Below are 72,089 nucleotides of genomic sequence, written 5' to 3' on the forward strand. Positions count from 1 at the left end.
CCGTTTCGTTGAGGTGTTCCCGGCGGTGTCAATTGTGAAAGTATTCCGCATTTCTTTAAATGCATGCCAAACTCATAACTCAGATATTCACCTCCGCGATCAGATCGTAGAAATTTAATCTTCTTGTTACGTTGATTTTCTACTTCACTTTGGAATTCCTTAAACTTCTCAAAAGTTTCGGATTTATGTTTCATGAAATAGATATACCCATATCTACTCAGATCATCTGTGAAGGTTAGAACATAACGATAACCACCGCGCGATGCTACACTCATTGGTCCGCACACATCGGTATGTATGATTTCCAATAAGTCAGTAGCTCTCTCCATAATACCGGAGAATGGAGTCTTAGTCATTTTTCCCATTAGACATGCTTCGCATCTATCAAGTGACTCAAAGTCAAGTGATTCAAGTAATCCATCGGTATGGAGTTTCTTCATGCGTTTCACTCCAATATGACCAAGACGACAGTGCCACATATAAGTAGAATTATCATTCAATTTAATTCGCTTAGCATCAATGTTATGTATATGTGTATCACTACTATCGAGATCTAATAGAAATAAGCCATTCTTTTCAGGTGCTCGACCATAAAAGATATTATTCATAAAAATAGAACAACCATTATTCTCAGACTTGAATGAATAACCATCTTGCATTAAACAAGATCCAGATATAATGTTCATGCTCAACGCGGGTACAAAATAACAATTATTGAGGCTTAAAACTAATCCCGAAGGTAGATGTAGAGGAAGTGTGCCGACAGCGATCACATCGACTTTGGATCCATTTCCAACGCGCATCGTCACTTCATCCTTTAGTAGTCTTCGTTTATTCTTTAGTTCCTGTTTCGAGTTACAAATATGAGCAACCAGACCAGTATGAAATACCCAGGTACTAGTGCGAGAACCAGTAAGATAAACATCTATAACATGTATATCAGATATACCTTCTTTCTTCTTCTTGACAAGGCCGCTCTTCAGATCCGCCAAATACTTGGAGCAATTACGCTTCCAGTGTCCCTTCTCCTTGCGTAATAACACTCAAGCATCGGGCTTAGGGACAGTCTTAGGTTTCACAGGAGGCGTGGCAGCTTTCTTGCCACCCTTCTTGAATTTTCCCTTAGACTTGCCCTGTTTCTTGAAACTGGTGGTCTTGTTGACCATCAACACTTGGTGCTCTTTCTTGATCTCAATCTCAGCAGATTTCAGCATGGAGAAGAGTTCAGGTAACTCTTTGTTCATGTTCTGCATATTGTAGTTCATCACAAAGTTCTTGTAACTAGGTGGCAGTGATTGAAGGACACGATTAATCCCCAGTCGGTTAGGAATCACTATTCCCAAATCACTGAGTTTCTTCGCATGCCCGGTCATGGCGAGCATGTGCTCACTAACGGAGCTACCTTCTTCCATCATGCAACTGAAGAAGTGTTTCGATGCTTCATAGCATTCCACGGCCGCATGAGTTTCAAAGATAGTTTTCAACTCATTGATTAACCCCTGTGGATCGTGGTGCTCAAAACGTTTTTGAAGATCGGCTTCCAGACTGCACAGGATGGCACACTGAACTTGAGAGTACCGAGTTTTCCGAGTCACGTAAACATTCTTTACTTCATCGGTTTCAGTTTCTGCAGGAGGGTCACCTAGCGGTGCATCAAGCACATATTGCAGATTTCCGCCATTGAGGAAGATCCTCACATGACGGAACCAGTCGGTGAAGTTGCTACCATTGCTCTTAAGCTTTTCTTTCTCTAGGAACTGGTTAAAATTGATTGGGGACGCCATATCTACAACATATATTTGCAATAGTTTAGACTAATGTTTATGACAAATTGAGTTCAAATTTTAATTCAACATAATTAAAAACTAGGTGAACTCCCACTCAAAACAATATCCCTCGCATTGTCTTAGTGATCACACGAACCAAATCCACCACACCAAGTCCGATCATCACGAGACAAGATGTAATTTCAATGGCGAACACTCAAAGTGTTCATCATATCAATCATATGATTCATGCTCTACCTTTCGGTATCACGTGTTCCGAGACCATGTCTGTACATGCTAGGCTCGTCAAGGCCACCTTAGTATCCGCATGTGCAAAACTGGCTTGCACCCGTTGTATGCACTTGTTGAGTCTATCACACCTGATCATCACGAGATGCTTCGAAACGACAAGTCTTGGCAACGGTGCTACTAAGGATGAACACTTTATTATCTTGATATTTTAGTGAGAGGGATCATCTTATAATGCTACCGTCGCGATCTAAGCAAAATAAGATGCATAAAGGATTAACATCACATGCAGTTCATATGTGATATGATATGGCCCTTTTGTCTTTGCGCCTTTGATCTTCATCTCCAAAGCACGAACATGATCTTCATCATCAACGGGCATGATCTCCATCATCGTCGGCGAAGCACCAAGGTCAATGGCGCCGTCTTCATGATTGTCATCCATGTAGCAACTATTACAACTACTTTGAAATACTACTCAACATGAAATTTAAAGACAACCATAAGGCTCCTGCCGGTTGCCACAATACAATAATGATCATCTTATACATAGTCATCATCACATTATGGCCATATCACATCACGAAACCCTGCAAAAACAAGTTAGACGTTCTCTAATTTGGTTTGCATATTTTACGTGGTTTAGGGTTTTCGAGTGAGATCCAATCTACCTACGAACATGAACCACAACGGTGATACTAGTGTTGTCAATAGAAGAGTAAATTGAATCTTCGCTATAGTAGGAGAGACAGACACCCGCAAAGCCACTTATGCAATACAAGTTGCATGTCGAGCGTGGAGCAAATCTCATGAACGCGGTCATGTAAAGTTAGCCCGAGCCGCTTCATCCCACTATGCCACAAAGATGCAAAGTACTCAAACTAAAGACAACATAAGCATCAATGCCCACAAAACCATTGTGTTCTACTCGTGCAACCATCTATGCATATACACGGCTCTGATACCACTGTAGGGATTCGTTGCATAGAAAACAAAAAATTTCCTACCGCGAGAACGCAATCCAAGCCAAGATGCAATCTAGAAGACGGGAGCAACGAGGAGATCATCGAGACTCACCCTTGAAGATTTCCAAAGCCTACAAGATGAGGCTCTTGTTGCTGCGGTAGACGATCACTTGCCGCTTGCAAAAGCGCGTAGAAGATCTTGATCACGGCGCCACGATCGGGCAGCACCTCCGTACTCGGTCACACGTTCGGTGTTGATGAAGACGACGTCCTTCTCCCCGTTCCAGCGGGCAGCGGAAGTAGTAGCTCCTCCTTGAATCCGGCAGCACGACGGTGTGGTGGCGGTGGCGATGGAGATCTCCGGCGGAGCTTCGCTAAGCGTTGCGGGAGAGGTGGAGGAGGTGGGGCGGCTAGGGTTTGGGAGAGGGGGTGGCCGGCCACTTAGGGGGTGCGGCCAAGCTATGGCTTGAGGTGGCCGGCCCCCTCCCTTTGGCCCTCATTATATAGGTGGAACACCCAAGAGTTGGTCTACAAGTCTTCGAATAAGACCCCAAACCAAAACCTTCCATATGACATGAAACCTACCCATGGTGGGATTCCCACTTGAGGTGGGATTCCCACCTTTCCTTGGGAGGGGGTGTGATACGTCTCCGACGTATCGATAATTTCTTATGTTCCATGCCACATTATTGATGATATCTACATGTTTTATGCATACTTTATGTCATTATTATGCGTTTTCCGGAACTAACCTATTGACGAGATGCCGAAGGGCCGATTCTTTGTTTCATTGCTGTTTTAGGTTTCAGAAATCCTAGTAAGGAAATATTCTCGGAATCGGACGAAATCAACGCCCAGGGTCCTATTTTTCCACGAAGCTTCCAGAAGTCCGAAGGGGAAACGAAGTGGGGCCACGAGGTGGGGACACAGTAGGGCGGCGCGACCCAAGCCCTGGCCGCGCCGGCCTAGTGTGTGGCCCCACCAGGACTCCACCGACCTTGCCCTTCCGCCTACTTAAAGTCTCCGTCGCGAAAACCCTACCACGTTCGACGAAACCAGAGAAAACCTTCCAGAGCCGCCGCCATCGCGAAGCCAAGATCTGGGGGACAGGAGTCTCTGTTCCGGCACGCCGCCGGGACGGGGATGTGCCCCCGGAAGGCTTCTCCATCGACACCACCGCCATCTTCACCAACTCTGCTGTCTCCCATGAGGAGGGAGTAGTTCTCCATCGAGGCTCGGGGCTGTACCGGTAGCTATGTGGTTCATCTCTCTCCTATGTACTTCAATACAATAATCTCATGAGCTGCCTTACATGATTGAGATTCATATGATGATGCTTGTAATCTAGATGTCATTATGCTAGTCAAGTGGATTTTACTTATGTGATCTCCGGAGACTCCTTGTCCCACGTGTGTAAAGGTGACAGTGTGTGCACCATGTGGGTCTCTTAGGCTATATTTCACAGAATACTTATTCACTGAGTTATGATTTGAGTTGGATGTCTCTATGAAATTGTGGTGTGTTAGTACCTCCTGTGAATGCTCAAAGTGACAGCGTGGGGTGTTCATTAGTACTTGGGAATGCATCTTTAAGGTTTGCCTACATGATGAATTAGTGTTCGTTATCTTGCCAGAGAGTAATTCAGAGTAGCATAGTGAAGTGCTTATTTATATCTCTTTATGATTGCAATGTGTTTTGTATCACAATTTATCTGTGTGCTACTCTAGTGATGTTATTAAAGTAGTTTATTCCCCCTGCACGGTGTAATGGTGACAGTGTGTGCATCGTGTAGTACTTGGCGTAGGCTATGATTGTGATCTCTTGTAGATTATGAAGTTAACTATTGCTATGATAGTATTGATGTGATCTATTCCTCCTTTCGTAGTGTGAAGGTGACAGTGTGCATGCTATGTTAGTACTTGGTTTGGTTATGTTGATCTGTTATGCACTCTAAGGTTACTTAAATATGAACATTGAATATTGTGGAGCTTGTTAACTCCGGCATTGAGGGTTCGTGTAATCCTACACAGTTAGTGGTGTTCATCATCCAACAAGAGGGTGTAGAGTCTAGCATCTATCTATTTATTCTATTATGTGATCAATGTTGAGAGTGTCCACTAGTGAAAGTATGATCCCTAGGCCTTGTTCCTAAATACTGCTATCGCTGCTTGTTTCTTGTTTTTCTGCATTTATCTGCCTGCAATATTACTACCATCAATCGCACGCCTTGACAAGCACTTTTCTGGCGCCATTGCTACTGCTCATATATATTCATACCACCTGTATTTCACTATCTCTTCGCCGAACTAGTGCACCTATTAGGTGTGTTGGGGACACAAGAGACTTCTTGCTTTGTGGTTGCAGGGTTGCATGAGAGGGATATCTTTGACCTCTTCCTCCCTGAGTTCGATAAACCTTGGGTGATCCACTTAAGGGAAACTTGCTGCTGTTCTACAAACCTCTGCTCTTGGAGGCCCAACACTGTCTACAAGAATAGAAGCACCCGTAGACATCAAGCACTTTTCCGGCGCCGTTGCCGGGGAGGAAAGGTAAAAGGCACTCATACTCCGGTCCCAGGTAAAGTACTTTTCTGGCGCCGTTGTGTGTGTGCTCGAAGCTATTTCCTTTAGATCCTGCAATTGCATCTTTTTGTTTCTTGTTTACACTAGTTAGGCATAATGGACAACAATGAGCTTCTTATTCTATTTCCTAATTTAAGACATGGATGGTTTGATGCGAAAATTAAAAAACCTATGGAACATATTAGTATGAACGCTTTGAACACCATTGTTGCTAATGATATGGAAAATTCTAAGCTTGGGGAAGCTGGCTTTGATGAGCATGATATTTTTAGTCCCCCAAGCATTGAGGAGAAAATTTACTTTGATGATACTTTGCCTCCTATTTATGATGATTATAATGATATTGGTCTTTTAGTGCCGCCTACTATGGAGGATAAGTTTAATTATGATTACAATATGCCTCCTATATTTGATGATGAGAATAATAATGATAGCTACTTTGTTGAATTTGCTCCCACTACAACTAATAAAATTGATTATGCTTATGTGGAGAGTAATGATACTTTTATGCATGTGAATAAGAATGCTTTATGTGATAGTTATATTGTTGAGTTTGTTCATGATGCCTCTGAAAGTTATTATGAGAGAGGAAAATATGGTTGTAGAAATTTTCATGTTACTAAAACACCTCTCTATATGCTGAAATTTTTGAAGTTACACTGGTTTTATCTTCCTATGCTTGTTACTTTGCTCTTCATGAACTTGTTTATTTACAAGATTCCTATGCATAGGAAGCATGTTAGACTTAAATGTATTTTGAATTTGCTTTTTGATGCTCTCTTTTGCTTCAACTCTTATTTCTTGCGAGTGCATCATTAAAATTGCTGAGCCCATCTTAATGGCTATAAAGAAAGAACTTCTTGGGAGATAACCCATGTGTTTATTTTGCTACAGTACTTTTGTTTTATATTTGAGTCTTGGAAGTTGTTACTACTGTAGCAACCTCTCCTTATCTTTATTTTATTGCATTGTTGTGCCAAGTAAAGTCTTTGATAGTAGGGTTGATACTAGATTTGGATTACTGCGCAAAAACAGATTTCTGTCTGTCACGAATCTGGGCAGAATTCTCTGTAGGTAACTCAGAAAAATCTGCCAATTTACGTGAGTGATCCTCAGATATGTACGCAACTTTCATTAAATTTGAGAATTTTCATCTGAGCAAGTCTGGTGCCACTTTAAAATTCGTCTTTACGGACTGTTCTGTTTTGACAGATTCTGCCTTTTATTTCGCATTGCCTCTTTTGCTGTGTTGGATGGATTTCTTTGTTCCATTAACTTCCAGTAGCTTTGGGCAATGTCCAGAAGTGTTAAGAATGATTGTGTCACCTCTGAACATGTAAATTTTTATTATGCACTAACCCTCTAATGAGTTGTTTTAAGTTTGGTGTGGAGGAAGTTTTCAAGGATCAAGAGAGGGAAATGATGCAATATGATCAAGGAGAGTGAAAGCTCTAAGCTTGGGGATGCCCCGGTGGTTCACCCCTGCATATTTTAAGAAGACCCAAGCGTCTAAGCTTGGGGATGCCCAAGGCATCCCCTTCTTCATCGATAACTTATCAGGTTTCTTCTCTTGAAACTATATTTTTATTCAGTCACATCTTATGTACTTTACTTGGAGCGTCTGTTTGTTTTTGTTTATGTTTGAATAAATGCTTGTGTGGGAGAGAGACACGCTCCGCTGGTTCATATGAACACATGTGTTCTTAGCTTTTAATGTTCATGGCGAAGGTTCAAACTGCTTCGTTAATTGTTATATGGTTGGAAACGGAAAATGCTACATGTAGTAATTGGTAAAATGTCTTGGATAATGTGATACTTGGTAATTGTTGTGCTCATGTTTATGCTCTTGCATCATATACTTTGCACCTATTAATGAAGAAATACATAGAGCTTGTTAAAATTTGGTTTGCATATTTGGTCTCTCTAAAGTCTAGATAATTTCTAGTATTGAGTTTTGAACAACAAGGAAGACGGTGTAGAGTCTTATAATGTTTACAATATGTCTTTTATGTGAGTTTTGCTGCACCGGTTCATCCTTGTGTTTGTTTTAAATAACCTTGCTAGCCTAAACCTTGTATCGAGAGGGAATACTTCTCATGCATCCAAAATCCTTGAGCCAACCACTATGCCATTTGTGTCCACCATACCTACCTACTACATGGTATTTCTCCGCCATTCCAAAGTAAATTGCTTGAGTGCTACCTTTAAATTTCCATCATTCGCCTTTGCAATATATAGCTCATGGGACAAAATAGCGTTAAAAACTATTGTGGTATTGAATATGTACTTATGCACTTTATCTCTTATTAAGTTGCTTGTTGTGCGATAACCATGCTCCTGGGGACGCCATCAACTCTTTGTTGAATATCATGTGAGTTGCTATGCATGTTCGTCTTGTCTGAAGTAAGGGCGGTTTTCACAATCAAATGGTTTGAGTATGCATACTGTTAGAGAAGAACATTGGGCCGCTAACTAAAGCCATGAATCATGGTGGAAGTTTCAGTTTGGACATAAAACCTCAATCTCTTATGAGAATATTATCTGTTGGTGAATGCTTAAGCATTAAAAGAGGAGTCCATTATCTGTTGTCTATGTTGTCCCGGTATGGGTGTCTAAGTTGAAGAATGATCAAAAGCGATAAATCCAATGCGAACTTTCTCCTTAGACCCTTGTACAGGCGGCATAGAGGTACCCCTTTGTGACACTTGGTTGAAACATATGTTATCCAATGATAATCCGTGTTAATCCGAGCTAATTAGGACAAGGTGCGGGCACTATTAGTATACTATGCATGAGGCTTGCAACTTGTAGGATATAATTTACATAATGCATATGCTTTATTACTACCGTTGACAAAATTGTTTCATGTTTTCAAAATAAAAGCTCTAGCACAAATATAGCAATCGATGCTTTCCTCTTTGAAGGACCTTTCTTTTACTTTTATGTTGAGTCAGTTCACCTATCTCTTTCCACCTCAAGAAGCAAACACTTGTGTGAACTGTGCATTGATTCCTACATACTTGCATATTGCACTTGTTATATTACTTTGCATTGACAACTATCCATGAGATATACATGTTATAAGTTGAAAGCAACCGCTGAAACTTAATCTTCCTTTGTGTTGCTTCAATACCTTTACTTTGAATTATTGCTTTATGAGTTAACTCTTATGCAAGACTTATTGATGCTTGTCTTGAAATCACTATTCATGAAAAGTCTTTGCTTTATGATTCATTTGTTTACTCATGTCATTACCATTGTTCTGATCGCTGCATTCATTACATATGCTTACAATAGTATGATCAAGGTTATGATGGCATGTCACTCCAGAAATTATCTTTGTTATCGTTTACCTGCTCGGGACGAGCAGGAACTAAGCTTGGGAATGCTGATACGTCTCCGACGTATCGATAATTTCTTATGTTCCATGCCACATTATTGATGATATCTACATGTTTTATGCATACTTTATGTCATTATTATGCGTTTTCCGGAACTAACCTATTGACGAGATGCCGAAGGGCCAGTTGCTGTTTTCTGCTGTTTTTGGTTTCAGAAATCATAGTAAGGAAATATTCTCGGAATCGGACGAAATCAACGCCCAGGGTCCTATTTTTACACGAAGCTTCCAGAAGTCCGAAGGGGAAACGAAGTGGGGCCACGAGGTGGGGACACAGTAGGGCGGCGCGGCCCAAGCCCTGGCCGCGCCGGCCTAGTGTGTGGCCCCACCAGGACTCCACCGACCTTGCCCTTCCGCCTACTTAAAGTCTCCGTCGCGAAAACCCTACCACGTTCGACGAAACCAGAGAAAACCTTCCAGAGCCGCCGCCATCGCGAAGCCAAGATCTGGGGGACAGGAGTCTCTGTTCCGGCACGCCGCCGGGACGGGGAAGTGCCCCCGGAAGGCTTCTCCATCGACACCACCGCCATCTTCACCAACGCTGCTGTCTCCCATGAGGAGGGAGTAGTTCTCCATCAAGGCTCGGGGCTGTACTGGTAGCTATGTGGTTCATCTCTCTCCTATGTACTTCAATACAATAATCTCATGAGATGCCTTACATGATTGAGATTCATATGATGATGCTTGTAATCTAGATGTCATTATGCTAGTCAAGTGGATTTTACTTATGTAATCTCCGGAGACTCCTTGTCCCACGTGTGTAAAGGTGACAGTGTGTGCACCGTGTGGGTCTCTTAGGCTATATTTCACAGAATACTTATTCACTGAGTTATGATTTGAGTTGGATGTCTCTATGAAATTGTGGTGTGTTAGTACCTCCTGTGAATGCTCAAAGTGACAGCGTGGGGTGTTCATTAGTACTTGGGAATGCATCTTTAAGGTTTGCCTACATGATGAATTAGTGTTCGTTATCTTGCCAGAGAGTAATTCAGAGTAGCATAGTGAAGTGCTTATTTATATCTCTTTATGATTGCAATGTGTTTTGTATCACAATTTATCTGTGTGCTACTCTAGTGATGTTATTAAAGTAGTTTATTCCTCCTGCACGGTGTAATGGTGACAGTGTGTGCATCGTGTAGTACTTGGCGTAGGCTATGATTGTGATCTCTTGTAGATTATGAAGTTAACTATTGCTATGATAGTATTGATGTGATCTATTCCTCCTTTCGTAGTGTGAAGGTGACAGTGTGCATGCTATGTTAGTACTTGGTTTGGTTATGTTGATCTGTTATGCACTCTAAGGTTACTTAAATATGAACATTGAATATTGTGGAGCTTGTTAACTCCGGCATTGAGGGTTCGTGTAATTCTACACAGTTAGTGGTGTTCATCATCCAACAAGAGGGTGTAGAGTCTAGCATCTATCTATTTATTCTATTATGTGATCAATGTTGAGAGTGTCCACTAGTGAAAGTATGATCCCTAGGCCTTGTTCCTAAATACTGCTATCGCTGCTTGTTTACTGTTTTACTGCATTTATACTGCCTGCAATATTACTACCATCAACTGTACGCCAGCAAGCACTTTTCTGGCGCCATTGCTACTGCTCATATATATTCATACCGCCTGTATTTCACTATCTCTTCGCCGAACTAGTGCACCTATTAGGTGTGTTGGGGACACAAGAGACTTCTTGCTTTGTGGTTGCAGGGTTGCATGAGAGGGATATCTTTGACCTCTTCCTCCCTGAGTTCGATAAACCTTGGGTGATCCACTTAAGGGAAACTTGCTGCTGTTCTACAAACCTCTGCTCTTGGAGGCCCAACACTGTCTACAAGAATAGAAGCACCCGTAGACATCAGGGTGGCCGGCCACCTTTGGTGGAGTCCACCTGGGACTCCACCCTCTAGGGTTGGCCGGCCATGGTGGTGGAGTCCCTCCGGGACTCCGCCTTCCAAAGTGATTTCTTCCGGACTTTTCTAGAACCTTCTAGAACCTTCCATAAATGCACCGGATCATTTTCAAACTTATAAAATGACTTCCTATATATGAATCTTATTCTCCGGACCATTCCGGAACTCCTCGTGATGTCCGGGATCCCATCCGGGACTTCGAACAATACTTCGAACTCCATTCCATATTCAAGTTCTACTATTACAACATCAAACCTTAAGTGTGTCACCCTACGGTTCGTGAACTATGTAGACATGGTTGAGATCTCTCTCCGACCAATAACCAATAGAGGGATCTGGAGATCCATAATGGCTCCCACATATTCAACGATGACTTAGTGATCGAATGAACCATTCACATACGATACCAATTCCTTTTGTCACGCGATATTTTACTTGTCCGAGGTTTGATCATCGGTATCATTCTATACCTTGTTCAACCTCGTCTCCTGACAAGTACTCTTTACTCGTACCGTGGTATGTGGTCTCTTATGAACTTATTCATATGCTTGCAAGACATTAGACGACATTCCACCGAGAGGGCCCAGAGTATATCTATCCGTCATCGGGATGGACAAATCCCACTGTTGATCCATATGCCTCAACTCATACTTTCTGGATACTTAATCCCACCTTTATAACCACCTATTTACGCAGTGGCGTTTGATGTAATCAAAGTACCTTTCCGGTATAAGTGATTTACATGATCTCATGGTCATAAGGACTAGGTAACTATGTATCAAAAGCTTATAGCAAATAACTTAATGACGTGATCTTATGCTAGGCTTAAATGGGTGTGTCCATTACATCATTCATATAATGATATAACCTTGTTATTAATAACATCCAATGTTCATGATTATGAAACTAATCATCTATTAATCAACAAGCTAGTTAAGAGGCTTACTAGGGACTCATTGTTGTTTACATAACACACATGTATCAATGTTTCGGTTAATACAATTATAGCATGGTATATAAACATTTATCATAAACATAAAGATATATAATAACCACTTTTATTATTGCCTCTTGGGCATATCTCCAACAGTCTCCCACTTGCACTAGAGTCAATAATCTAGATTACATTGTAAGGTACCTAACACCCATGGCATTCTGGTGTTGGTCATGCTTTGCCCTAGGGAGAGCTTTAGTCAACGGATCTGCTACATTCAGATCAGTGTGTACTTTGCAAATCTTTACTTCTCCATCTTCGATGTACTCGCGAATCGAATGATAATGCAGCTTGATATGCTTCACCCTCTTGTGTGACCTTGGTTCTTGTGCATTGGCGATGGCACCCATGTTGTCACAGTAGATTACTAATGGGTCCAATGCACTAGGAACCACGGTTGCCGTTCTCGTCCGTCTTACAGATCGACCGCTTCAGAGGCTCCTGTCATGGGAAGTTAGGGCATCTTATCAAAGGCACGGGTCCATACTACGGCCATGAAGAACGGGAGGTCGAAGAGAAACTAGACATCACCCGCCTGCCGGAGAAGGGCTGCCGCTGGCGAAGAAGAAGAACAATGGGGCGCGGGGAAAGAAAGGGGAAGCAATGGCACGGGCACGGGCGCGGGGCTGGCTCGGGCTCCCATTTTGCAACGGTCACCTGGGTAAGCTGTGGGTCCGGCGCACTAACGTGGACAAGTTGTGGGTCCCACGATGATCTGGATAAGTGAAGACGTGTCCACTGCGGGGCAGCAACAGCGGCCCCACTTGCCAGCACCAACCAACGTCAACTAAACGGGAATCCTCCGTCCGAGCTCCTTCTGCGGGTTTCAGACAAGGTCTTGGGGAAAATGAGGAAAAACTAAGGGGCTGAGGAAAACTGAGCACAACTAAGGAGCCAGGGGCACAAAAATAGAAATCCCTACAATATAAACCTAAATGACTTTCTTGTTATTGTGCAGTGTCCTATTTAAGTACATGCACTTCAATTCTATACTTCTAGGTGGCATAGATTATCATTCACAGAAAGTCAAAACATTGTGGCCATAAATACACTATTGAAGACAATCAATTAGATATGTGCTTATGTTAATATATAAAAAGAGTATCAATTTTTATTAACCTTTAAATGGGCTCAAATTATCCATGAAAGGATAAACCATTGGTGGAGCTAGAGATGAATTTGTGGAGCGTTGTTGCATGTGTGTGTGCATGAAGATGGCTAGGCTGCATGGGCCAATACTCTACCTTTTACAATATAAATCCAAACCATACATTTTTTTACATAGTGATTATATCAGCATAAAGATCACGATAAAACATTACTACATGGCTCCCAACCATAAATGAAGAAACATAGGTGCACAACATAACAAAAAGGCAAACAACACCCATGTCGAATATAACCAAAGAACACAAATGGAGCCATACATCCATAGCTTATCCGTGCGCAACTCTGGACTCGGAGATCTACAATTGCCGGCCAGCTAGGACTGAAGTGACATGCATGGTTACTTCTAAGAGACATAATCTAATCTACAAAAACAACAACCAGAGTGCAATGCCGACAGTGAAGGTCACTATCTGTGGCACGTCGGTCATCACTCTCCGGTGTCAACGACAACAAAGACCATGAGAAAAAACACCAGGGGCATGTAGAATCCTCCAGTCCTTGTGTTGGGGTGCCAAATGATAAATGTTAATTCAAAAATAATTATCTAGGGATGGGATGGGGGGGCATGCCCGCGTAAAATTAAACCGACATGTCTCAGTTTAGAAACCTTATTTCTATTGTTGAATAACTTTTAATACTTGATATCTTCCATATTAGTTGTCATCGATTTAGCACAACTTTATACTAAATCAGTGGTAACTAATATAAAACAGAGGTAGCAGATTGGAAATTACTTTCATGGTGAAAAAATTCCACATTGTAAAGATAAATGAAAAGAAAGTTTTACACCTAAATTACTTTCATGGCGGCAATGCGTTCATCGCAACACTGGCACACATATGTCAACCAGAATACAACGTGGTAGTCGCATCACCATGCATGCGGGTCATGGATGTTGAGAAATAGCAACTAGTATTCACAGGGGGCCGTAGGCCAGTACATGTATGATGACCCACAAGTATAGGGGGTGTATCGTAGTATCTTCGATAAGTAAGAATGTCGATCCCAACGAGGAGCAGAAGGTGTTGACAAGAAGTTTCGATGAAGGATTCACTGTAAATGCTCACAGACAAGTATTCAGGGGGTTTTGATGTAACAGATGAATAAAGTACGAGTAAGTAAAGTGCGAGAGAAATAATTGCAGCGAGTGGCCCAATCCTTTTTAGCACAAAGGACAAGCCGGTTTGTTTACTTATAATGACCAAACGTTCTTGAGGACACACGGGATTTTAGTCTAGTGCTTTCGCTTCATACAGCTGATTAATCTTCATTGTTTTGATAAGTGTTGTGTGGGTGAACCTATGCTAATGTACTGCCCTTCCTAGGACTAATACATACTTGTGATTATACCCCTTGCAAGCATCCGCAAATACAAGAAAGTAATTAAGATAAATCTAACCACAGCCTTAAACTCTGAGATCCTGCGATCCCTCCTGCATCGATATACCAACGGGGGCTCAGGTTTCTGTCACTCCGGCAACCCCGCAATTGGCAAACGAGTACAAGATTCATTCCCCTAGGCCCATAAATGGTGAAGTGTCGTGTAGTCGACGTTCACATGACACCACTAGAAGAATAACACCACAACTTAAATATCATAACACTGAATACTACTCAACCATGATTCACTACTAACATTTAGACTTCACCCATGTCCTCAAGAACTAAACGAACTACTCACGAGACATCATATGGAACATGATCAGAGGTGATATGATGATGAATAACAATCTGAACATAAACCTTGGTTCAATGGTTTCACTCAATAGCATCAATAACAAGTAGAAATCAACACCGGGAGAGTTTCCCCTATCAAACAATCAAGATCAAACCCAAATTGTTACAGCGGTGACGAGATGCAGCGGTGGAGATGGCGGTGATAATGATGGAGATGATGACGATGGTGATGGAGATGATGTCCAGCTCGATGACGGTGACGATGGCGTCGATTTCCCCCTCCGGGAGGGAATTTCCCCGGCGGATTCCTGCCCGCCGGAGAGCTCTTTTCTCTCTGGTGTTCTCCGCCCCGCAGAGGCGGCTGTGACTCCTCGCGACTATCCTCTGTGGCTTAGGTTTTCGGGACGAAGACGTACGCGAAGAAAAGGAGGCGAGAGAGGGCTGTGGGCCCCCTCCTCACGTGGCGGCGCGGCCGGGCCTTGGGCCGCGCCGGCCTATGAGGTGGGCCCACCTCGGGTCCCCTCGGCTCCCCTTCCGGCTCCCTTCGTCTTACGGAAAAATAGGATTTTTCATATAATTTCCGTCAACTCGCTGATCTTCCGAAATATTGCATCCCGACGGTGCTTTTTCCACGAGAATCCACGGCTCCGGTGCGCGATCTCCAAATAATCATGAAATATGCAAAATAGATGAAATAACATAAGTATCATCTCCAAATATGAAATATATCAATGAATAGCAGCAAATTATGATATAAAATAGTGATGCAAATTGGACGTATCAACTCCCCCCAAGCTTAGACTTCGCTTGTCCCCAAGCGAAACTGAGCTCAGTAAACAAGACCACATGTTTATGGACTGAAGAGTCGATAAATAAAATACGGACAAGAAGCATCATATTAATTCACACAAGGCATTCTAGTGAACAACTTCCTCATATAATTCAACTTGAAATAAGTATAAGGTAATCACAAATAAAGGTGCATAAGGAATCATAATTGGTGATGGCAAACTTTGTTCTTGGTCAGAGAACAGTTAACAGATTATACTTATCTATTGAGCAGCGCTCTCAAGTTAAAGTTTATATGGCTCATTTTGCATACTCAATCATAATGATCATTGATAACTTCCAAAGCTATATTCATTTAGATAAAGCTTGTACTAAACAAGAAAGAGTAAAAGACATGATGAAATAAATCACAATATAATAGTTTGATCGCAACAACTCAAATGCTTGCTTGAGATGGAGGGAAATAGGTTTACTGACTCAACATAAAGTAAAAGATAGGCCCTTCGCAGAGGGAAGCATGGATTAAATCATGTGCTAGAGCTTTTCAAGTTTTGAAATCATATAGAGAGCAATAAAGTAAAGTTTTGAGGGGTGTTTGTTGTTGTCAACAACTGGTAGCGGGTACTCTAACCCCCTTGCCAGACAAACTCTCAAAGAGCGGCTCCCATAAAGTTTTATTTTTGGTTGACACTCCTTCCAACCTTTGCTTTCACAAACCATGGCTAACCGAATTCTCGGGTGCCTTCCAACAATCACATACCATGGAGGAGTGTCTATATGTAAAATTACAAAAGTTAATTAACTTGGGACTGGGAACCCCATTGCCAGCTCTTTTCGCAAAGTTATTGGATAAGTGGATGAAGCCACTAGTCCATTGGTGAAAGTTGCCCAACAAGATTGAAAGATAAAACACCACATACTTCCTCATGAGCTATAAAACATTGACACAAATAAGGGATGATAAATTTTGAATTGTTTAAAGGTAGCACATGAAGTATTTACTTGGAGTGGCAGGAAATACCATGCAGTAGGTAGATATGGTGGACACAAATGGCATAAGTTTGGGTTCAGGTTTGGACGCACGAGAAGCATTCCCTCTCAGTACAGGTTTTTGGCTAGCAAGGTTAATTAGCAAGCATAAGAGTTGAGGGAAACAAACGAATATACATGTGATAGAAGCAATCATGCATCTTTCTTGCAAGCACAAACAATTTTAACCTCAGAATACTAAGCTAAGAACTAACAAGAAAGATAATAACATATCTACATGTATTTCCTCTTCTCTACTTAAAACTCAAAGTGTTGTTGCTATTGACCAATGCTAAGTTTGCCAAAACCAAATAGATTTACTCAATGCTCCCAAAGTGATACCAATACTTAACAACAAGATCAATCATATAATAGAGATTGCAAACTAAAATAAGATGTGCAATATGTAAATGATAAAACTTCTCATTAATATTTCATAACGATAACTCACACCAAGGGATACATAGATAACCACTAAAGAGAGATACTTCCATACCGCAACACATCTTATATGATAACTTCCCTACTCATGATATGACACTACTTGATAATATAAAGTAAAAGATAGTGATGATGTGATACCGCGGCACTCCCCCAAGCTTGGAACAAACCAAGGGGATGCCAATACCGATGATGAATTACTCCTTCGGTGATGATGGTGAATCCTTGCCATCATCAGACTTCCAAGGAAGAGGCTCTCCATCAACCAAAGACATCTTGGTCTCCGTAATCCACGAAACTAGCAGCATAACTTATGCGTTTAAACCTGTTTTCATACTCACAGTTTTGATTATGAACATCATAGAGTTGAGCTTGGAGTTTGTTGGTGGTGTCGTGAAGTGAGAAGATATCGTCCCACAACTTTGCAGTCTCCTTCTTGTGTCCATCAATCAGTTCAGACACAATCTTGTGAAAGATGTCCACTTCACGCTCAGCCATCTTTTTGTAGTTGAAGACCTCTTGTTCCAGTTTCTCCACCCTGTCTTCCAAGCTTCCTTCTCCTTTAGGGCCCTGGACATCTTTGATCTGCAACTCTCCATCTACGAGCAGCAATTCCTTGGGGTGCATCTTCAGCTCGTTCATGTACGGGTTGACGACATCCTCAAAGAAGCTGTCCTTCGGAGTTCCCGACAAAGACATGGTGGATCTAGATCCAAAGCAGATCCTGGCAGAAAACAGCTCGAAACAAAACACGTCGAGAAAACGATATGCGGACCTCCAGGGGTCCAGGGGATTATATAGCAGTAATTTTTACGTCAGAAGGAAAGTACCAGATCGAACAAGAGTCGGAGGGGGACAACGAGGCGGTGTCCTCATAGGGCGGCGCGGCCAGGCTGGGGCCCGTGCCGGCCTATGGGGGCACGCCCTCGTGCGTCTCCTCCACTCCGTTTTGATCTCGTAATTTTTCATATTTTCCAAAAACAGCAAAAACATTGTTCGGAAAGTGAATCGCGGACTTTTTCTTACCAGAACTGTTACCTATTCAAAGTCGGATTCTGCAGGACTGTCAACTTGACTTTTGATGAAAGCTTCCGGAGTTACCACTTGGATAATATCAACATCTTCATTATAAGAATCTCCAGCGATATAATGCTTGAGTCTTTGTCCATTCACTACCTGTGTGGCATTACCTTGAAGAGAGCAAATTTTAATTGCTCCTGATCGATAAACCTCATCAATGACATATGGTCCTTCCCATTTTGAGAGTAATTTCCCTGCAAAGAATCTGAGACGAGACCGATACAATAGGAATTTATCCCCAACATTAAATTCTCTTTTGATAATTCTTCTATCATGCCATTTCTTAACTTTCTCTTTAAAGAGTTTAGCATTTTCATAAGCTTCACTTCTCCATTCATCTAGAGAACTTAATTGCAACAACCTCTTATCACCAGCTAGTTTAGGATCTTTGTTTAGTTCTCTAACAGCCCAATAAGCTTTGTGCTCTAATTCTAAAGGTAAATGACAAGATTTTCCATAAACCATTTTATAAGGTGACATTCCCATGGGGTTTTTATAAGCAGTTCTATAAGCCCATAGTGCATCCTTCAATTTAATAGCCCAGTTCTTTCTAGTTTTATTAACAGTCTTTTGCAAGATAGACTTAATCTCTCTATTTGATAGTTCTACTTGCACACTAGTTTGAGGATGATAAGCGGAAGCAATTCTATGATTAATACCATACTTAGCAAGAGTTTTTCTAAAACCTCCATGAATAAAATGAGAACCTCCATCAGTCATAATATATCTAGGTACTCCAAATCTAGAAAAAATAATATCTAAAAGCATTTTTAAAGAAGTCTCACCATCAGCACTTTTTGTGGGTATAGCTTCTACCCATTTAGTAACATAATCAACAGCGACAAGTATATGAGTATTACCTTCTGAAGAAGGGAAAGGACCCATGAAGTCAAATCCCCAACAATCGAATGGTTCAATAACAAGAGTATAATTCATAGGCATTTCATTGCGTCTGGAGATATTACCAACCCTTTGACATTCATCGCAAGATAAAATAAACTTCCTTGCATCTTTGAAGAGAGTTGGCCAATAAAATCCTGATTGTAGAACCTTTTGTGCGGTTCTATTTCCGGCGTGATGTCCTCCATAAGCACTACCATGACATTTACTCAATATCTCCTGTTGTTCATATTCAGGAACACATCTTCGCAGAATACCATCTACTCCTTCTTTATATAGGTGTGGGTCATCCCAAAAATAATGCCTCAAGTCATAAAAGAATTTCCTCCTTTGCTGAGCTGAAAAGGTTGGAGGCAAGTACTTGGATACAATAAAGTTAGCATAATCAGCGTACCAAGGGCTGTCTCGCGAACTCACCTTTATTACAGCCAATTGTTCATTTGGAAAACTATCATTAACAGGAACAGGATCATAAGCAATATTTTCCAATCTAGACAAATTATCAGCGACAGGATTATCAGCACCTTTCCTAGCTACAATATGTAAATCAAATTCTTGCAAAAGAAGTACCCATCTAATAAGCCTAGGCTTAGCATCTTTCTTTGTCATAAGGTATCTAATTGCAGCATGATCAGTATGAATAGTAACTTTTGAATCAACGATATAAGATCTAAACTTATCACAAGCAAAGACTACAGCTAACAATTCTTTTTCAGTAGTAGCATAATTTCTTTGAGCAGCATCAAGAGTTTTACTAGCATAATGAATAACATTCAGTTTTTTATCTGCTCGCTGTCCAAGAACAGCGCCTACAGCAAAATCACTAGCATCACACATAATTTCAAATGGTAAGTTCCAATCAGGAGGTTCAACTATAGGGGCAGTTGTTAAGGCTTTCTTTAGAGTTTCAAAAGCTTCCTTACAATCATCATCAAAAACAAAAGGTACATCTTTTTGAAGAAGATTAGTAAGAGGCTTTGAAATCTTAGAGAAGTCTTTAATAAATCTCCTATAAAATCCAGCATGACCAAGAACACTACGAATACCTTTAACATCCCTCGGATAGGGCATCTTCTCAATCGCTTCAACTTTAGCTCTATCAACTTCAATACCTCTCTCGGAAATTTTATGTCCCAATACAATCCCTTCATTAACCATAAAGTGGCATTTCTCCCAATTAAGAACAAGGTTAGTTTCTTCGCATCTCTGCAAAACTTTATCAAGGTTCCGCAAGCAACTATCAAAAGAATTCCCATAGACAGAAAAATCATCCATGAATACCTCTACAATACTCTCACAAAAGCCATGAAAAATAGCAGACATGCATCTTTGAAAAGTAGCAGGAGCATTACATAAACCAAAAGGTATACGTCTATAAGCATAAGTTCCATAGGGACAAGTGAAAGTGGTTTTCTCTTGATCTTTAGTTTTAACAGCAATTTGTGAAAACCCAGAATAACCATCAAGAAAACAAAATGAGTATTTTTAGATAACCTTTCTAACATTTGATCAATAAAAGGCAAAGGGTAATGATCTTTCTTAGTAACCTTATTAACTTTTCGAAAATCAATGCACATTCTATACCCTACAACTACTCTTTGAGGTATGAGCTCATCATTATCATTAGGCACAACGGTCATTCCTCCTTTCTTAGGAACACAATGCACAGGACTAACCCATCTACTATCAGCAATAGGATATATAATACCAGCTTCAAGGAGTCTTAATACCTCATTTCTTACCACATCCTTCATCTTAGGAATTAGACGACGCTGAGGTTCAACAACAGGCTTTGCATCATCTTCCATATTAATGGCGTGTTGGCAAATAGAGGGAGAAATCCCCTTCAAGTCATCAAGAGTGTAGCCAATAGCACCTCGGTGTTTCTTCAGTATTTCCAATAACCTTTCTTCTTCAAACTCTGAAAGCTTAGAACTAATAATAACAGGATATATTTTCTTATCATCAATATGAGCATATTTAAGATTATCAGGCAATGGTTTTAAATCAAAGACAGGATCTTCCTTTGGTGGTGGTGTTGTACCTAGATCTTCTACCGGTAAATCATGTTTAAGAATAGGTTGACGAAGGAAAATTTCATCAAGCTCATTTCTTTCTTCCCTAAAGACTTCACTCTCACTATTCTTCAAATGTTGCTGCAAAGGATTACTAGGAGCAAGAGCAATAGATGCACACTGTTCAACTTTAAAATCACTATTAGGCAAATCAGCTTTATAAGGGGTTTTGGCAAATTTAGAGAAATTAAACTCATAAGATTCACCAGCAAATTTAGTCAAAATTTTCTCTTTCTTGCAATCTATAATAGCTCCACAAGTATTTAGAAAAGGTCTACCAAAAATGATAGGACAATATTTACTAGCAGCAGAACCAAGTACCAAAAAGTCAGCAGGATATTTAATCTTACCACATAGAACTTCCACATCTCGAACAATACCAATTGGAGAGATAGTTTCTCTATTAGCTAGCCGAATAACCACATCAATATCTTCAAGTTCACAAGAACCAATTTCGTGCATAATCTCCGTGTAAAGCTCATAAGGGATAGCACTAATACTTGCACCAATGTCACATAAACCATAATAACAATGATCACCAATTCTAACAGAGAGCATAGGAACACTAGCTTTCCTAGACTTATTAGGATGTGAAACAATATTAGAAGCATCTTCACAGAAAATAATATGACCATCCTCCACATTTTCAGTCACAAGATCTTTAATTATTGCAACAGCAGGTTCAACTTTTATTTGTTCTTCAGGTTCTATAGGTTTCTTTTCACTTTTATGAACCGCACTATTTATAACAGAGTACTCCTTCATTTTAGCAGGGAAAGGAGTTTTTTCAATATAAGCTTCAGGAATAACATGATCAACAGTTTCAATTACAACACATTTGTTTATAGATGAATCTATTTTATCTTTATACGGTTCATGATACTTATCAAAATTCTTCTTAGGCAATTCATAATGAGAGGCAAAAGCTTTATAAAGATTTGCAACGACTTGAGAATCAAGACCATAAGTAGCACTAATATTACGAAATTTATCAGTATCCATAAAAACCTCAATGCATTTATAATCAAAGTTTATACCTGACTCTCTATCTTTGTCGTTCTCCCATCCTTCAGTATTCTCCTGGATCCGATCAAGAAGGTCCCTTTTAAACTCTTCTTTGTTGCGTGTAAATGATCCAGAACAAGAAGTATCCAGCAAGGTCTTGTCTTGAAAAGAAAGTCTTGCATAGAAATTATCAATAATAACATTACCAGGAAGCTCATGAATGGGGCATTTGAGCATTAAAGACTTCAATCTCCCCCATGCTTGAGCAATGCTTTCTCCATCATGAGGCCAGAAATTATATATGCGGTTCCGATCTTTGTGAATTTCACTTGGAGGATAGAATTTGGAATAAAATAAAGGCACAATATCCTCCCAATCAATAGAATCCCTATTCTTCAGCTATTTATACCAGTGCGCTGCTTTACCAGACATCGATATAGAGAATAGTTTCTTTCTAACTTCATCCATAGCAATACCTGCACATTTGAATAACCCGCATAATTCATGTAAAAATAGTAAATGATCACCAGGATGGACAGTTCCATCCCCTTCATAGCGGTTATCCATAACACGTTCAATAATTTTCATAGGTATTTTATATGGTATTACTTCCTCACCTGGCGCCTCATCCACTACCGTTGCAGTAGTAGTAGATTTCCCAAATAGAAATTGAAGAGAAGATCTCTCCATAATGACTTATAGCAAGAAAGTGCGTAAATAAAATCAGCACAACAATAAAGGTTTTCCTTACCAGTTCCACTTACCAATAGCGCTTCACTCCCCGGCAACGGCGCCAGAAAATAGTCTTGATGACCCACAAGTATAGGGGGTGTATAGTAGTATCTTCGATAAGTAAGAATGTCGATCCCAACGAGGAGCAGAAGGTGTTGACAAGCAGTTTTGATGAAGGATTCACTGTAAATGCTCACAGACAAGTATTCAGGGGGTTTTGATGTAACAGATGAATAAAGTACGAGTAAGTAAAGTGCGAGAGAAATAATTGCAGCGAGTGGCCCAATCCTTTTTAGCACAAAGGACAAGCCGGTTTGTTTACTTATAATGACCAAACGTTCTTGAGGACACATGGGATTTTAGTCTAGTGCTTTCGCTTCATACAGCTGATTAGTCTTCATTGTTTTGATAAGTGTTGTGTGGGTGAACCTATGCTAATGTACTGCCCTTCCTAGGACTAATACATACTTGTGATTATACCCCTTGCAAGCATCCGCAAATACAAGAAAGTAATTAAGATAAATCTAACCACAGCCTTAAACTCTGAGATCCTACGATCCCTCCTGCATCGATATACCAACGGGGGCTCAGGTTTCTGTCACTCCGGCAACCCCGCAATTGGCAAACGAGTACAAGATTCATTCCCCTAGGCCCATAAATGGTGAAGTGTCGTGTAGTCGACGTTCACACGACACCACTAGAAGAATAACACCACAACTTAAATATCATAACACTGAATACTACTCAACCATGATTCACTACTAACATTTAGACTTCACCCATGTCCTCAAGAACTAAACGAACTACTCATGAGACATCATATGGAACATGATCAGAGGTGATATGATGATGAATAACAATCTGAACATAAACCTTGGTTCAATGGTTTCACTCAATAGCATCAATAACAAGTAGAAATCAACACCGGGAGAGTTTCCCCTATCAAACAATCAAGATCAAACCCAAATTGTTACAGCGGTGACGAGATGCAGCGGTGGAGATGGCGGTGATAATGATGGAGATGATGACGATGGTGATGGAGATGATGTCCAGCTCGATGACGGTGACGATGGCGTCGATTTCCCCCTCCGGGAGGGAATTTTCCCGGCGGATTCCTGCCCGCCGGAGAGCTCTTTTCTCTCTGGTGTTCTCCGCCCCGCAGAGGCGGCTGTGACTCCTCGCGACTATCCTCTGTGGCTTAGGTTTTCGGGACGAAGACGTACGCGAAGAAAAGGAGGCGAGAGAGGGTTGTGGGCCCCCTCCTCACAGGGCGGCGCGGCCAGGCCTTGGGCCGCGCCGGCCTATGAGGTGGGCCCACCTCGGGTCCCCTCGGCTCCCCCTTCTGGCTCCCTTCGTCTTCTGGAAAAATAGGATTTTTCATATAATTTCCGTCAACTGCTGATCTTTCAAAATATTGCATCCTGACGGTGCTTTTTCCAGCAGAATCCTGGCTCCGGTGCGCGATCTCCAAATAATCATGAAATATGCAAAATAGATGAAATAACATAAGTATCATCTCCAAATATGAAATATATCAATGAATAGCAGCAAATTATGATATAAAATAGTGATGCAAATTGGACGTATCAATGTACATGTGTTAAAAGATGCAGACAATCGGGGGCGAGCGACGCTGGTGCAGGCCGGCCAGAGGCCAAAGTAGGCCGGGCTGGGGCGGATCCAGGCGAGGCCAGCCAGATCGAGGCCAGCTGCAGGCAGATCGGGGCGAGGGCGGCCGGATCAGTTCCTGCTGCTGGCAGAACGAGGCGGCCGGTGCCAGCTGCAGGGGGAACGGGGCGGTCGCAGGCTGGGCAGTGCCGGCCGGAGGTAGCCGCGGCGGGAGCGTGGCCGGACAAGATCTTGAAGGAACTCGATTTGGAGCCTGACTTGGTGCTCGATTTTGAGCTCAAAACCCAACGAAAATGGGCAAAGACTTCGATCCCGATAAGAACGGGAGAAAAAGAGGAAAGTGGAGCAGCGGCGGTGGCGCGGATCGAGCACGGAGTTGCAGCGTGTAAAGAGCTAAACCTAGAGCTCTGATACCATGTTGAAGAATAGCAACTAGTATTCACAGGGGGCCATAGGCCAGTACATGTACATGTGTTACAAGTGCAGGGAAGGCCCTCATACACTGGGGAATGCAAGAAAAGGGACTATACAACTCTAACAATGGACTCATGAATCATAATGGCAATTCTTAGATGGTAGTGTTTATAAGAACTAGATGACCCGTTGCGCTATCGCGCAATGACGGAGGCTAACCATAGAGTTTCGCTTATTTTAGTACCGAAGGTTGGAGCAGAGTTCTTCCATCGAGTACAATAGTATCCGACGTGCGTGTTATCGCATTACTCGACGACCCTTGTACTTTCATGTGGGTAATGCTCTCGATATCTCTTCCACTTTCCTTTGCGTAATCCACTTGCTATCACAGGAATATTATTGTTAAGTGGTTGCGATTTCTTATTTCATCACTTGCACATTTGTCTTTCATCGCAATGTTTAAGTGTACATATGCACGGCATTTTAATAACTTTCAAATAATACCCGTTGCGCTATCGCGCAAATGGCGGAGACTAACCATAGGGTTTGGCTTATTTTAGTACCGAGGGTTGGAGCAGAGCTCTTGCATCGAGTACAATAGTATCCGACGGGGCGTGTTACCGCGTTGCTCATCGTAACCGTTTGTTTATTTCGATCCGGAGGCTCGGGAGCGTGTAGCTCTTTCGATGGCCATCCCATGGTGAGCTATAGTAGTATTCAGCGTGTTTCGTTGGAGGAAACGCCCTCGACGGCCCTTGTACTCTCATTTGGGTAATGCTCTCGATGTCTCTTCCACTTTCCTTTGGACAATGCAGTTGCTATCACCGGAAAGTGGCTGCGATTTCTTATTTCGTTACTTGCACATTTGTCTCTCATCGCAATGTTTAAGTGTACCTATGCACGGCGTTTTAATAAGTTTGAAATAATTTCTAGGAATAGACGTTGCTTTAATAAGTTGCCCAACTAATAAGTTGCCCACGTACTCTCGGAAAAAAAAATCGCTTACGCGCACGCAGTTTGGTGTCACTATTCGCTCCCTCTAGATAGATAACGGTTCCGAGTTTCTCAACAAGACTGTTGATAATCTCCTCACCACCCACGGCACCGCCCTGCGACTATTATGCCCATGCACTTCCCAGCAGAACAGTAAAGCCGAGCGTGCCATTCGTACCATTAATGATACTATGCGCACCCTTATGTTCCAGGCTCACATTCCAGCTCCTCTCTGGGCCGACGCTCTGGCTACTGTCACATACCTACTTAATCGTTGTCCTAGTACAACCATAAAGTCCCATGTTCCGTACACATGCCTCCACGGTCGTCCTCCCTCATACATTGATCTTCGTGTCTTCGGTTGTCTTTGTTATCCTAAAATCGCGTCCACTGCTCCACATAAGCTTAGTGCTCGTTCCATGGCATGTGTCTTTCTTGGGTATCCCTCTAACCATCGGAGTTACCGCTGCTTTAACCCTGTCACTGGAAGAATACTCATCTCGCGACATGTTGTCTTCGATGAGAAGGTTTTTCCTGTTCAGCATGCAACTTCGTCATCCGCGCTTGCGCCTCCTGCGCCGCGCGGACTCGACGACCTCTTCGGCACGCCGCCCGTGCCGCCAACGCGAGCTCTTGCACCGGTCCCGCGCACCCTAGCGCCGGCCCCAAGTGCGCCCGCCCCGGCCTCGAGCGTCCCGCCTCGACACCGCCTCGCCCAGCCGGGTCCTCTGCCGCGGCAGAGAATTAGGCGTTTCCTCTGCCGCGGCAGGCTGCCACGGCAGGAATTCCGGCAGTTTGTCTGCCGCGGCAGGCAGCCACAATAGGAACTCCTGCCGCACCTCGCGCTCGGCCCGCTGCCGCATGCCCTGCCCCTGCCACAGCTGCTGCTGCCACCACCCCGACAGCCTCCTTGAGTGGGGCCTCCGACCTTCGGCCTACGCTCGTCTCCTCCCAATCTTGTCGCGAGGGGGAGGATGTCGGCGCTCTATGGTGCAATTTCAGGAAATTATAGCCGCAAAATAGCACATAACCATAAGTTTTAATCGGCTAATGTTAGGTCTTTGAGACCCCTTCGACCTGGTGCTCCCCGGCACAAATGGCAAAAGGCAATAATCAAGCCATGTGTAATAATATAATATATCCGATGCACGGGGAGGCTTCTTTTATGGTGTCGGTCACAGAACCTAATTATGGGCAAGTTTAACCGAATAAAAGCCATGATCAGGTTACAAAATCATAAACCAAACACCTTGTTAGCATCCAGATGCGTGGTGGCCATCTACATTAACACATTACCGCAAGTTGGATATAAAACCATTGAACACTAAATGATACATAGCCCAAATACAACTTCAAGAATGAAACAAATTACATAATGATTATAGTCAATTTCCCGCTTTTTTACAAAAAATTTGTACAGAAGAACTATAATTCCATTAACCACAGGCCCAGTAGCTGGCCACCCTAACTGATACAGAGTCAGCAATACTCTGAAGTTGCTGGCTCCCATAGGTATTTGCATATAAACTGCGCAGCCAGCTGTGGGGCAAAATGAACACCTTGAAAATAATCAACGGCAGAAAGACTTCGCATCACTCCAAGCTCAGCTCCTAAGTGGGCGTATCGTGAACCGGAATCAAAAGTTTCAATTTCAACATGGAGCATTTCCCAGCTCACCAGTCTTCATGCCGTGGAGATGGGTTTCTCGTTTCTCTTTGCGGCTCCTCGCTTGATATTTGATGAGAAAAACCATACATGAATCTGAAAAATGTTTTGAAACTGGAATTAAGAAAGGTGCACGGGACTGCATGATAATTCACTGCCTATATTCTCGAAAAGATAATTCATTGCCTGAGCTTGATGCATGTTTCATACGGTAGTGGCTGTTAAATTATTATGAGAGTGATTGTAGAGGGGTATTTCCTCTTTTCTTCTTAAATGCATTGCCGAGCAAGAGATTTTACTGACAAAGAAAAGCAGAGACTTGACTCACAAGTTATCATGACAATGCAACTACTTGGAAGGCAATGTAAACCTTCTTGGTTAGATAGCCATAATACTGGAAAATAATACATATATGCTAAATAGTAAAAAATTCGCAGAACGCAAAATAATAAATCACCATGACCTCTCGTCGCCATACAAGTGTAGAAACTAAGTTACTTGGCACATCCTAAACGTGTTCCCTTGAACAGGCCTATAGAAAATGGTGCAATTTCAGGAAATCATAGCCGCAAAATGTGGCCTCTATAGAAAATTGTGAAATATTTATTGGCCGGAATGTGGAGTTTCAAATATGCTTTATTTCTTCACTAAAATCAAGCAACCTACATGCTTATACAGGGTTTGCTGGTAGAATAACGTGGGTTCAGGACCGAGACCTTGCAGTGAAGTAATGAATCAAATACATATGAAACTATATTCCCCTTCTATATTCCATATTCCACAGTTGTTTGGTTTTCTGAAAAAGAGGTTGCCTTCCGATTTTCATTTTCAGAAACTAAATTAGTAGTTGATAATCTACCCCTAAGAAAAATTAAAGTAAAAATTGGGACACCTAGCGAATTGAAAAATGAAAGTACTCCCTCCGATTCATATTAATTGTCGCCAATATGAATGTATCTAGACACATTTTAGTTCTAGATACATCCATATTAGGGACAAATATTATGAATCGGAAGGATTAGTTTTTTATCAGTATTGTAAAGTCAAAGAAGCTGCAATATATGTAACCTTCTTCTGTACCTCTCCTCAAACTTAAAACTAAAGCATGAAACATACAATATATACTCCCCTAGAACTTATAGTTACTGGAATCATCATGCGAGATAGAATCACTCTAACCACCGAGGCGAGGATCAGCCCCATGCGTAATTTCTGCATGAGAAAAAATGGTTAAACTCACACTTTCTTAATATTAGTATCAGATGGCTACCCCATTTCTCATAAATCACAATTACCCCCAAGCCAAACAATAATAAGAACACACAAATGCAGGAACAGAATGGTCGCCATGACAGCAGCCATAAGATCCCTGCTATATCCCCTGTGTTGCTTCTTCCCATGGTGCTAAACCACACACACATGACACACCAGCCCTCCCCATCCCATCACATACCCAACAAGATTAATTGATACCCTAGTTTTATTCATCAATTAGAGTGGGAAGTAAAAAAAAGTTTAAGCAGCAACAGTGAGGGTAACAAATCATACCCGATCGAGTGCCATGAAGACAATAATGTGGTACATGGTCTTGGCCACCTCCACAAGCACTACAAGTACAGGACCGCCACTTCAGATTGAAGGCAATTACAAAATCGGCATACACTACTACCTCAGAGCTGCCTAGTTGTTGCAACAATCCATAAGTAGATGTTCTCAGATAGGTTGCAACTTATAGAAACGACCAGTCCAAAGATATACTCTTTCCTATTTGTAGTTAGGATTAAAACAAAGATTGCAGATAATTCTGATGGTATTTAAGGTGGATCTGAACTGGATAAATTTTGACATAGGGAGGAATACAGTAGTAGTTGGTCCTCGGAAACAACGAAGTTCAGCTTCCCATGTGCTACAAAGAGCCTAATCCACGGAAGAAGCATCAGCAAGAAATGGTATCACAACTTATTATAAGGGATGGTGATGACATAAGCAAGGAAAGCATCAGAACTCATGGTTTCCCAAATCGACAATAAGCAATCCATTTGTTAATATTTTGTTGCATACATGCAGAAAACACCTCGGTTATACTTATGTTTCCTAGAATATTAGAAGTTCACATGGAATTCTTAATTAGGGAACCGGGAGGGCATGCAATGTCTAGTAAGGTGAAACAAGGAAAGCAGAATTCAATTGCAACGGTCAGAGATTGGGTATATCGCTGACAAACACCATACGACATACGAAAGCAGAGAATACATGAAAAGTATTGGTGTGCTTGTACACGATAAATACGTGATATCTGAATGCAAATAGAGAAAGCACGAGTGAAATTCGCCGATGCATCACGGCCGCCATACAGCAAGCCATGAGAACTCGCTCGCCGATTAAAACAATGTAGTATAGATACAAATAAACATAAGAATGCACAGAAAGACGTACTTTTTTGTATGGGTTGCTTTCTTTGTAGGTACAAAGTGATCACATAATTCTGTAATGAGAAGCATGCTTCCTCTCATCTCAATTTCACCCTCGGCATCAGCTGAACAGAAACAAACCAGGACCTTTTCATCTGACAAACAACATCTATGTGGAACCTGGTACAGATGGTAGTCCTGCTGTAGGAAACTTTAGTTCATGTCATATATTGCATAGAAAATCATTGACATAAAAGGCAGAACATTAAATGCAACTAAATAATAATATTAATGATCAAGTCACTCACCAATAGCTGTTTTCCATCCTTAAAAGCTGATTCTGTAGCTTCTTTAGCCTGAATTCCTGAAATCACGACATGCATACCCATTAGTCCTTACATCGCACATGCAATTATTTCAGAATAAACAAGACCAAAGATACAAGCTACAATGAGTACAAATGATGCCCACATATTACATAATTTTCTTTCTTAATAAAGATTCAATTTTAACTAAGAAAGAGGATGTAGAATTACTTGTTTGGATAGCCTTATCGCTACGTTAAACAATAATTAACATTGAGGTGGCTAAGAGGCATATCATTGAAGTGGAAGCTAAAAGAATTCATCTTGTATGCATTGGATAAAGAGGAATCAGTAACTTGGAAGCATTTGAGAGGAAGTGCTTGCTAAGAACCTTGATAGACGGTCAAGAAGTGTAGGCAACACCTGCAACACATGAAGCAAAACTTAGGACATCATGCCTGATTCAAATGACAGATCATGTTCACCAGTAAATCCGTGAATGCATGACTACTGGATATATAGCTGTTTGGTACTTATTACTACCGTACCATGTAGTAAAAAAATTAGGACATCAGGCCTGAGTGACTGAGTCAAAAAAGACTTTTTTTCAAGAACCGGAAACAAATGTTGCCTATTTTCCATTAAGATTAAACAAATTCCACCAGTAAATCCGTGAGTGCATGATTACTGAATTTATAGTTGTTTGCTGCTTACAAACCATACTATGTAGTACAAAAACTTAGGACATAAGACCTCGGTGGCTGAGTCAAAAGACAAATTAAGTCCACCAGTAATTCCATCAGTGCATGCTACTGAATTTATAGATGTTTTCTACTTACTACAGTACAATGTAGTACACTTCAAATATTTCCAAAACCCATGTCTTCAAAGGGTACTATTATATATATAAACTAATTGTGGCAAGTAGAACTGTAGAACACACTTTCTTCTATCTCTGAAAAGGTTAAAAAAACCACAACCACCAAGTAGCAATGCAATCTTGTAGATTATAAGGAAATCATCTTGTCTAGCATGTAGTATTAAACCAAGTATTCTCTAGAACCTTATAGATCAAATACAAATAGCAAGACTCAGAGAATGCCACTTTTAAAGGTACAAAGAGGGGAAATAGCAATATTGCCAAAGGGAATGCCACTTTTAAATCTTTTAGAGCAGAAAGACATCAATATTGCTCCCTGCGAAGATCATATACAACTGATACAATGTAATTTACTAAATAAATATGGACTCAGATCAAATAGCAAAACCGAACCTAAAGCTGCAGATGTGATTACTTGTAGAACCAACCTCATCTCATTGCCCCTGCATACGTGAAGCAATATATTTCATACTAATAATTACTGTGACTGAATGGCACAAGCACTGGATCTCAGTATCTTAGATGAATAGAGGTTCACTTATGTACAGGTTCGAGAACAATTCATAACTTAGACCTAATACACAAAAGAACACATTCATAACTTAGATCAACCAGTATACACGAAAGAAGAGAAGAACAATCACTTGTCCACTCTGTAACCATTTAAATGTAGTTCGATTACATACGATATCAAATTAGAGCCCCTGCCGAAAACACCCTGAAACACATCTCACATGGAGAAGTATCACGTTAGGAATTTTTTCTTCTCTCTATCTCTAGTACTCCCATGGAGAAACCCTCCCAGTCCTGACAAAGCTAGGAAAAACAGGGCTAGCTGGATATACAACTTGTCACTTGATGGAAAAACTCTCTCAAAAAAATCAAGCCAAATGGCAGCCTAAGTACTACGTGTTTTGTTAATGTAAGCAGAACAGGTTATGGCACAACAATTGTTTGTGTTTTTGTATCTGCGATCTAAACATCACTGAATATAGCCAAGAAACACTACCGAAAATCACAGAGAAACTCGTCAATCCAATGCTGGATATACATTATTACTACTCCCGACCTGTTGTGTGCAAATGGCTAAGCTCGGAATTTATAAGCTTAGTAAAGTACCCTTTTGTTAGCCACATATATACTTTTATTTGGGAAATTATCTATTTTACATATCCTGATGTCGAAAATGTGTTCTTACGTTGAGTGATTGATGTTCATTTATATGTATTGCAGAAATCGGAACCAACCTTCTCTGTAGACCTTATAGCTGATGAATGAGCTATGTTCATTTATATCAAGGGCCTTAGCAGAAAACCAAGCCGGTCCAAACCCACCCACATCAGCAAAAACCTGAAAAAATGGAATAATACCAGACAAGGTTCTTATCTTGTGCAGATCGGGATGTCATCTTGTAGCAGAGCGGATCAGATAATATACAGTAAGGGTGACAAACAAACATACTACGGACCCATTATAGCCATTTCAATGTGTGTAATTAAACTTGCCAAGCTTAAACTTCAGCTGTTGATATACACAAATGAGAGCACACATTTATTTTATATGTGGCTACAAGAGCATTCAATGAAAAAAGTAAAGCTCTTAATATTTATCTTATAGCAGATTGATTGGAGAATCAATCCTAAAATCTGAACCCGGTCATGCAAAAGGTTTTATCAATGAACATTATATGAAAGAGAAGACATTCATATTAATATTATAGAGGTTTTCTCTAAGATCTGATATTATCAGAGGGAGCTTGTGCAAATGCATCTACATAATGCAACCCTAATAACTAAACTGTATCTGCATGGATAAAATGCAGAGAGATGGCTGACAAATAGTTTTATTTTTGTAACAAATAAACATTGTAGAAACTCAATCGGCCTAATTCCATTGTGTACAAGAAACAGGAGATCTCTCTAGGGAACCAGAACACGTACTACTCCTTCTCTGTCAAGGGAGCCACAACAGAAAAATATAGGGCCAGACAAAATTATGTTATATAATGACATCTCTTCTCCATTTCCGTTTTAAATCACAATGATGATACATATCTAATCCGACAATATTTTTACTTTGGTAGAGCCAAATCACACTACTACTATTTCCCTGAAGATTGAAACTACTCGTAAATTGACATTCCCTGGATGTCTGGTGATTGGTTGTGATCTGGGGAAGCCATGGATGCATCGGATGATAACACAATAAAAAACCACAAAATTAACATGATAGATCTAACAACCTAGAAATAGAAAAGAGAAGACAGTTGTGAGGCCACCTCACACTCACCGTCGGGAGGATGGAGGCGGTGCGGAGGTGTCCAGTCGACAGAGACGTTGGGGCGGAGGCAGACGTGCGTGCTGTCACCTCTGTTTCTCGCTGCCGCTACCATCCATCCCCAAGAAATGTGTGACAGCTGCAACGGACACTCTCCTTGATGCAGACCCACTTCTCTACCGTTCCTTCTTGAATGTTTTACAAGTTGGACTTCCAACCAGACAAGAGGTGTCACCTGCATGGAAAAGATGAGACAAAACAGTAAATACCAAGTACATAGAAGTCTCTCACAGTTGTAAAGAACAATCACGAATAAAACAAGAGTGTTGATCATGTATGCCATTGGATCAAAAGCTCCATGGAGGTATTAATGATATATTCCTATATTCTCAAATATGGCCAAGCGGGCACAAAATATGCCTCCTAAAGAAGCTAGTCATTCAACGCAAAAAAATTAAGGCATCCCACCGTTGCAAAATATTTCAGCATTACTGGAGGCTCTAAAGGGAAGACAATAGACCTTCCCTTTGCAAAAAAAAAAAAAATACAATTGAGAGAATACCAGACTAACCTGCACCATTATGGGTTAGACCGTCAAACGAAGAATATCCTCAGTTCCAAGCCTCGGTGATGGAAATTAAGAATAGTCACAAAAATGTGTATCTCCATTACCTGATTCCTCGTTTCCCATGATAGGAGTATAGGGAGCAGCTGGAAAGGATGAACTAAAGTAAGACACCAAGACAAATAACTCTCAGCTTATTCTTACAGTGGTCATACACAAAACGCTGCTAGGATAGTCGACCGCCAGAGGCATGGGCCAAAGAGCCCAGAAGTATCACAAGAACGAGATATTCAGAGACATTGATATTCCTCTTTGTTTTCTCTGTGTTAACAAAATCCTTGCCCTCTTGTCCCTGCGCATATAAATATCGCGCAATGAAGCATAACTAACCGTGATAAACCATGTTAACACTGGATAAAATATTAGATTGAATCAAAGAGAAAATGGATCTATTTAAACAACTTTCTTTTCTGTAGAACAATGAGAGCGGTAAAATATATACACAGGAACACTCCAAAAGACATATGACCCTATCATATTCATCTTGTCATATCCTAGAGCCAATACATGCATGTTGAAACATGTTGACAGAGTTACATATTCATTTACCAAATGCAAACAATACCATTAGCACATAAGAAGAAATGCCATTCAACAAGACTGCTATTTTCAATTGTACATCAGAAGTTCTCCTTTTACAGTAGGACACACAAAGAAAAGCAAACCTCAGACATCTTTTGAAGGTTTCCCATAAAGAAGGGGCTTTGGGATCTTGGATGCTATTACAGGTATCTCTATAGCAGGGAAACCCATTCTCCAATTAACTTCTACCGAACCCTTCTCCAAAAGAGCAAGCCATGCTTTAAACATTTGGTGCATGCCTTACAGCTCTACATTCAGGAAGATAACTTTAGTATGGGCACATATAACGTTTTTTGAATAAAACAAACAAGATACAATGGGGAAAATATATTATACCTTGATGTTGTCTTATTACTGACATTTTTGTCATCTTATGAAATTCAAAAGCGTTTCTGCCTTTTAGAAGTCGCTGACTTGAGTTATGTAGCTTCCATTGGCCTCTTTCAAATCTCAAAAATACATCCACTACAGCAACAATCAGCAGCGTGCTAGAAAATCCAGGTTTGTGTTGTTTGGATGACCAATATCTCGCCCATTGGATGCACATATACAATTTATTTTCATACACTACCTCAAGCTACAAACAAATCCCTCTTGTGGCCAACCCAGGTCGCCGTGGATGTAGATCAAGGGTCCGGCTTGGAAGTGGCTCACCAGAACTTAGGAGCTTTGACCTAGCCATGGAAGGCAAACTCCACCTCAGCTAAGTGCCAGAGATAGACAGAGATGAAGAGTGGAGGGAGGAGGGGGAAGAAAACATGAGCGAACCCGCGTCTCCTAGGCATGTCGGCGAGCCTCCACCACTGCCTTCAGGAGCGGAAGAATTGGGGGAGGAGGAGGCCTCCACCACCACCTATATCGACCCCACCTCCGTTGCAGCCCTCGCGCCCTGGCCGGCTGTGGACGATCTTCTCGAGCTCGCAGCGCCGGGCAGCCGCCACTCTCCGCGTTGATGGCGTCCTCCTCCATGAACGCTCCTCCGGGCCACCATCGCGGCCGTCCCCATCCGGTTGCCGCATCCGGCCGACCCCATCGCTCGCCGCTGCCCCGTCCAGCCGCCCTCGTGCGAGCGCGAAGTCCTTGCCGCCGATGTGGCCGCGTCAAGGCGCCCCCGTCGGTCGGTAACCGGCGGTGACTGGCGCTCCACGCAGCAGCGCCCCGCGGCCGTTCTCCCACGGCGCCCGAGTTCCGTCCTTGCTCACGTCGGCTGCGTCCTGCTTGGGAGGAGGAGTGGAGGCGGCGTGGGTTGGGGGAGGAGGAACGGGGGAGAGGAGACGAGGGATTGGGGGAGGTCACCACGGGCTGATCTAGGGTTTTCACCCACCCCACGCGCACAGGAAAACGAGGGGAGAAAGGCGACGTGAACGAGCGGCCTCGCTGCCACTGCTCGCCGTCCCTACACACGCTGGGTCCCATTCGTCATTGACCTAATCAAACAAGCAAAAGGTGGAAAAAAAACTACCACATCCGATGGCTGTGGTGAAAAGTGGGATTGTGGCTGGTGAAACGAACGAACCAGATTGATTTGCCCCTCTCAGACCCCCTAGATGGCTGGGTAGTCTTGCAACATTTATAGGAGAAATGCAGCTTTACCCGTTCACAAACCTTTGCTCTTTGCCTTGTCGTCATCACCATGACCACCCACATGGAGAAAAGGTGAGGGAAAATAAGTAGGAGTAGGAAAGTCTCTGATCCAGTCGTTCATTCATTAGCTAGGAGGCAGGGGCGGGCCCACTTCAATTCAAGGGTATTCAAATGCATACCCAAAAAATTTGACAAAAAACTACATATATATAGTGCATAGGAGGTATATGTATGGTAAAAGACGAAAATAAGAGACACAGCACAATATTCCAACTTGAATCCAAGACAGAAGCGAGCGAACCTCTCGTCTGGCCCAGCTAGCTGTGGCCCAAATCGATCCCAGGCCCAGCGCTGCCCACGCCTGGACCCCAAGCGCCAGACTCCAGGTCGTGGCTTCTCCAATTCTCAAAAAAAAAAAAAAAAAAAAAAAGGTCGTGGCTTCTCCTGATAGCAGTTCGCAGATCGTCCCTGATTCCCCGATCCCCAACGAGCCGCTTATCAGCTAAACCCTAGAGGCCTCAACGACGGCGTCGAGCGAAACAACGATGAAGGAACCCCGGCCTCCCTGACTCTCCGTCTCGCCGTCCCCAAGACCAGCGTAGCCGCCGCAACGCCTCTTTGCCTGTTGCTTTCTTCAACCGCGAGACCTTGTGTCGCCTTGCCAATGACCATCTTGACTAGAACCAGGTTCGTCGTCTCCACGCCTCCTCATCACCAAGTTCATGTTATGATGTTCTATGAATCTGTGATACTAGGCTCAAATTGTTTCCATATCTTCTGTATATTATACGGTTGAACTATAGGATGCTAGCTGATAGTTGCCCTTTCAAACGAAAAAACTAGCCGCCCTGTAGGAAGTACAGTGCAGCTGGGTTTATACTTTATACTGACGAGTGATCTTTGCACAAACAAAATGTGGAATAAAGTGCCATGAAAAGCTAAAGACTTGGTTAGTACGTTATGGCTCGCAAAGTTAAATATGAACTGTCCGTAGGTGCTACATATTAACAACCATTTTTGTCAATGTGAGCATCAACAAATTACAGGTATTGAAGTGAGTAGCTAGTTTATAAAAACGGAGCCATAAATCATAGTAGTACATGCCAAAAAGTAGGCTTTAGACTCAAAAAAAAATTCCCTTTGAATTTTGAATACACAACCTTGAAATCCTGGGCCCGCCGCTGCTAGGAGGGGGACGTACAAGGAAAATGGACGCGAGACCACGCACCCGCCCATGGCGAACCACTATGGCCGCCAGTGACGGGAAGAAAGAACGGCAAGTCGCCGCAGAGGCAGTCTCTGTCCCGTCACGACTCACGACAGTCGTCCTCAGACTTAAGAGCAAGACACTATCAATCTACACACTTGAAACCCACATAATACGGTAGCTTCCATTCCATGGCTGATCAAGCACGTGTCCACGCGTCCACCAGGCGTGCCAACGTCACCTCAGACTCCCCGCCCTCACGGACAGCCTCCCTGGCCCGTCGCATCGCCGCCTGCGCGCGCTCCCGGAGCGCCCTCCCGCCGTCGGAGTCCATCATCCACCTCACCTTCGCCGCCACCTCCCCGGCCTCCACAACGCCACCTTCCTTGTCGTACCCTTGCACCGCCACGGCCAGCCGGAGCTCCTCCTCCAAGAAAACCCTAATCATACGCTGCCCCGCGTACAACGGCCATGCCAGCATCGGCACGCCCGCCATGACGGACTCCAGCACCGAGTTCCACCCGCAGTGCGTCACAAAAGCACCCACGGCGCCGTGCGCCAGCACGTCGCGCTGCGGCGCCCACGACTTGACCACGAGGCCCCTGCCCTCGGTGCGTTCCAGGAAGCCCTCCGGAAGGAGCGCGGCCAGGTCGGGCTCCGGCGGCGTCTCGTACTTCTTCGCCGGGTCGTCGCTGGGTGGGCTCCGCACCACCCACACGAACCTCTGGCCACTCGCCTCCAGCCCCGTCGCCACCTCCCTGGTCTGCCTCACGTCGAACCGGCCGAGGCTGCCGAAGCAGAGGAACACCACGCTCGCCTCGGGCTGCGTGTCCAGCCACGCCAGGCACTCCACGCCGCCGTGGCTCACGGCCGTCTCATCCTGCTTTACCAGCGGCCCGATGCAGTGCACCGGAGGCGCCGGCACGCCGGACGGCGCGCAGAGCCCGGCGGCGATGGCGTCGACCGCGCGAGGCTCCAGCGAGCGGAAGGTGTTGACGATGACCCCCTGGGAACGGCACAGGTCGCCGCACATGTTCAGGAACCCCGTGTATGCCGCGTCGTCGCGGTCCATGATCGGCAGGATGAGGTGCGTCGCCGGCAGCGAGGGGATCCCCGGCACGTGCACCATCTCCTCCCCCATGTCCCGGAAGCTCGCGCCGCTCTGGGCGTGCAGGACCGGGAGATGCAGCAAGAAAGCCAGGACCGCCGCGCCCGACGTGAAGAAGAAGTAGGCGGGGACGCCGAGCTCCGCGGCCACGTCCAGGGCCACGCTGCAGAAGAAGTCGATGACGAGGACGGACGGGGAGGCGCCGCCGGCGAGGAAGTCGCGGAGGTGCGGGTTGGAGACGCGGGCCACCTCGAAGGTCAGCGCCTCCTGGTGTTTGGACTCCACCGGCTCGAGGAGCTTCACCGGGGGGAGACGGTGGAAGGATATGGAAGGGTTGGCCGCCGAGACGCCGGCCAGGAACGGACCCGTCGCGCCTGTGTTGAACGGCGGGTCGACGACGACGATTGTGACGGCGAGGTGGCGGGCGGCGAAGATCTTCCCGAGCTCGATCATGGAGACCAGGTGGCCCATGCCCGGCGACGGGTAGAGCACCACCGTCTTCCTGGGCATCGTCATGGTGGTCGCGGCACCGGCCATCTTGGCAACGATTTGTTTGTCTTGTCCCCGTCCCGTCGTGCGTGTCCGTTCTGGAGCGTCGACCGACTAGGACTGATGAGTGAAGCAGCAGATGGGTTGCACGAGGAACCGTGCATATTTGTAAGCAAATGGCAGTAAATCTGTATTCTTGAAAAAATGGCAACCAATCAGTGCGCTAACTGTAAACTTTACATCAAACTCTATAAAGGTCTTTGTCCATGCCCTTTGTCCCTGAACCTTAGGGACATTATTCGGACTGAGATCATTGTCTCACACAGCTGCGAGAATCTCTAATACTAGTACCTCAATCCTAAGTTTAAGACTTATACTCCCTCCAGTTCATATTATTTGACTTAATTTTATCTAGATATAAATGTAGTACTCTTGATGTATCGGTCATGCATTCCTAAACCACATAAGCCGGGGTAGATGCACCCCATTAAACAGGCTCATAAGGCAGACATCATTGTCTGGAATAGGGATTTTCGAACCATTTTCTATAAGAGAATGATTTTCATTAGTTTGAGAAATAATGGATTTTTATATATTTTTTTGAAACGAAAAATGGATTCTTATATTAAACTATAGCTTGAATAAGAAAAGAAACTAATGGAAGCCAAAAACGCGAAATGGTTGTGAATAGAGAGGAAGATTCTTCTGATTTTCTTGTTCCTGAAAATATTCTATATCTAGTCAACAAACGTGTCTAGATACATCCATATTTAGATAAAGTTAAGTCAATTAATTTGGATTCAAGGGAGTATTACTTTTAGAACGTCGAACTATATAGTGTTTTACTAAGTTTTTACAAAAAATCTTTAACTTGCAAAATATACAAAATCAGTATCATTAGATAGATAATGAAATATATTTTCGTATGATATCTGTAAAATATCATACTTATTGATAGATTATTCTAATAGTTTGGTCAAATTTTACTTTGTTTTAGCTTTTCAAAACAAATATAAGCCTTAAGCTCTAGGATGGAAGTAGTATATCCGAAAAAGAGCAAAAATTATAATAGCCGATTCTTAATATGGTTTAGATGTCAAAAACATCCCGACATAGTTATCGTATATTTTCGAAAACTTTAAATGTTTTTTAGGTGAACCATAGATTTCCCCCATGAAGCGTCATCCCACGGTATGATTGCTGCACCCCCATGGAACTCTCACAGCGCTTTGGATTTTCGGCCGTCCGATCGAGCTGACGTGGCGCGATCTCGGCCGGCCGTTCGTCCAGGGCGCTGAGGCCCTCCCGCAGACCCACTTTTTATGCATGGGTCGTGTGAAAGCCCGCTCGGCCCAGACTCTCGCGTCGGGCGTGGCTTCCTCTCCAATCCCGTCGCTCCCTCTCCCTTCCAATCCCGCAGATGCAGCCGCCGCCTCCCCAGCTCCCTCTCCCTGCTGCCGAGCTCGCCTTCGGCCGCCGCTCGCCCCGCGGAAAATATGTTCTCCGCGCGGGGTGGTTCCGTCTTCTCCTTCGGTGGCCGGTGCGGGCTGCTCGGTGGCGGCACACCATTAGCACACGGGCCTCGCGCCCCCAATCCCCAATCCCCAACTCGGATGGAAAACCCTAGCCGCCGCCTGCACAATCCCCTCGCGTTCTCCTCCTTCCCAACCTCGATTGAACCTTCTCCTTTAGCCTCGGGCGGTGCCGCTCCGTATCCTGGTTCCCCGCAGCCGATCTCACGCGCCCCTCCATCCCTTGGTTCCCTCCTTTCCGGCTCTCAGCAGGAGGTTCATGGGCTGCCGCTTGAGCTGCTCCTCAGGCCGTTGGTGGTTAGCGCTAAGAAGAATTGTCAGCAGCAAAGATGGAGGAGACGTGAAGAGGCAATTGATGACAGAGTAGGCAGAAAGATTATCGGGGCTTCTCCTGCCAGCCTCCAGCCTCTCTTCGGCTCAGACGGCGGCCGGCGCCGGCGGCCGAAGTGGCTCTGCCCCTCATCCCCGACTCATCTTTCTCATGCATAGAGGCTGGAGGAGGGCTTCAACGGTGCAGGTCCTAGCTCTTCCTCTCTCTCTCTCTCACACACACCCTCACTCTTGATATTTATTTTGGTGCAAGGCCAAACGGAGATGCAGCATTCGGTCAGGCCAATAACTGATGGAATAGGACAAGTGAACTTGTTCCCTTGCAAGGACCTCATACAGAAAAATACACAACTCAGCATATTAGTGCTAATCTGTAGTATCCATTTTTCCAATATCTTCTCCTTTGAAAATTAGCTGGAGTAATATTCCCCTTTCTGTTTTGGAGGTACATGGGCAAAGCTTGCCTCGCTCCTGCTCTGCCTCTGCGTCGTACTCGACATTCAATAGGAGGATCATGTGCTGCTTGCATTCTTCCATATTGAGACAGGGTGAGCAATCGTCTACACTTTCTTACATTACTCTCTTTTGATTTAATACACACATATGAGTTCCCTATGCAATATATTATTGTTACATGGATGACTGATTCATGGTGAATTTGTGCTGGTTTGTTTGAGACTATATTGTTTCCATTTTTTTTTTACATATTTAGACTTTGTACGGTATCATTACTAAAATCTAATGCTATCTTGGTTTCTAAGTGTACAAGTTAAAAGTATTTGTCCTCCGTCTAGTGTATATTAGATATATCCATATCATGGGATGATTACTTACTAATCCAAGCTTTACTGTTTTGGATTTTATGGTAGGTTGAGAAGATATGTAACATGTAATGAGGTAGGCATGAACCTTTTACATCCATTCTTCTATTTTCATTTGGTGTATGATCTGTCTTGGAGCATGGTGGCATTGTCGCCGACCGACATAGTGGTCGAATGTGTATGTAGGCGCCCATATGCATTTCTACAAATAAAAATGACCCAATTAAAATGCAAGCACAAATAGTGCAATAAATACTGCAGAAAACTACTGATCTCACTATATAGTGTTCCTGATCTTGATCGCTCATCTGTATGACTAAGTGACATCTCTGTACTTTTTTGGCTTTATTTCTTAAGTGCAAACTAATTGATTTATGTCTTTGGTTTGCAGTTGTTGAGAGCAATTGGCATGGGAGACACCAGCGACTGATGGCGCGGGCTTTGTTCAAGGCTCACTGCAGAAACCAACATCTCTACAGTTTACTTGGCATGGCTGGCATCGAACACTTCAATGACCAGCAGTCCAGCACACTGGTGTGGCCGATGTCCCAGCTAGACTGGGAAATATGAAATGTCTGTCCTCTTTTTCTACAGATTTAGGTATAAGCTCTTTATCTGACTGTAATTGTTATGTTTCTGAATATCTGATTATTTGGCTCTTTGAAATCTCAATTCACATAAAAGTTTTATTCTTTTAATGCATTCCGGTTCATTCATCATGTGCATCAAACAGCCTTCTTGTGCTGATGCAGTGCTTGGTTTAGTTTCATTGTGTGAATGCATTGCAGGTTCATCACGTACTTCACAAAGCCTTTGTCGCCGCTAAGTTGGCATTGTTGTTTTCTTAGCTATGCCTACAGTCTACAGAAAATCCTATTTCGATCAAGAAAATTGTGTTATCATGCGTACTTAAGTTATACAAGACTTAACCTCTGGAATAGGAAAATTTGGGAGCTAGACCTTACACCGTAAAGGTCAGTGTATATCAGTTTATGTAACATTTTAGTATGAGCCTGCTATTTGTTGCCATGTAATCTCAAGTATATAATTTATCTTTCTGCTCGCTGGTCTTATATTTTTTGGAATACTGAAATGACGAGGATCAAAGGGTATCATAATGTTTTTAATTCTTCCAGTGTTTTTTTTGGCTACCGAGAGTTGAGTTTTTGAAGAAAAATACGGTATTTGCTGATTCTTCTGCAGGTTGATTTGGACTCATTTACCAAAGATAGAGAGAGGCAGGCTGCTCCGCATCCCCATTCATCATCGTTTACTTGCTCTCTCTCTCGGTAGTTCTATTCTACCATCTCATATTTAATTCTATTTATAATATATCAGTAAACAATATAAACTTATTTATCATATGCTTTGTATGTATCTTCGGGATTACTTGCCCCTGCATTGGTGACTTGTACTATGGTTTTTAGCTAAAGAGATAAAGGGCTATAGACCAATTCCCGTATTTTTGAACTATAAAGATAGTATTTGATCGTAAGTCTCAGGCTATGGAATTCAAAGTTAGTGGCTGGTCCAAAATTTCAGATTTCAGGCAGTTATTTGGTGGAACTAATGATTGTTGGCTCTTGAGCGAGCTATGAATTTGATATCTATCATTTTGGTGATGAAGAGTTTTGCGCTGAATGTTAGCTGTCAAACTTTCTTACCCCGTCCCTTGGTGGGAGATGATAGAATAGTATCTGTGTAATGCTGACAATATCATCTATAATTCCCCACATCACTTAAAAGTGTTTTACCTTTACTCTTTGTCGTCATATCACTACCACGTAGGCATCTTACATGCATAACTCTTCGAGTCTCTTATCTGTTAATTGATTCTTGATCGTAACTTCTAATATTAAATACACAACTATTGTTGTTTTGTATCTGAGATTATTTATTTACTTTCTTGGTGACTTTCTTTCATCTAAAATAAATCTGAAACATTGTCATTGAAGGTGATTTTTGAAAAAAATTATTCCTCATGTAATCTGAACTTTTGAACCTTCCATTTTGAGCTCATGAACTAAGAACAATGTCATCTTTGGAGTGCAGTCTCCTCGTCTTTTTTATCATCTACATGTTTTATTCATTTTCTGTCATCATGTTTCTTTTGGTTTTGTACAATACAGTTCTTATTAAATAGAGGGGGGTGTGGGTGATGTGGTCATCGATGTGTAGGATCTGGGCCGATCGCCTTCGTCTCCCAAGACGCTACTTGCTGCTAAATCCCTTGCTCGACCTTGCCACCTCAATCCTTGCTCGATCTTGCCACCTCAATCTCCTTCCCGACCACGTGGAGGTCGTGCCAGAAGATTTTCCCTACGCCCCTGCCTTGCTCAACCATGTGGATGTAGCGTGGCCACTACTTTTTCGGTACGCCCCTGCCCTGCTCTCTGTATGATTTAGCGATGGTTTAAGTGATGGATGTATGCTTCTATAAAGGGGTGTATATGGTGTACATATCTGGAGTGTTCTTACACTTTTCATAGTCAGCTTCTTTAGCAACAACTTTTCTACTAATATTATTTTGGTTAGGTACCACATCTGTTATGTCGGTGCAAATGATGGTGTTGTAATTGAGCTTACCTGCCGGGCAAGGAGATTATTTGTAGGCCACTATAATTTTGTTTTGTTTTGTTAACCATTTTCATGGATCAGTTCTAATAGATATATTTTTTGCTCTTTTCTTTTAATAAATGATTAGCTAGACATTATTGCAGTTCATATATTCTACTTTTAAATCCGTAAGTTCAAATAGAATAGTTTTGCTCTTTATCTGATTTTCCATTTATATATTTCGCTTGGAGAATGACGAAGTGGGTTTCTTCGTTTGCATTTAGCTGAAATTCTTAAAGATATATAATTGGTTTTAGTTGAAATTAATATCAATCTTTCATCAAAATGTCAAAGAGCAGGACAAACCAGGATTTAATCATTATGGTTTTCTCGGTTATCCGAATAGCTTTTGTTAGGAAAGATAGTTATACAGATTAAGGTGAATGTACTAATTTGTTGCCAAACCTAAGCTCTACAACATGTTGCTTCTATCCATCCCATGTTAAAGTTGGAATGGCTTTTGGTTGATATGGTTGCTCGGTTCTTTCCTTTTTGTTTCCAGTGGTTGTCTTGCTGGAGATTGATGCCCGGGGGGATTGCTGGTGAGATTCACTGCTTGGCTGGATTTAATGTCCTGCTCGATTCTTGGTAAGTTTTGCCTTGTGATGTAGGTCTATGTTAGATTGGTTGCGAATTGTTGCCATCATGGCCATATGGTCGGTGGCTGGGGTTGTTTTTGGGTTTAGGACAAAGTGTGAAGGTCTATATTCAAGATGTTATCTATAATCTGTGCAAAGTTATCATGTGATGTTCAATGATAACCGTGTAGGTGTTTTATTAAACATTGAACATTGACACGTATTATGAATCCATTGCCTTTTTGCGTCATTTACATGCTTTATATGTTGTGTCTTGATTCCATTTTTTATTATATTAGAAATTTCTACGGATGGGGGGAGCTTGGTTTGATGAAATGAAAAAGCAATACCTTTAGCCTTTGGTAATCAAAGAATTATTGTTTTTGTACCAGCAGTTGATTATCATATAGATATAAATTGTAAAATATGTTTACAACATGGATCTCTGTTGTATTAGTGAAACAATATCCCCCTTTGCTTCTTGTCCTTTGCAACGTTCACATTATTTTGAGGGCTTCTTTTTGCTGTATGCACATAATAATGGTAATTGTTCTGATTTCCGGGACTTGATTGGCCTGACATCATGCTGCCACATGTCTTAGAATTAGATTGTTTCATGGATTAGGTATGTACCACTGGCCTTATATTCACCATGTTCCTCCACACTGGATTGTTTCGAGTTCAAATAACTTCAGTTGCTGCTTTCTGAATTTCATGGAACAATTATTTATCCTTCGCATGAAAAGAAATACTATGGCCTGGATTGGTTTGATTTTCATGTAGTAGTCATAGTTCTTTTCTTTGGACTTCACACTGGCAGTTATGTTTATAATTTTTAGTAATTTCATTAGCAGTCGAATTTGGATGTTATATATTTAGAATGATGATGCTTGCTCCTTGCTGATGCTTAAATGATGGTGTCAATTGGTGCATATCTCTTCACGGCCTATTTTTCTATACATTAAATTTTCAGGGATTATGCATGGAAGATCTTTAGATGTCATTTATGTTTAGGAGTCAAGCTGTAGCGCCTCGAAGCCGGCGATGTAGCAGCCTCCATCTGTGAGCTGCAAGGCGTCGAACTGCTCCATCTCCAAAGGACCAAGGTGAGTGGCGATGCATAAATTGGTGGAATCAGGTTTTGTCAAGGAGGTTGTTCTGTTGTAAGTAGTAGTAAACTCGGTAATACTGTTTGTCTTAAAAAAATGGTAGCACTTCTTGAGAGGACATAATATTTGTAACTGATGAGGGACCATCCTCTTTATACTATTTGTCTTTAAAAAATGGTACGGAGTAGTATTTTTTGAGAGGACAATCATGGAGATGTTTATAATATTTGTAACTGATGAAGGACCATTCTCTTACTTCCACCTAGCTGATTGTCTGTATATTTGTTCAGACATTCCATGGTATCCCCTTTACTCTGAAGGCTAATTCCCATATTCAGCTGATTACTAACACTCAAGTACCAATTTGGTACATACAACACTGATGGTACATTGTACAAGTGCAGGCTCCCCAATATATAGGTCAGAAATGTTCCTTTTCCTCATCCTATTTATTTCTTGAAATGCCAGTACCATATTAATATGTATACATTATAGATGAAGCTTGGTACCAACTTGGATGATCGCATGGTATATCAACCAATTAGAGAAATGACCGATGTAAACTTGTTTTGTCCTGTAGTAGTATCTGATTCAATACGAAGATAACCAGGTCACCTCTTTTTCTGCAAGACTTTGGACTGGCAACCTGCAACAACGCTCATACCACCTTTACTTGCTTTTCCCTGTGCTGTATTACTGTAAACTTTGAAGGTCTGTAGATATCATACTATTGCTTGAAATATCAATTGAGGGTTTGCTACTATTGTATATTGGTTGTATATAAATGTTTCCTTTTTTGTTTGTAATTAAGTGTGCTTTATGTAAACTTTATTCTATTGAATGTTCATCGAAATGAGTTTCACGGGATCGTGCGCCAAGGCGCACATCTAAATCTAGTATGCCCAGTTTTCGCTAGCGAGGCAGCCCTTTTCCCCTCGGAGTGTGGAACATTCAACCCGCCCGCTTCTACCTTATGTCGCCGCCGCCTCCCACCAGATTTTTGGCTGACCCTTTCGAGCCCACATCGCCCGCGGCGTCGATTTCCATATCATTCGGACCACGACGTTGCCCACCATATTGAATTGATACATTAGCCAAGTTTTTCAAAAGTCCAAAACTACAAAATGGATAAACCATAGACATGGGATATGGGAGGCCTTTTTTTTTGGATTTAATACTGCATAAGAGAGGGTTTGAACTTAAGACCTCCTGGTTGTGATAACATATTGAATTGATGCACTAACCAAGTTTTCCACTGGTCCAAATGATAGCTCCAAATTTTCACACTTTGTACTGAGGATTCTTCGCTATTTATCACTTGGTTTCATTGGGTTTTCATTGGATTTTGTGTTTCCACTAATGTTAATATCGCAATAGAGGCGGAACCTTGTTTTGAGTTATGTATTTCGGGAAACCATCACTTTTGGAAGGTTCCAAGACATTTATGAGCTGATTGCAATAAAATATGAAGATCTCCTATTGAAGCCAATTTGATCTAGGCGCAACAGAGAGTTTAGCGGGCAACAATACGGGCGGGGCAGCCCGTACCACGCGCCTGTACTATGCGCCGCCGCCTTCTCCATCTCAATACAAGTACTTTTCGTAAACAGCCCGACAGAAGAAGAGGAGAGATGCATCCACCAGACACAGTAGAAGAGAGGAGATCGGATCTGACGAAGGAGAAGACCACCATCGACTCTCGCGAAGATCTGCCACCTCTAGATCATCAAATCATTCATCACATCCTACTTGTACTGAGAGAGAGAGACAGAGAGATTCATATTTGTAAAATTAGATATTTGATCCTCTATTCCCATCTCGTTTTGTATTTGATTTGATCTTCAAATATTGTGGTTTGATACGGTAATATCGAGATGAACTCAATTTACATTTCTATATTGTGCTTTTCTCCTCTCATGTGTGAGTAGAACTCCATAGGCGTGGGCGATGTAGGGGATTGGTGAGATGTGTTGTGCTTATTTAATTTCATCCATTTGTGAATGATGATTAAGATAATTATATATGAGAATGAATGTCTTTGTGCACCTAATGCTGCCATCTCATTTAAGGGCCCACGTAATATGATCTTGAGAACTCATAGACAAGAACTTGTTTGCTAGTGAATCGGCAACCCCCGAGTGACACGATATCAAAGAGGATCTAACAATACTCGAGGACAACAAGGAACCACCAAGCTTAAAGCTTTGATCTGGTTTAACCACCTTAATAGATGCATTGACCATGGTTTTGGTAACAGGCAAAAGAATCATTGGAGAAAAATGAAATCTACCAAGAGGAGTTTTTCTCTCTTTTGGGTTGCTTGCCTACTCAGATATAAATGAAAATAATCATATTCACTTATCAAATTTATTCCACCAGGTACATTCACTATCACCATGAACCATATCTCCCACCGCCTAATATTTTTGTGCGGGAACTCATTTTATTTCTCAATAGTTGTTTAATTTTATGCACTTTACTTATTTGCACTTTCAATATACAAAACTCCTATATTCACATTCCCCTTTTTTCCATTTCAATCCTTGCAGTTAATTCACCTAAAATTTGTGACACCTTGTGTGCGACAGAAACACCGCAGATAAACACGCTAGCATGCTCCTCACTGGGATACGATATAAAAACCAGAAAATAATGCTTCCACGAAAACATTCACGAATGACCCTGTGTTTTTGCAGGCCATCACCGAATTGTTGGAAAGGGCAAGGCTATATATTTTAACACCTCCATCGATTCATCATACCGTCGCTTCTTTGGGTCTGGAGGTATATTTTTTAGATTTATTTTTTCTCGTCAGTTATTTCGTAGTTCTTGCTTGGAATCACATTTGACACATGATTCAGGCGGTATTTGTAGATGAGTTCATCGCTAATCCTAAGCGCGCATTTTTTTGATGGCTCATCGTGCTCGGATGACTCGGATATTGAAGTCTTCCTCTTCGACGACGATGTCAAGCAATTGATAGTTCTCCTCACAGTAAATGAACTCAAGGATAATAATAAAAATAAGAAGCAAACGGTTAGACATCTTTGCATCCCCAGGAAATGCTCATGCACGATCATTTTGCCAAGTTATCTATCTACCCGCCTCATATTTTTCGTCGGCAATATCAAATGTGTAGAGAGATGTTTGTGAAGATTGTTGAACTTTGCGAAGCCAATTATTATTTTTTACTTTCTGGAGGGATGCAGCCAGGCTGATTTGTTTTAACCCGGTTTAGAAGATCTCAGCAGCTACACATGAATGATCGCATATGGCATTTCGGTGGACTAAATCAAAGTGTTTAGGGTTTTCCGTGGGGCAATACCCACACCACGTCTCTTTATATAATGATCAGCTGTTACAATTGTACAACGTATACAATACAGATACGACAGATATATACATGCTAGATCTATCTTAACACTCCCCCTCAATCTGAACTTCTACTCTGTACGAGATTCAGATTTGTCATAAAACGATCTAGCATCTGTCGAGTTGCCGGCTTAGTAAAGACATCAGCCAACTGATCATCTGAAGAGATAAACCTAACCTGTAAAGCTCCAGCAGCTACACGCTCTCGCACAAAATGGAAATCTACCTCAATGTGCTTCGTCCTAGCATGGAAGACTGGATTTGCTGTTAGGTATGTTGCCCCTAAATTATCACACCACAGAATGGGGGTGCGCTGTTGGGAGATCCCTAACTCCCTGAGTAGTGACTCTAGCCAAATAGCTTCGGCTGCTCCATTTGCTAAAGCTTTATATTCTGCCTCGGTGCTTGACCTAGAGACAGTCGGCTGCTTCTTGGAACTCCAAGAAATAAGATTTGGTCCGACAAACACGGCGAAGCCTCCTGTGGACCGACGGTCATCAAAACAACCTGCCCAGTCAGCATCTGTAAAGATACTGATGCTAGTGATGGCAGACTTACGAAAACGCAGTCCTGTACTCAGTGTTCCCTTCACATATCGCAGAATGCGCTTCACTGCTTCCCAATGAACATCGGTGGGCTGAGAGAGAAACTGACAAACCTTATTCACAGCGAACGACAGGTCTGGGCGAGTAAGAGTCAGATACTGAAGGCCTCCAACAACACTGCGATACCGGAAAGAATCATCAACATCAAGTGGAGTACCAGACTCGCGAGACAGGCGATCTCCTGTAGCCAACGGTGTGGAGGTAGCTTTACAATTCTCCATGCTCACTCGGTGCAACAAATCCAGTGCATACTTCCGTTGAGTGAGCGTCATCCCCCCTGAATTGTAAGACGCCTCCAAGCCGAGAAAGTACTCCAAGGTGCCAAGATCCTTGATAGGGAACTGAGCAGACAACTGGCGAACAAGCCAATCGACGGCCACTGGAGTAGAGCCAACGATGACAATATCATCAACATACACCAGCATATAGATGTGGATACCTCTGTGAAAGAAAGTGAACAAGGAGGTGTCTGCCTTGGAGGAGCGAAAACCAAGCTCGGCAAGAAGCACACTGAGACGCGCATACCAAGCACGCGGAGACTGCTTCAGACCATAAAGAGCTCGTTGAAGCTTGCACACATGGTTAGGATGCCGAGCATCCTCAAAACCGGGAGGTTGCTGCATATAGACATCCTCAGTGAGGTACCCATGAAGAAACGCATTACTGACATCAACCTAGCGAAGTGTCCATCCTCGAGAAACGGCCAGCGAGAGAACCAGGCGAACAGTGGCCGGCTTGATGACAGGGCTGAAAGTATCACCATAGTCAATACCATGCTGCTGAGTAAAACCGCGAGCAACAAGCCGAGCCTTATACTTGTCAACAGAACCATCTGGACGATGCTTGGTCTTGAACACCCATTTGCTGCCAACAACATTGACGCGAGGAGGGCGAGGAACGAGAACCCAAGTGTTCGTGTGATGGAGAGCAGCAGTCTCATCAGACATGGCAGCACGCCATGCAGTCTCGCGAAGGGCATCGCGGTGAGACACCGGCGTAGCAAGGAAGGCTCGGCGTCCAGGGTTGTAGCGGATCGTACCGTCAGTGAACTGCTTCTCTCGGCGCGTGTTATCGCGCACACGAGTGACCATGGCATGAGCGGGCACAGCCGAGGGCGTCGCGGTCGGAGAGACAGAGCTCTCGACGGGAGGCGACGCGTGTCGAGGGTACTCCTCGCCAATGCCCTCCGATAGGGGCTTAGGGTTGATGGAATCCTGCAGGCTGACACGAGACATCGGTTCACAGACAAGCGGGGAGAGCGATTTACCCAGGTTCGGGGCCCTCGATGAGGTAAAACCCTTACGTCCTGCCTGTCTGTTCTTTGATTATGGTAACAATGGGTTACAATGGGGTGCCGAATACTTCGGCTGAGATCTAGTCGAGATTGCTGTTGCTAGGGTTACCTAGCTCTAAGCTTTTCCTGGTTAAGATTGCTAAGATTGTTCGTGTCCTCGGCAGCCCCTCTCCTGGCCTTTATATAAGAGGCCAGGTCTCAAGAGTCCTAACCGAGTACGACTAGGTTTACAGTACTTTTTAGATCTAATCTTTCCTTGTTGACTGCTTTTTTGTCTTGCCCGCCAAGGTTTCTTCCGGTGCGCTGTCCAGGTGGCCCATCTAGCCTTCGGGTGTCTTCATGGGCCTCCAATTGGTCAATACAGGATAGGGCAACGTCGGTTACCCGAAGGTTAATGCCCACGTCAGTAGCCCCCGAGTGTCTAGCCGAAGATAATTCGGGTAGAGACTAATGCATATCTTCTCATGATATTCTTCTCCTTCATTGTTCTTGTTCATCTTGATTCTGCTTCATCTTCTTTTTATCGGGTGCGCGTCAGCGCTCCCGATGGGAGTAGCCCCCGAGTCTAGGTACGGATGCTTGCAATCCGTGCGTAGACTCAAGTTGAACTACTCGAATACTTTCCTCTGCCGAGTTTTCTCGCAAGTCTTCATAGGTCACCCGATACATTTCCTTCATGCAAAGGATAATGAGCAACGTGCCCAACTTTTGTTGGTTAACTTCCGATGGCAAAACAACGTTACCCTACACAGAATCAAGTCCCCGGGCATGATCCTGGAGTGCAAAAAACTTTCAACGGGTGTGCACCACGTCCTCCCGATGGGAGTAAATGTCGAGTCTGGATAGAGACTCAAACCTTATTCCTTCGACTGCTTATTCTGTCGAGTCCTCTTTTTATCGGGTGCGTGTCAGCGCTCCCGATGGGAATAGCCCCCGAGTCCAGGTTCGGATGCTTGCAATCCATGCGTGGACTCATCAAATTTTCATATTTCCTTTGAGTGCTTCTAGTTTTTTATATATATATGACGTCATGGTTGTGGGCTGATTGACGGGATTTGACTTGACGTGTAACTGTCGTGGGCCAATTGATAGTACTTGACCTGACGGGCTGATGGCGTGTAACTCACACGTTCGTTGGGAACCCCAAGAGGAAGGTATGATGCGCACAGCAGCAAGTTTTCCCTCAGAAAGAAACCAAGGTTTATCGAACCAGGAGGAGCCAAGAAGCACGTTGAAGGTTGATGGCGGCGGGATGTAGTGCGGCGCAACACCAGGGATTCCGGTGCCAACGTGGAACCTGCACAACACAACCAAAGTACTTTGCCCCAACGAAACAGTGAGGTTGTCAATCTCACCGGCTTGCTGTAACAAAGGATTAACCGTATTGTGTGGAAGATGATTGTTTGCAGAAAACAGAGAACAAAGATTGCAAGAGATTGTATTTCAGTATAGAGAATTGGACCGGGGTCCACAGTTCACTAGAGGTGTCTCTCCCATAAGATAAACAGCATGTTGGGTGAACAAATTACAGTTGGGCAATTGACAAATAAAGAGGGCATGACCATGCACATACATATTATGATGAGTATAGTGAGATTTAATTGGGCATTACGACAAAGTACATAGACCGCCATCCAACTGCATCTATGCCTAAAAAGTCCACCTTCAGGTTATCATCCGAACCCCCTCCAGTATTAAGTTGCAAAGCAACAGACAATTGCATTAAGTATGGTGCGTAATGTAATCAACAACTACATCCTTAGACATAGCATCAATGTTTTATCCCTAGTGGCAACAAAGACAACACAACCTTAGAACTTTCTCACATCGTCCTGTGTGTCAATGCGAGGCATGAACCCACTATCGAGCATAAATACTCCCTCTTGGAGTTACAAGCATCTACTTGGCCAGAGCATCTACTAGTAACGGAGAGCATGCAAGATCATAAACAACACATAGACATAACTTTGATAATCAACATAACAAGTATTCTCTATTCATCGGATCCCAACAAACGCAACATATAGAATTACAGATAGATGATCTTGATCATGTTAGGCAGCTCACAAGATCCGACAATGAAGCACAATGGGGAGAAGACAACCATCTAGCTACCGCTATGGACCCATAGTCCAGGGGTAGACTACTCACACATCACACCGGAGGCGACCATGGCGGCGTAGAGTCCTCCGGAGATGATTCCCCTCTCCGGCAGGGTGCCGGAGGCGATCTCTGGATCCCCCGAGATGGGATCGGCGGCGGCAGCGTCTCCGGAAGGTTTTCCGTATCGTGGCTCTCAGACCGGGGGTTTCGCAACGGAGGCTTTAAGTAGGCGGAAGGGCAGGTCGAGGAGGCGGCACGAGGGCCCCACACCACAGGCCGCGCGGCCAAGGGGGGGCGCCGCCCTAGGGTGTGGCCCCCTCGTGGCCCCTCTTCGTCTCCTCTTCGGACTTCTGGAAGCTTCGTGGCAAAATAGGACCCTGGGCGTTGATTTCGTCCAATTCCGAGAATATTTCGTTACTAGGATTTCTGAAACCAAAAACAGCAGAAAACAAAGAATCGGCACTTCGGCATCTTGTTAATAGGTTAGTTCCGTAAAATGCACGAATATGACATGAAGTGTGCATAAAACATGTAGATAACATCAATAATGTGGCATGGAACATAAGAAATTATCGATACGTCGGAGACGTATCAGCATCCCCAAGCTTAGTTCTCGCTCGTCCCGAAGCGTGTAAAACGATAACACGTATAATTTCGGAGTGACATGCCATCATAACCTTGATCATACTATTTGTAAAGCATATGTAGTGAATGCAGCGATCAAAACAATGTATATGACATGAGTAAACAAGTGAATCATAAAGCAAAGACTTTTCATGAATAGCACTTCAAGACAAGCATCAATAAGTCTTGCATAAGAGTTAACTCATAAAGCAATAATTCAAAGTAAAGATATTGAAGCAACACAAAGGAAGATTAAGTTTCAGCGGTTGCTTTCAACTTGTAACATGTATATCTCATGGATATTGTCAACATAGAGTAATATAATAAGTGCAATAAGCAAATATGTAGGAATCAATGCACAGTTCACACAAGTGTTTGCTTCTTGAGGTGGAGAGAAATAGGTGAACTGACTCAACATTGAAAGTAAAAGAATGGTCCTCCATAGAGGAAAAGCATCGATTGCTATATTTGTGCTAGAGCTTTGATTTTGAAAACATGAAACAATTTTGTCAACGGTAGTAATAAAGCATATGTATCATGTAAATTATATCTTACAAGTTGCAAGCCTCATGCATAGTGTACTAATAGTGCCCGCACCTTGTCCTAATTAGCTTGGACTACCGGATCATCGCAATGCACATGTTTTAACCAAGTGTCACAAAGGGGTACCTCTATGCCGCCTGTACAAAGGTCTAAGGAGAAAGCTCGCATTGGATTTCTCGCTATTGATTATTCTCAACTTAGACATCCATACCGGGACAACATAGACAACAGATAATGGACTCCTCTTTTATGCATAAGCATGTAACAACAATTAATAATTTTCTCATATGAGATTGAGGATATATGTCCAAAACTGAAACTTCCACCATGGATCATGGCTTTAGTTAGCGGCCCAATGTTCTTCTCTAACAATATGCATGCTTAACCATTAGGTGGTAGATCTCTCTTACTTCAGACAAGACGAACATGCATAGCAACTCACATGAAATTCAACAAAGAGTAGTTGATAGCGTCCCCAGTAAACATGGTTATCGCACAACAAGCAACTTAATAAGAGATAAAGTGCATAATTACATATTCAATACCACAATAGTTTTTAAGCTATTTGTCCCATGAGCTATATATTGCAAAGGTGAATGATGGAATTTTAAAGGTAGCACTCAAGCAATTTACTTTGGAATGGCGGAAAATACCATGTAGTAGGTAGGTATGGTGGACACAAATGGCATAGTGGTTGGCTCAAGTATTTTGGATGCATGAGAAGTATTCCCTCTCGATACAAGGTTTAGGCTAGCAAGGCTTATTTGAAACAAACACAAGGATGAACCGGTGCAGCAAAACTCACATAAAAGACATATTGAAAACATTATAAGACTCTACACCGTCTTCCTTGTTGTTCAAACTCAATACTAGAAATTATCTAGACCTTAGAGAAACCAAATATGCAAACCAAATTTTAGCATGCTCTATGTATTTCTTCATTAATGGGTGCAAAGCATATGATGCAAGAGCTTAAACATGAGCACAACAATTGCCAAGTATCACATTACCCAAGACATTAATAGCAATTACTACATGTATCCTTTTCCAATTCCAACCATATAACAATTTAACGAAGAAGAAACTTCGCCATGAATACTATGAGTAGAAACTAAGGACATACTTGTCCATATGCTACAGCGGAGCGTGTCTCTCTCCCATAAAGTGAATGCTAGGATCCATTTTATTCAAACAAAACAAAAAACAAAAACAAACCGACGCTCCAAGCAAAGCACATAAGATGTGATGGAATAAAAATATAGTTTCAGGGGAGGAACCTGATAATGTTGTCGATGAAGAAGGGGATGCCTTGGGCATCCCCAAGCTTAGACGCTTGAGTCTTCTTAGAATATGCAGGGGTGAACCACCGGGGCATCCCCAAGTTTAGAGCTTTCACTCTCCTTGATCATGTTGCATCATACTCCTCTCTTGATCCTTGAAAACTTCCTCCACGCCAAACTTAGAACAACTCATTAGAGGGTTAGTGACAATAAAAATTAACATATTCAGAGGTGACACAATCATTCTTAACACTTCTGGACATTGCATGAAGCTACTGGACATTAGTGGATCAAAGAAATTCATCCAACATAGCAAAAGAGGCAATGCGAAATAAAAGGCAGAATCTGTCAAAAACAGAACAGTTCGTATTGACGAATTTTATTAGGCCACCAGACTTGCTCAAATGAAAATGCTCAAATTGAATGAAAGTTGCGTACATATCTGAGGATCATGCACGTAAATTGGCTTAATTTTCTGAACTACCTACAGGGAGGTAGACCCAGATTCGTGATAGCAAAGAAATCTGGAACTGCGCAGTAATCCAAATCTAGTACTTACTTTTCTATCAAAGACTTTACTTGGCACAACAAAACACTAAACTAAGATAAGGAGAGGTTGCTACAGTAGTAAACAACTTCCAAGACTCAAAATAAAAACAAAGTACTGTAGGTAAAAACATGGGTTGTCTCCCACAAGCGCTTTTCTTTAACGCCTTTCAGCTAGGCGCAGAAAGTGTGTATCAAGTATTATCAAGAGATGGAGTATCGTTATTATGAGCTCCCCCATTCGTAGTGGTACTAAGGGCTTTATCAATTTTAGGCCTATAATAATACTTCTTTCGTTTAGGCACTTTAGAGACATACATAAACTTTTGCTCCTTACCCACATAAGCTTTCTCCTTATATTTAAGAGAAGAAAATGTTGAACCCAAGGTTCCCATAGCTTTTTCAAGTTCATCAATCCTATTGATTTGATCATCATGGACAACACAAGTTTCTAGGACACTAATTCTTTCATCAATTCTTCCTAAGGATTTATCAAGTTCATCAGTTTTATCAAGTAACACTTCCAATTTAGCTTCAATACTTGGAAAATTTTTCTTTATGGTTTCCAATTTTTTCATAACATCTTCAAGAGGGATTTCAGTTTTAACTTCATCAACAGGAGGTATTCCAAATAGACTCTCAACAATGCAACTAGCTTCTAATGCAGGAGTACTTAGGAAGTTACCTTTTGCGAGACTATCAAGAACATACCTATTCCAGCTAGAGATACCAACATAAAAATTCCTGAGTAAGATAGTGGTGGAGTGTTTCTTAGTGCACCTATTATGGGCATCACTAATTCTATACCAAGCATCTCTTAAACATTCTCCCCCTCGTTGCTTAAACGTACGAACTTCAACTTCAGGATTACTCATTTTAGCAGTAGTAAATAAAGCAAACTAGATAAAGTAAATGCAAGTAACTAATTTTTTTGTGTTTTTGATATAGCGAACAAGATAGCAAATAAAGTAAAACTAGCAACTAATTTTTTTGTATTTTGATTTAGTGCAGCAAACAAAGTAGTAAATAAAACTAAGCAAGACAAAAACAAAGTAAAGAGATTGGGATGTGGAGACTCCCCTTGCAGCGTGTCTTGATCTCCCCGGCAACGGCGCCAGAAAAAGAGCTTGATGGCGTGTAACTCACACGTTCGTTGGGAACCCCAAGAGGAAGGTATGATGCGCACAGCAGCAAGTTTTTCCTCAGAAAGAAACCAAGGTTTATCGAATCAGGAGGAGCCAAGAAGCACGTTGAAGGTTGATGGCGGCGGGATGTAGTGCGGCGCAACACCAGGGATTCCGGCGCCAACGTGGAACCTGCACAACACAACCAAAGTACTTTGCCCCAACGAAACAGTGAGGTTGTCAATCTCACCGGCTTGCTGTAACAAAGGATTAACCGTATTGTGTGGAAGATGATTGTTTGCAGAAAACAGTAGAACAATATTGCAGTAGATTGTATTACACGATAGAGAATTGGACCGGGGTCCACAGTTCACTAGAGGTGTCTCTCCCATAAGATAAACAGCATGTTGGGTGAACAAATTACAGTTGGGCAATTGACAAATAAAGAGGGCATGACCATGCACATACATATTATGATGAGTATAGTGAGATTTAATTGGGCATTATGACAAAGTACATAGACCGCCATCCAACTGCATCTATGCCTAAAAAGTCCACCTTCAGGTTATCATCCGAACCCCCTCCAGTATTAAGTTGCAAAGCAACAGACAATTGCATTAAGTATGGTGCGTAATGTAATCAACAACTACATCCTTAGACATAGCATCAATGTTTTATCCCTAGTGGCAACAGCACAACACAACCTTAGAACTTTCTGTCACTTGTCCTGTGTCAATGCGCATGAACCCACTATCGAGCATAAATACTCCCTCTTGGAGTTACAAGCATCTACTTGGCCAGAGCATCTACTAGTAACGGAGAGCATGCAAGATCATAAACAACACATAGACATAACTTTGATAATCAACATAACAAGTATTCTCTATTCATCGGATCCCAATAAACGCAACATATAGAATTACAGATAGATGATCTTGATCATGTTAGGCAGCTCACAAGATCCGACAATGAAGCACAATGGGGAGAAGACAACCATCTAGCTACTGCTATGGACCCATAGTCCAGGGGTAGACTACTCACACATCACTCCGGAGGCGACCATGGCGGCGTAGAGTCCTCCGGGAGATGATTCCCCTCTCCGGCAGGGTGCCGGAGGCGATCTCCTGGATCCCCCAAGATGGGATCGGCGGCGGCGGCGTCTCTGGAAGGTTTTCCGTATCGTGGCTCTCGGTACTGGGGGTTTCGCAACGGAGGCTTTAAGTAGGCGGAAGGGCAGGTCAGGAGGCGGCACGAGGGCCCCACACCACAGGGCCGCGCGGCCGAGGGGGGGGGCCGCGCCGTCCTAGGGTGTGGCCCCCTCGTGGCCCCTCTTCGTCTCCTCTTCGGACTTCTGGAAGCTTCGTGGCAAAATAGGACCCTGGGCGTTGATTTCGTCCAATTCCGAGAATATTTCGTTACTAGGATTTCTGAAACCAAAAACAGGAGAAAACAGCAACTGGCACTTCGGCATCTTGTTAATAGGTTAGTTCCAGAAAATGCACGAATATGACATGAAGTGTGCATAAAACATGTAGATAACATCAATAATGTGGCATGGAACATAAGAAATTATCGATACGTCGGAGACGTATCACGGGCCCACCCTAGCTCTGCGCAGGCAGTTTTTAGGTCTTGATTAGTGCACGCGCGGCGATCGAGGCGTCTCCTCATTTTTCGCGCGACGTGGGAATAATGGGCCGCCGGTTCCACTCCTTCTTCTAGCGCCACATGTACAGTCAGATCTGCTCCTCTCCCCACGATGCTTTGTGGAGTTATGGCCACGTCTGTGCTCAAATTCTTTCGGGATAAATAGGGAGCCTCCTTTCTTTTTTACCTTTTACCCCGTTCACTGCTCATCTTCTCCTTCAAGCCTCCTGTTCCTCTGCCTCTTCATCAGAAGCTTCGTTCGCCATGGGCAAAAGGAAGAGTGGCAGCACATCGGAGGCGGCCAAAGTTAGCCGCGACTGGAGCGCCTCTGCCATTACCAACCGTGACATCAACAAACTTCGCGCCCTCGGCTTCATCTCCGCATCTGAGGATGACATTCGTCTCCCAGGTCAGGTTTCTCGCCCAAGCCCCCCAAAGGGCTTCACCGTCATGTTTGTCGCTTTTCTGTTTCGTGGCCTCTCTCTTCCGGCGCACGAGTTCCTTCGCTCCCTCCTTTTCTTCTACGGGATTCAGCTCTGGCAGCTGACCCCAAATTCCATCCTCCACCTTTCCATTTTTATCACTGTCTGCGAAGCCTTCCTCGGCATTGAGCCTCACTGGGGCCTTTGGAGGAAGATATTCTATGTGAAGCGTCATAACGATAGCAACGGCCCCCCCGTTGTCGGCGGCGTTGGCTTCGTTGTCAGGAAGGAGGTCGACTACTTCGACTATCTGATGAAGGAGTCCGTCCAGGGCTGGCGCAACAAGTGGTTCTATCTTCGGGACCCTGTTCTTCCTGGGCGGCGTTCAAATCTCACTCTTTTTGACGATGTCTTGGTGGCTCACAAGAAGAAGTCTTGGAACAACGCCCTTTCTCCCGAAGAAAAGGCGACAGCCGATGAGCTATTCAAGCAAATTGTCACTTTGAAGAATTCAGGAGGCATGACGATGCGCGGTACTGAAGTAGTTTCAGTGTTCCTGCAACGTCGAGTACAGCCGCTGATGTCTCGCCCTCACCAGCTGTGGCTTTTCACTGGCAAGAACGACAAGTCGAGGATCAACTCTGCCGACCTATCGGCAGATGAGCTCCAGAACGAAGTTCGTCGCCTAACATGCCTCAGCACCAAGGACACCATTGTTTTGACATCGGCGCGCCCTCCTTATGATTCCAAGCATCCTCCGTCCGAGGTAACCTTATCGTTCTTCATTTACTGTCATTACTTCTTCTTTCTGTTTGTGCCTTACACGTTTTCTATCCTTCTGCAGGTTCCTGCTGTCGCCCAATGTTATCCTCCCTCACCCGAGAGCGGAGTGGTATTAGAGGATGACGACGACGATTCTGAGGGAACCGAGGATGCTCAGCACACCCTTGAGGACAGCGATGTCCAAGAGGAGGAAACTGCTGAAGATGATGCCTTTCTCACGAGCAGACGTCGCAAGCAGGTACATGATGATCTTATCACTTCGGCTGAATCAAGTCCTAAAGGAGGAGATAATGATGCCGACGAAGCTGCTTCGCCTCCTCCTGCTAAGAAGGGTTCAACGAGTTTCTTCGTGGATGAAGATGATCTGGACCTGTGAGCATTTATACTCTTGTTACTTTTATTTCTTGTCACCTTGTATGCTAACTGCACGCTGTACTTAAACAGCTCTGCCGGTGACAATGACGATGTTCCTCTCGCAAAGAGGGCTAAACTAGCTTCTGAGAGAGCAGCATCGGCTAAGGAATCGAACCCTTCTCCTGCCAAGTCGACACGTCCATCCCGAACGGGTGTAGAGAAGGTCCCATTATCAAGAGTTATTCCTCCTGATGATGCTCCCACCCCGCCGGCTGGCCGCGATCACGTAAGTACTTAATCTGTCTGGCTTTGCTGAATTTCCATCACCTGACTCCTCTTGATTTTTTTCCTGGCTGCAGCCAATTTACGCTACAGTCGATGCTGTGGCGGATTTTGCTGAACAATTTACTCGCCTAGAGGCCGAAAACGCCCAACTTCGGAAGGCTGTCAAGTCTTCGGCTGATCAAGCAGTCGAAGCTAACAGGATCGCTGCCGATGCCAAGAGTGAAAACGCCTTGTTGAAGGAGGAGGTAAAGAGGCTGAAGCGTCAGATGAAGGATGATCAGGATGCCAGGCGTGCAGCGGCGGCTGCAATTGACGAGAAGGAAGGTGTCCTCCGCGAATCCATCAAGGATTTACTGGGTAAAGATTCTTATGGTGTTCCGCTCCTTTCTTGATGCTTTCTCCATTGATTACTGATACATCTCTTTTCCAGAGGCCGCCAATTTAACTGTCAGCCGATGCCATCAGCTTCGGGAGGATTCCACAGCTGACGCTTTGTCACTTGCTGCTGAGTCGAACGTCCAGATTCTCAGGTTACTGCAGAAGTCCAAGGGAGCTCTATCGAAGTTATACTCGATGATCTTCCCAAAGGCGAAGCTGGACAAGACTCTCGACGAAATGGCGGAAGCTTTCTTTGTTGACCCTTCCGAGCCTGTAGAGGTACTGAAACGTCGCAGCCGCTTGATGGGTGCAGTTCTTACTTTCCAGTTGCTTATGGGCCACGGGATGGGGTCGGAATTGGAAGAGTTCTCTAAGGCGCTGCCTACTGATGATGAAAATCATCTAGTCAACCTTGAGCCTTACAAGAGATCAACAATAACTTGCGCCAACCGGCTTCTGAAGTTGGTGGATGAAGCACAAGCCGAGCCTATCCCTGAGTCAGCCCCTGGTTCAACGTCGGCGAATCCTTGAACCATTATTTGCTTTGTTGTACATAAGATTACCGCAACTCTTTTTAAAATCGGCTCTGTTGCCAAACATCCTTTTGCCTGTATGATGTGCACTCAATACTCCCGATGGGAGTTTTTATATTAATGCTTGGTCTGAACTGAGGACGTACTGCAGATTCCTTCGTCTTCTTCCCGTGCCGAGCTTTTTTCAAATTCTTCGGGAAATGACGAGTCAGGCCTTGTTCGTCAGTTACGTGACCAGGTGTCTAGTCTGAATAAAGACATTACTCCCCTTCGTGCAATGGCTGCCTTGGTGAAGAAGAAGGGAGAAATAGCGACTGCTGTCGAACAATACGCTCTCGATGGTCTTAGTGTTGCTTCCGAAAGCCTAGGCTGTGAGTGTTTAGTCTATCTTCTAATTCCGGGTATAGCTTGAATGTTCTAACATTCGTTCCTTTTCCAGTCGTAGCTTTGGATGCAGCTGAAGAGGACAGGAAGATTCATGAAGAGGTTGAGGCGATGACCGACGTTGCGCACCCAACCCATGGCTTATGGCTGCATCGTCCGAAGGCCGTCATCATGGCGAAGTTTAAGTACCGGGTGATGAAGGCGCATTATTATTTTGATAAATACTATGCCCTTCTTACGATGGTTTGGCACACCTTGTTTCCTCTGGATCAGGCACCTGAAACCTTGTCTGGTTTATTCACCCGATTCAAGTCTCCCGAGAGGATTCGGCTGCTGGTGCGGAAAGAGCTTCTAGCTGGTGCTGAGCTTGCCTTTGCTTCAATATTGGCATGTCATCCATCTTTGGATTTAAGAGCCGTGGCAAACACTGAAAGGGATTTAGGCCAATATTATGATGTTGCCCGAGGTCCTGCTCACACCATTGTTTCTCGGATGGAATCATGCCTCGAAAAAGAACTGAAGGCCCATTGGGACCGGGGGTCCCGATTGTAAATGGAATAACCTTGTATTCGCATAAGATTGTTTACTGCGTACGCTGTACGCTTATGTTATTTTGATTGATATTTTGTTGTCGAGTGCGGCTGAGTGATCAGTTCAACCTGCTTACTCGACGACTTCGTTGTATTTTATGCAATGTTATTGCGAAGTCGATATGTAATTTATGCAAAAGTTCGGCTTCGTCACACGGTGCACCGGTTTGAGCCTTATCTTAATGTAACCATCGACTGCAGCACTCGCGTATTTTTCGAGGCTTGGATTGGTTGTTTTCATGTGTCATTAATCTTAGCTCTCACTGAGAGTATTTGATTAATGTCATCGTGTGGGCCAGTGCTCCCGATGGGAGTTAGAGCCGATGGAAAAAGGTTCCGAACGTTACGTTCGGGTGCCAAAGCCTGAAGCAAGAAAAAGGGTAACAGAAATCTGATTAGATCTTTATTTATAATGTAAGGCAACCTTGTAGGCCGTTAAATGAAAACAATCGTATCCTATGTATAAAACCGTCGCAATTGCGCGATGTTCCATGGATTCTCGACATCTTTTCCTGAGGCTGGATTTTTGAGCTGATAAGCTCCTCCTGGTATCACTTCGGTGATGATGTATGGTCCTTCCCATGGAGATTCTAGCTTCAAAGGTCTTTTTTGCTTCAACCGAAGTACCATATCTCCAACACTGAAATTTCGACTGCGTATCCGTCGACTGTGATAATTTCTCAGTGCTTGTTGGTAGACCGTTGTTCTTGCCAAGGCGATATCTCGTGCTTCGTCAAGGAGATCGACAGCATCTTGTAGCGCGATGTTGGAAGAGGACTCTGTATACGCCGTTACTCGAGGCGCTTCAAATCGGACGTCGGCTGGTAGAACTGCTTCGGTTCCGTACACCAAGAAGAATGGAGTGTATTGAGTCGACCTGTTGGGGGTGGTACGTAAACTCCATAGCACAGATGGTAATTCTTCGACCCAGGCTCCAGCTGCACCTTTAAGGCGTTTCTTTAAACCATCCCCTATTAAACCATTGATCCTTTCCACCTGGCCGTTGGTCTGTGGGTGAGAGACTGATGCGAATTTCAATTTGATTCCCCCATCGTCACAAAATTTCCTGAACTCCTCGGAATCAAAATTGGAACCGTTGTCTGTGACGATGCTGTGGGGCATACCAAATCGACAGGTTATTCCTTTGAAGAATTGAACCGCCGTTTCAGCTTTTTGGTTTCGCACTGGTACTGCCTCTATCCACTTAGTGAATTTGTCGACTGCAACCAGTAAGTACGTGTGTCCTCCGGGTGACGATCTTGGCAGCGGTCCAACTTGATCGAGTCCCCATTGAGCGAATGGCCATGCCAAAGGTATTGTCATTAAATCCGTTGCTGGAGCATGTGGTTTCGACGAGAAACGTTGGCACGCATCGCACTTCATGACTAGATCCCTGGCATCCGATGCTGCCGTTGGCCAGTAAAATCCTGCCCTAAAGGCTTTCGCCACAAGGGCTCTGCTTCCTGCATGATGCCCACAGGTTCCTTCATGTATCTCGCGTAACAATGCTTTTCCATCATCAATGGCGATGCACCTTTGGAAGATCCCTGAGATGCTACGCTTGTAAAGCTCGCCATTTATCGCCGTAAAAGCCTTTGATCGTCTGACGATTCGTTTAGCTTCCACAGGGTCCTCCGGCAGCTCTTGCTTCGACAGGTAGGCTAGGAATGGTTTGGTCCATAGTGGCTCGAGGAGGAGAACTTGTTCGGCAGGGAGACTTGGAGATTCTTCAGCCGAAGGTTTTTGTAATGAGCTTTTCTCCAACTCTTCAACCGATGGTTTTGCAGACGGCTTTTCTTTGATTGATCTTTGAGCGATCACTTCGTAAAAAAATCCATCTGGAATAGGGGAGCATGTGGACCCGATGTTTGCCAGAGTGTCGGCTTCCTCGTTACTGGCTCTGCCGATGTGCTTAAGCTCGCATCCTTCGAATTTAGCCTCCATGTTCTGATACAGCTGCCGATAAGCAACCATGTTGTCACTGACTGCACCGCACAGGTTCATTGACTGCTGGACCACCAGGTTTGAATCTCCGTAGATCTCTAGGCGCGTTGCGCCACACGCCTTCGCCATTTTCATTCCGTGCAGCAGTGCTTCGTATTCTGCTTCGTTGTTTGTTGGCAGGGAGAAATTCATACGTAGTATATATTTCATTTTATCTCCCTGTGGTGATATCAGCACCACTCCTGCCCCTGCTCCTGTACTTCGTTTTGACCCATCAAAGTACATTACCCATGACCCCGCCATGTCGGGTGTTGCTGGTGTCTGTGATTGGATCCAATCTGCCACAAAATCTGGGAGGATTTGGGATTTCACCGCCGTTCGATTGACGTAAGTTATGTCGTGTGGCGCTAACTCGATGGCCCATTGAGACACTCGACCTGTGGCTTCTGGATTGGTCATTATGCTCTTCAGGGGTGCTTCGCTCACAACTTTGATCGGGTGCTCCGTGAAGTAGTGCCTCAGCTTGCGAGCCGACCTCCATACTGCATATGCCAACTTCTGGTGATGAGGATACCTCTGTCTTGCGGGGGTAAGTACTTCACTGAGGTAGTAAACATGCCTCTGCACACCATGAACTCTTCCCGCTTCTTCTCGTTCGACAACCAAAACGCTACTGAAGACTTGAGCTGTAGCGGCTATGTACATCAGCAGTGTCTCCTTTTCACGCGGAGTCACGAGCACCGGGGAGGTCGATAGGATTTTCTTCAAGTTGTCGAAGTAGTCTTGTGCTTCCTTTGTCCACTCGAACTTTTCTGACTTTTTCATCAAGTTGTAGAAGGGCAAAGCTTTCTCTCCTAGCTTCGCGATGAACCCGCTAAGCGCTGCTAATCGGCCTGCCAACTGCTGCACTTGGTGCAGGTTCTTTGGCGGCTCCATGTCGAGAATAGCTTTGATCTTCAAGGGATTAGCCTCGATTCCTCTGGCTGATATGAAGTACCCGAGTACTTGTCCTCCGGGCACCCCGAAGAAACATTTCTTCGGATTCAACTTAATTCTGTATCTGTCCAGATTGTCAATGGTGTCCCGCAAGTCATCGATGAGCGTGGCTGCGTGCTTTGTTTTGACCACGATATCGTCGATGTAGACTTCAATGTTCCTTCCAATCTGCTCCGCGAGGCAGGCTTGCATGCGGCGTTGGTAGGTAGCTCCTGCATTTTTTAACCCGAAGGTCATGACGTTGTAACAGAAAACGCCGTGTGGAGTGATGAATGCGGTTAGCTCCTGGTCCTCCTTCTTCAGTTTGATCTGGTTGTACCCGGAGTACGCATCGAGGAAAGAGAGACGATCGCACCCGGCTGTAGAGTCGACTATCTGATCTATTCGAGGCAGTGGAAAATGATCTTTCGGGCAATGCTTGTTGAGGCTAGTGTAATCGATGCACATGCGAAGGGCGGTTGTGTCCTTCTTCGGCACCATGACTGGATTAGCCACCCATTCAGATTCCTTAAGCTCTCGGATGAATCCTGCCTTGCGGAGCCGATTAACTTCTTCACCGATTGCTCTTCTTTTGGGTTCAGAGAATCGCCGCATCGACTGCTGTACTGGCTTGGCCGTCGGGTCAACATTTAGGGCGCGCTCAGCGAGTTCCCTGGGGATACCTGGCATGTCGGATGGCTCCCATGCAAATATCTCCCAGCGCTCACGGAGGAACTCGATGAGCGCGCTTTCCTATGCGACATCTAGGTCAGCCGAGGTGTTGACCGTTTTCTTCGGATCAGTAGGGTGCACCTGCAGTTTCTTGGTTTCCTTCGCAGTATCGAACTCATCGGATCTTGCGTTTCGATTGTCGGCTGGTGGCTGTGTGTGATCTGTAATGGCATCGATCGCGTTGAGTTCTTCCTTGGCTCCAAACTTCGAGGCGATCTTCTGAAATTCCCTGTCGCAGTTGTCTGACCGAGCGAAGCTGCCGTGAACGGTTATTGGGGTCCCGTTGTTGCCTGGCATCTTTAGTTTTAGGTATGCATAATGAGGCACGGTCATGAATTTGGCAAACGCAGGTCTGCCGAGGATGGCGTGGTACTGGGATTCCCAGTCGACTACCTCGAACTCAATCCTTTCTTTCCTGAAATTACTGGGCGTGCCGAAGACTACGTCCAATGATGTTTTACCCAGCGAGTAGGCGGGTCGAGTCGGTATAATGCCGTGGAACCCTGTGTCAGATTCTTTTAGCATGTCGACAGTTAAACCCATTGCCCTCATTGTGCTGGCGAATAACAGGTTCAAGCCGCTTCCACCGTCCATAAATACTTTGCCCATATTGTATCCTCCAATCAGTGCTTCCAGGACAAGGGCCGCGTGACCGGGCCTTGGGACGGCCTTCGGGTGGTCCGCCCTGCTGAAGGTGATGCTCTGATCTGACCAATCGATAAAATCCGGCGTATCAACCATGGCAACTTCCGCGTATTTTACTTCTCGGGAGAACTTTTTGATTTCTCTTTTCGAAAAGCTGGTTTTGTGGATCATGTTGATCTGTCCACGCAGTGCTGGGAATGCCTCGACTGGTTCATATTCGTCTTTTTCCATTGGCTCGTATGGTTCTGGTACATATGGCTCTGGCTGATGACCATAGGACCTTGCTTTCTCTTCCATTATGCGAACTCTTGATGTGGCTTCAGCTCTAAGATCGTCGCAGAACTGCCGAATCTCTAGGAAGTGTCGGCAGTTCCTTAACAGATGGCTGGACTTCTCCCGACCATCCTTAGGATCGAAATAAGAGTGGAGATAACATAGCGCTTCAAGTTGCTCTGTAGCTGAGAGGTGTGGAGAACGGGTGCGTCCTCTGATTGATGACATGTCATAGCATCGATAGTGGACTACTGTTCTGCCTTCCTCTTCACGGTGCGAACTCCTTCGTCTCTTTCTTTGTCCAGCTGCGGCGTCGAGATTTTCCCGGTTGCTCTCTCGTATGCTTCTGGGCGAAGCCTTTAAGGTTGCTGCCAAAGGGACACCCTCCTGAGGCACAACCTTTGAGTGGGACGCGCCGGCCCCGGGGAGGCGAAGAAAACCTCCGGAGTCGACGACGAAGTGGACGCCACCGAAAACAGCTTCCGTGTTGCGAGACGATGCCATAGAGTTTGGATGAAGCTCTTCGTGGTGCGGCACAAATTCGAAGGATCCGCAGCGGATCGGGTCTCTTGACTTTGCTGGCGTCGGTGACTCGAGTAAGAACGCCGCGGACGTAACTGGTGCTACCGATGACCTGCCTTGTGCCGACAGATTTCCCACAGAATGCGCCAATTGTCGAGGGTACTCCTCGCCAATGCCCTCCGATAGGGGCTTAGGGTTGATGGAATCCTGCAGGCTGACACGAGACATCGGTTCACGGACAAGCGGGGAGAGCGATTTACCCAGGTTCGGGGCCCTCGATGAGGTAAAACCCTTACGTCCTGCCTGTCTGTTCTTTGATTATGGTAACAATGGGTTACAATGGGGTGCCGAATACTTCGGCTAAGATCTAGTCGAGATTGCTGTTGCTAGGGTTACCTAGCTCTAAGTTTTTCCTGGTTAAGATTGCTAAGATTGTTCGTGTCCTCGGCAGCCCCTCTCCTGGCCTTTATATAAGAGGCCAGGTCTCAAGAGTCCTAACCGAGTACGACTGGGTTTACAGTACTTTTTAGATCTAATCTTTAAATGTTGACTGCTTTTTTGTCTTGCCCGCCAAGGTTTCTTCCGGTGCGCTATCCAGGTGGCCCATCTAGCCTTCGGGTGTCTTCATGGGCCTCCAATTGGTCAATACAGGATAGGGCAACGTCGGTTACCCGAAGGGTAATGCCCACGTCAACGCGGGCTGAGCCGAGGTGGGAGTAGCAACCCCGGTAGGCGAGACGGAGCCGGTGGGTTCGTCCAAGGCCTCGGACGGAGACGGCCCAGGAGACGGAGCCGATGAGGGCGGCCCGCTGGTGGGCGATGAGGCCGTCGCGGGAGAGAGCAGCCTCGAGTCGCGTGCGCCATGCACGTCGATCGGAGGTACTCGGCATGCAGCCGGTACGTCGATCACAGGAGCGCGGCGCGCGTCATCGTCGCTCGCTGGAATTTCCTGGTGCACAATAGAAACACTGCCAGGAGCCGGCGCATTAGTGGACAAATAGGACAGGTCATAATTGCGCATAGTAGTACTCGTAACCGGTTCATCGGAAGGGAAAGAAAGTGCATCTTCGAGAGAGGAGACATCAACTTGAACACCAGGCGTGGCGTAGGGAAAAACAGACTCGTCGAAGACAACATCACGGGAGATATAAATCCTACCCGTGGAGCGATCCAAGCACTTATATCCCTTATGCATCGGACTATACCCCAAGAAAACACACATAGTGGAACGGAAAGAGAGCTTATGTGCGTTGTACTTGCGCAAGCTGGGCCAACATGCGCAGCCAAAGGTGCGGAGAAAATTGTAATCTGGTTGCACCTTGAGGAGACGATGAATGGGTGTATCCTGTCGCAAAACAGGAGTAGGCATGCGGTTTATAAGATAACAGGCAGTGAGAAAAGCTTCATCCCATTACCGAAGTGGGAGAGACGAGTGCGCTAAGAGTGCGAGACCTGTTTCTACAAGATGGCGATGCTTGCGTTCGGCGACCCCGTTTTGCTGCGAGGTGTGGGGACACGACACGCGATGAGAGATGCCCGTGCGCTGAAAATAGCGATGTAACTTATGATACTCACCACCCCAATCCGACTGAACGGTTTTGATTTTAGTGTTTAGGAGACGCTCAACATGAGACTGAAACTCATAGAAAACATTCTCAACATCAGACTTATGTTTCAGAAGATAAATCCAGGTAAAACGGGAGAAATCATCAACAAAGCTCACATAATACTTATACCCGCCCGAAGATGCAATGGCAGGACCCCAAACATCGGAATGAATTAACTCAAGAGGCATAGTAGAAACATGATGAGAAGTACTATAAGGCAATTGTCGACTCTTAGCACGTTGAGATGCATCACAAACAGAAGTCTGATTATTGGAAGAACACACTAAATCGTTTTGTCGAACAACAGTTTGCACGACATTATTGGTGGGGTGGCCAAGCCGATGATGCCACTGCGTGGAGGTGGTTTTGACGCTGGAGGAAGCCTGGCGAGGTGACGACCATGACACGCGACTGAATGGTATGGGGTAGAGACCGCCGTGACTCCTACCGCGAAGAAGAACTCGCCTCGTGACCTTGTCCTTAACAAGGAAAAAACGACGATGAAATTCAACAAAGACATGATTATCACAAACGAGGCGGTAAACGGAAAGGAGATTCTTGCTAATATGCGGGACATGAAGGATATTTTTCAAGTGAAGAGATGAACCGGGTAAATACGAGTTACCAATATGAGCAATAGACAAACCTGCGCCATTGGCCACTTGAACTTGATCCTTCCCGCCGTTGCGCTCATGAACATGGAGGCGATCGAGATCACTTGTCAGGTGGTCGGTTGCCCCGGAGTCCATGACCCAGCCGGTTTCTTGGGAGGTCGAAGCAGCGTTGCCGGCACGCTGATTGTCGTAGTCGTAGCGCCTGCGGCAGTCGCCCGCCTCATGGCCCCATATGCGACAGATCTGGCACTGCGGGCGATTGGAGTTGTGATGAGAGCGGCTGTTGCCACCACCATTGCCGTGGTCGGTGCGGTTGTGATTGCCGCCAGTGCCATCGTTGCGATGGCGATCTTGGCTGTTCCCGCCCTGACCATAGCCGGGCTGTCCCTGGCCCTGCGGCGCTCCACCGGCAGGGCGGCCGCCACTAGGGCGGTTGGAGTCATACGCGCGGACGGAGGTGTTGGTGTTGACCGGCCGGGTTGCACTGTTTGCCAAGGAAGACCAGTCCTCGGAGTCCACTTGCGTCTTCTGGAGGGCCTCGTAGCTGAGGACGTTGGAGTAGAAGGTGGCAAGCGAGATCGGACCACCCGCGAAGTTCATGGAGGCGGCGATCGGGTTGTACGCTGAACCGAGACCGGTCAGCATATAGTCGATGATATCATCATCGCTGAGTGGGGAGCCGGCGGCTGCCATAGCATCCGCGAGAGTCTTCACCTGCTGCATATAGGCAGCGGCAGGGCCATCGCCCTTCCTTAGCGCCTGGATTTGGCGCTTGAGATGCCTGACGCCGGCGCGGTTCTCGGTGGCAAACATGGCGTGAACGGCCTCCGAGGCCGAGGCAGCGGAGGTGCAGCTGATAAGCTGGCCCGAGATCTCCTCGGACATGGACGAGAGAAGGTGGCCGAGGACTTTCTGATCCAAGGTCCACCACGAAGCATACTCGGGATTGGCCACCGTGGTGGCGGCATCACCCGTCCCCTGCGTGATCGTCGTGGGGGGTGGCTTGAAAGAGCCGTCGAGGAAGCCATGGAGACGAGCTCCGGCAAAGTTGGGGACGGAGAGGGCTTTCCACAACATGAAGTTGCTCCCCGTGAGGCGGACGGCGATGGTGGGAATCGTGAGAGTAGCGGTGGCGATCGGTGGTTCGACGACGGGGGCCGAGACTACGGTGGAGGAAGAGCTCGGTGCGGTGGAAAGCGCGAGGACCGAGGATGTATTCATCGCGGCGGCGGCGGCGAGAGATCGCGGCGGCGGCGGCGGAGAGGCGGCGCGCTAGGGTTTCCTAGCGGCGGCGGTGATTGGCTCTGATACCAAATCAAAGTGTTTAGGGTTTTCCGTGGGGGCAATACTCACACCACGTCTCTTTATATAATGATCAGCTGTTACAATTGTACAACGTATACAATACAGATACGACAGATATATACATGCTAGATCTATCTTAACAGACTACACCGATGAATATCTTCGAATTAGAGAAGGTACTACTCTGTCTCGTGTGTGTGTGTGTGTGTGTGTGTGTGTGTGTGTGTGTGTATTTGCCAAGGTGGAGATTCGTGCGTTTGGTTTGGCGTATCTTCGGGCTTCCAATGAAGAGGTCACAAAGAGATTTATTACGATCAACGATCAAAGAGTATGGACGCGCATGCTAGTGAGCATAGATTCTATGTATTAGAATATAAGAGTAGCGTGGCGGCATGGCACGAACAATACAACAGAAAGTGGCCGTGATCTTGCAATTATTCGTTAGGTTGTGACATCAGAGGACTTGTGGATTGCCATTGTTTCTTTGGGCTCCCGGGTTCCCATGTATCCTCTTTTCACTAGTAGCCTTGCGAGCAATAGGCATATCTACACAATGAGCTACTATCATGCCAATGGAATTCATCCTTCGTGGTCTACATTTGTGGAGATCATCCTAAATCCAGCAACTAGGCACAGGAAGCATGCCGAAAGGACACCGAAAGAGCTTTTCGGTGTTTTGCAAG

General features: G+C 44.2%; 1 protein-coding gene and 2 long non-coding RNA genes across 14 annotated transcripts; 1 reads left to right on the top strand and 2 right to left on the bottom strand.

Moving 5' to 3' along the window:
• Positions 1–27,536: 27,536 nt before the first annotated feature.
• Positions 27,537–34,116, bottom strand: LOC127316632 (uncharacterized). Its single transcript, XR_011749342.1, has 7 exons — positions 33,913–34,116; positions 33,354–33,576; positions 32,312–32,414; positions 30,576–30,607; positions 30,188–30,243; positions 29,017–30,080; positions 27,537–28,680 (listed from the first exon to the last, which is right to left on the bottom strand). It is a non-coding gene; the product is annotated as an uncharacterized lncRNA (long non-coding RNA).
• A 3,207-nt stretch (positions 34,117–37,323) lies between these two features.
• LOC127316631 (UDP-glycosyltransferase 88F5) lies at positions 37,324–39,058 on the bottom strand. Its single transcript, XM_051347073.2, has one exon. The coding sequence runs from the start codon at positions 38,982–38,984 to the stop codon at positions 37,539–37,541; it is 1,446 nt and encodes a 481-aa protein (XP_051203033.1). The 5' UTR covers positions 38,985–39,058; the 3' UTR covers positions 37,324–37,538.
• Positions 39,059–40,146: 1,088 nt separating this feature from the next.
• On the top strand, positions 40,147–46,728 carry LOC127316629 (uncharacterized). Of its 12 annotated transcripts, none has more exons than XR_007860528.2 (9): positions 40,152–41,346; positions 42,011–42,219; positions 42,408–42,908; positions 43,798–43,992; positions 44,155–44,227; positions 44,738–44,823; positions 45,787–45,919; positions 46,213–46,342; positions 46,418–46,728. It is a non-coding gene; the product is annotated as an uncharacterized lncRNA (long non-coding RNA). The 12 variants fall into 12 exon arrangements; XR_007860529.2 differs by lacking the exon at positions 44,155–44,227 and adding an exon at positions 45,113–45,175 and having other exon boundaries at positions 40,153–41,346; XR_007860530.2 differs by lacking the exon at positions 44,155–44,227 and adding an exon at positions 45,416–45,438 and having other exon boundaries at positions 40,155–41,346.
• Positions 46,729–72,089: the final 25,361 nt, after the last annotated feature.

This window comes from Lolium perenne, chromosome 7 (assembly GCF_019359855.2).
Source record: "Lolium perenne isolate Kyuss_39 chromosome 7, Kyuss_2.0, whole genome shotgun sequence".
NCBI classification, from domain to species: domain Eukaryota; kingdom Viridiplantae; phylum Streptophyta; class Magnoliopsida; order Poales; family Poaceae; genus Lolium; species Lolium perenne.

Excerpts from the sequence above, each read along its gene's own strand:
- LOC127316631 (XM_051347073.2), bottom strand. The coding sequence starts at position 38,984 with ATGGCCGGTGCCGCGACCACCATGACGATGCCCAGGAAGACGGTGGTG.